Raw genomic sequence first — 72,089 nt, forward strand, 5'->3', positions numbered from 1 at the left:
ATATCTTGTACTATTGACGACCGTCCAACGAAAGGAGGACACGTGTCCACAAAGAAGATTCGACCGTTGGTGTACTGTAAGTATAAATATTTATCCAAGGACAACAGACGAACGACTGAATTACTTACACGCTCGATTACTTATGTACTAAATTACTGATCAACTAAAGTTACACCCGCTCTTGCTATTTAATCATCTAAACCTTTCTCACTCTATAGCTTAAGAGCAAAGTACTCACGTTGTGAACATTATGTAATTCATCTACTGCCATTTCTTTGTGAAATTTCAGTGTTGTAAGTTAAATAGAGATTGTTCTGTTCAACAGAGAGTTAACTAAAGTTCAGAAGCAGGCGATTGTTAAGTTTAGTGTTTTCTGACTGGGTTTGTGCAGTCGCTGTACTAAATTAAAGTCTTCTAGTGAATATCTTTCCTATTGAGGAAGAAGGGGTGATGTATGAGTTTTATCTTCGAACATCCATAAAACTTCATGTGTTCTTTACTTTCTACTACTCGCATTCATTTGTCTGACGCTTCAAATTCAACAAGTTATTCAGCACTTGAATCCGTTTAAGAGCTTGTGAAGATTTGCGAAGAATAAAAACAAATTTTAATTTTTAACAGAGTTAAAATCAAATTGAAAGTCATAAGTTGTTAACTATAGTCAAATCTCGTCTCTATTGTTCCTAACAATTATTTTATCTTTATCCCTTAAATCTATAATATTTAGGAAATTATATTGATGGCTTGTAATTATTTGAAAATTATTTTATAAATTAGGTGAATTAAATTTTAGTTTTGCAATCATATTAAATATAAAATTATTTTTTAAATAAATTTATATTATATATATATATATATATATATAATTATATAATTTTGATAAAAGATATAATCTAATTATTTGTTGCTAAATAAAAGGTTAATTATTGTCCGTTGATAAAAGACCAAATTTTCATTTTCAGCTTTTATTTCTTTCTCCTAATTTATCTAATAGAAAACTAACCAGCTCTTTTTTTTCTAATTTGTTGATTAGTAATGAAAGAAAGGAGGATGATTGATTTGTTTGTTTATATTTACTTCAATTTTAATTATTTCACATTTTTTTTCAAATTATGAAAACATTTTATTTATGAATCAAAATATTAAAATTTATTTATTTATTTTAATAAAATTTAAAAATAAAATAAAATTATAATAATTCGACAATTTAAAAATCTAAATAACATAGATTTTTTTTAACAAACAATATTTTTTTATATTGAAAATACATTAAAAAGTGTCCCTTAGTTAAATATGTAAAAATATAAATTTAGAGAAATGTTGACAAGAGCACCAATTTACACCGTCTAATTTGTTCTACTTCTAACACACTCTTCCACTTTTTCATATCTACATATGTTTTTTTTTTCTCTCAAAACTTTTCAAAATTAAATTCTCATTAATATTTCTTAAATAAACTAAATTTTGGTACAATCAATTCTCATTAATATTTTTTAAATAAAATAAAATTTATTAAATAATTCTACCGAACAAGGTCACTTAGAACCTTTAAACATGTGTTCTCAGTTCTCATATAAAAATGTCATTAAATATTGTACAACAAAAAATAAATAAAAAATAGTATTTTGGCCTCCTCTTAAATAATATCGGTCTATTGTAATCAATGGTAAAAAAGTAAATATTTATTTATAAAAATTAATTTAATTACATAAATATCAAACAAACTCTTCCACCCACATTGATGTTTGTATGCTTATGGTTATACATTGAAATCTGTATACTAATGTTTCAGGCGACTATTTTTGGATAAAAAACAATATATAAATCACATGCAAAAATAACCAAATTATTTTGGTATTCGGTCTGACCGAACGTTCATGTGGACCTGTATGATTCTAAAAAATGTACATAATAAATAAAAAATAAACTAGATAATAAATTCATGATAACTATATACATTAAATATGAATAATAAAATATAATAATTTTATACCATAATTTATTAACTCGAATATAATAACTAGATAAGTTGTTTTTTTAATGATATTTGATTTATGGTCAACACTTAATGTTCATATATATTAATTTAATTTAAAATGTTATATCTATGAAAAAAATAATAGGCATAATTATGGACTATTTTAAACATAACTATAGTTAAATGGATATTAAGTTTAAAAGTACTATGGTCCTACTATTTTTTTCAATAACACAAATTTGATAGCATAAAAAATATGACAACCAAATCCTTACCAACACTATTTTCAGGTTTTATGTAAATAATTTATAAAGTTAGGCAAACTAATTTATGTATATATAAAAGCTATAATTGAATTCTTACATGAAAATGGAAAAACAAACTTAATTTTTAAAATACAAGAAAACCCAATTATGATATGGTGGATCAAAGCAAGTCGATAAGACTAGGTAGAAAATGAAGTTTTATTCTGCTCACTCACTTCAATAGATGCAATTATTGTATGGGTTTTATTTGTTAGATTTGTTAGCTAAATTTAGCTAGCATTTATATTAGTATAATTTATCATAGCCAATCTTGATTCTAATTTTTTTTTATCTTATTTCTTATGTTTCTGTCGATTTGATATAAATTTACTAAATGATTCCGATTAATTACTTTGTTTGTGACACTTCGATTTATTATTTTATGTATTTATATTTTATTTTTCAATCTTATATAAATACAATTTTAATTTTTTTTTAAATAAATATATTTTGTTGAAAAAATTATTATAATAATATTTATATGATTTAATTAATTTTATAATATTAACTACTCAATGGACTAACACTGGCGAAAAAGATGTCAATAGCGACAGGAAATACTGTAACTATTGCTCACTTTACTGTCGCTAAAAGTCAACAGCCACAGTAAATGTACCTGTCGCCAACCGACGCTATTGCTATCGTAGCTAAAACATGGCTACGGGAATAAGTACTGTCACTAAAAAGTGTCTGTAAGAATAAAATACCGTCGCTAAAGGGACGACTACTGGAACAATTTACTGTCGCTAAAATTATAATTACAAAAATTTAAAACTATCCTCTACCACCATACATTTATTACTAACAAAAAAAAAGAAATAATAATTAAAATGATCTTGAAATACAATTTTCTAATACTAAAATTAAATATTTATATTACCCAAACAAACATAATATTTCTATAATACAAATTTTGTTTAAAATCTATATTTGAACTGTTGTAACATGTTACATTCAATCTGGTTCTCAACAATCTTCTTTTCTTATTGTAATCCATAGTCATCAAAGTAATCCTTGCTAAAAATCAATAAAATTAATACGATTATCATCCGATAAAAGTTAAGTTAATCTAAAATAATAAAGTCTTTTTAATCCAATAATCAAATAATTTAATTTGTCCCAATATACCTACTAAGAATTTAACATTCTCTTAGAATATATTTCTTAAAGAGTCTAAATTAAAGTATAATAATGCAATTAACAAAAGTAAGTTGATCTTAACAGACTTTGCAGAATCATGTAATTAAAGTATGATTTTAGATATAATCAAATAAAAAAGATATTTCACAAACATTCTGATCAATATTAGAAATATAGACCATTCACTTGATATTGTCTTCTCTTTATTTTATCAGATTTAATTACTGTTTAAGACAAAGAAAAATAGGATATATATTTTCAACAATTGAATAAAGAATGTAACTAAATTCACAAAGATTACCAAAGTAAATCCACAAACATTGTAAATGCAATTTCAATCAAAGAACAGTGTTCTTAAATCTATATACATTACATTTAGTTGATAACTATGAAAACAAATTCAATTAATAAGAAACAAACAAATAATTCGTACCTTACATTGGAGACAAACTTTTTTTATCTCTGCGCCTCTAGTATTTATATCAAAATCTAAAAACAGTGATACCATTTTCTTCTTCTTTGTTTGCTTGACTAGAGAATATGGATGAACTAAACCTAGTTCAGACCAATTAAGATCTTAGAACCTGTAAAAAGAAATAGTTTTCATTAAGGTTGAACACATATCTAAGATATACATGCATAAACTATGTCATAACTCATACCCTCCATTTAGTTCAAGATTGTCAGTTTCAAGCAAAGTATAAATTTTATTATATTGTATAGCAATGACAGTTTCACTTGGCTTCGATAACGTAAAAAAACTTTAAATTAGAAAGAGCATGTAAATAATGCCTAGATTCTCGTCATGATTAATACGATATTAAAATAAATTGTAGATTAATAAAAAAAAAAATACCCTTAAAAAATTACATTATCACACATAGTGAAATTTTTACCTATATTGACATCAGCTTGAGTTCAGAAATAAGGGCTATGCCCGTCTTCTTAATCCCTCATAAAATTTGAACATGATTATTGTCAGCAGCCGCAATACCCCAATCTGACATCATGGTAATAATTTTCTTTATAATTTAGATTGCAGCTTAAAGATAATTAAAATATTTGAGAATTTAATCAAATGAAAATGATTAGCATTCTTCTTCACATTCACACTTTGTCAAATTAGACATTTTACAAATATGACTAAAGTTGTAAAGCCATACCTGTAAGATCATTTTTCTTTGCTCCAACTAATCTCACTAACTTGATTTCAACATATTACACTAGATCTTCAAGCTCAATCTTATATTTTAAAACAAAAGATAAGATAATAATAAAAATTCAACTCATCTCTAAGTACTATTGCCACAATTAAAGAATAATTTAAGTTAGTTACAATGATTCTGTTAAGTCTTAATCATCAAATTCAACTAGTTTGCAGGTTTAGTTAGATTAGTAAGAAAAAATTATCAACATTGTTTCACTTAATACTCAAAACATCATGTTAGTTTCTCATACTCAAAATAACGTATAGATATTTTGGACATCCAATTATTTGTATGAAAGAACTAAACACGCATATATTTCACAATCTCATAATATATATATTATTTAGTGGCTTTTCTTTGAGGTATAAGGATGAATTTTGATCATTAAAAGTCAAATGCTACATCCAGTATACTCCTAGTTTTAAAAATATTCTAATTAGTAAGGATCGATTTATTGGTCTAATAAATATCCATACAATCTGTTACTGTTTTTTAGATTTACGGGATTCACAAAAATATATAAAAATAATCATCAATTAAGAGAGATTAGTTGAAATTAGAGTTTCCATCTTTCTCATAAAATGGGTCCACAAACAGAACAACATTGGCAAAGTAAGTTAATTCAAACTAGTCAGTTGAACATCAATTTTAATTGAACTTCATTAAATTTATACTTTTTCATGTCCATAAGATCTCATTAGGACAAGGTTAATTTAACTGCATAAGGTGGTAGCAAGGACATGCATGAATTCTAGTAAGATGGGTTCTTGATAGTTTTAATTTCTTTAGAAAAATAGATGAATGAAAGAAGGTTATATCTTATTTGCATAAATAATTAGGAGTTCAAGGTATGAAACTAGAGTAATATGAGATAAACACCTAGGACAAAATGAATATTTGTTTGTCTAGATAAACTTACATAATTTACACAAATGAAAGAGAATATAAAAAAAGAAAATGAACAAGTCAATAGAAAACTACTAAAACAGAGGTAATACTAAAAAGAAAAAAAAAATATAGAGAGTTGTAGAGATTCTCACAAAATTAAAAGTTGCATATCCATCTGAAGACAAAGATGTTTTTGTGAGCATTTCGTCGAACACCTTGTAGACTAACATTTGAAGAGGTGAATAATTATCAATAGAAACAAACAAAAATAAGATAAAGAATATGACCTCAACAAAATTAATATACAGAATCGGTCTTACTTCATTAAGAGAAACAAGAGCACCAAAATGCTTAGAGTTTTTCAGATTTTATACCTGGCTTATTTTAGTAACATCGATAAGAAAATTTGATTTATCATCCAGATTGAGAAGCTTTACGGATCTGATTCAGCGTCACTGAATCAAGTCAATAAGTTTCACAGTCTATAATTGAACCAAAAATAAAACCTCGAAAACTGATATTAACTCTCTACTTTTCTCACTATGAAATATTACTACTAGCTTCATATGAACAAGTAAATAGTACTTGGCCGAAGTAAATCTAATAATTTGACCTAATAGAGATGGATTTGAGAAAAAATTGAAATCAAATATATTATTTACCTTGGGCGAAGAAATGAATAGTGAGCGAGCTGAGACGATTGAGAATGGAATCGAAAGGACTGGAGAAGATCATCTTGAAGGAGAGAGATAAGCAGAAGAAATCGATATCAATGAGAACTGTGAAAAGCAAGTGAAATGGAAGATGGAGAGGTTAAGAGAGGATAACTACCTGATGAACTACTCTCTCTCTAGCTATCACATTTGTTAACTAGATAATGAATTTAAAAAACATTTTTTTTATTTAATTTAAATTTTAATATTTAAGATTTAGATAAAAAAAAAATATGGCAAAGGATGTAACGGCCTTGACTATTAATAAATATATGGTATTGTTCAATATTATATGATCAACAGCGACAGTAACAACATAACTGTCGTTAATTTCGTCGCTGTTGACAACTATTTTACTAGTGTAATTACATGACAAGTCTTATTAAAATAGATAAAAAAAAATATTTTTTACTACAAACGTCTTAACTTAAAATAAGAGAACAGGTTAGCTTTTTAAAAAAAAATAATTAACCTTTTTTTATTAATAACATTTATATATAGTTGATTACTATTATATATAATTTATTTTATTTGATAACTAAACCTATATTAATTGAGAATAATCAAATTGAATAAAAAATATTTAATTTAATATACACTTATTCTATAGAGGATTTGTTTTCATAGTTGTTCTAGTACTCATAAACAAAATGGGTTTGAATTCGTCATGCGACAAGTTCTGCATCTGATAAATGGTTAAGTGTGTTTGCGGGTTATATATACTTAATCTTTTGCTCATCTTTTTACACATTTTTATCATATTTTTATTTTTGATGGTAGTACAAGTGTGTTTAGGGACTATATACTTAATCTGTTGTTCAATTTTCTCCCCCTATTTTTACACCTTTTTAGCATATTTTTATTTTGGTGGTAGTGCAAAAGTGTTTGAGTTATTTTGATTTGTATTTTTTTTAATCAAAACTTAATTATTAATAATTAAATCAATTAAAATATTTTTAGTTTATTTTTATAAATTTTAAATACAAAATGATATTAATACAACACTTAAATACTAAATAACATATTTTAATATTTGATAAATTTTTTAATAAATCTTATTAAAAATCCACTAATAAACAATATCATACAAGCTCTCATAAATATGTGTTCAGGATTGAGTTTAAGTAGATAGTTAAAATCTATCCATATTTATATAAAAAATACCGTACTACATAATACTGAAAATATCAATTTATTGATATACCCAAAGTCGTTCTTTTAGGGTAAAGTCTAATTTGTTCTTTGGAAGAGAAAATACTCTATTTTTTTTATAATCCAACCATAAAAAAACCACTCTAAAACATCATAATAATGTTATGTTTTTATAAGATCCCCTCTATTTCTCAAAAATCCAACCATAATCAAACAAAAAAAAACTCTAAACCTTCATATATATATATATATATATATATTGGGTCATTAAGGTCTGGGCTTGCGTTAATCTTCTTAGCCCAAAAGGAGGTCAATTTGTCTAAGTAGGCCCAATGAATCTTCTAATTAAAGAAAAGATTAGAAGATATTTTAATTAAGGAAAGAATTAGAAGATATATTCTAATTCAGGAAGGGATTAGAAGATATATTCTAATTAAGGTAGAGATTACAAGAGATATTCTAAATTAGGTAGGGATATTTTTGTTATGGAAGGGATATCCTAAATTAGTATAATTAAATTGTAATTAGACTGCAATTCCTAATTTAATACGTGTAAACCCTATAAATACCCTGAAGGTATTCCATTGTAATCACCAAGTATTCGAGTAATATAATACTATTCTTTGTAAAAGTTACTCTCTCTCTAGAATTCTTATGTCAATTTTATTAAACGTCGAGTGTTGCGTCGAGTAAGGCTGACTAGTTACTCGTTCTTGCGAAAATCTTAACTAGTGTCACACAGATCGTCAGTGAAAAGACTGAGCCCGTGACACATAGGTAAAGGGAATTTATACTGACGCATATATGGTGACATATGAACCGTTTATGATTGATACCGCTTTCCTCATTTAGCGACGTTTTCTTTTTCATTTAAGCATTTGGATTATCACTGAGCGATGTTTACTTTTTTAAATATCATTTAGCGACGTTGTCTGTACTTTTTAGCGACCGTGTCTTTACCTTTTAGCGACATTTACTTAATTTAGCATTTGGATTGTCATTTTATCTATGACTAATTTTACAATTTAACGTACTTGTTTTTATTTAGCGACATATTACTTTTTAATGATTGGTATGTTTTAAAAATAGTATTCAATTAAATTTTATAAATATATAACACTGGTTTTTATTTTAATTTTTTTAAAATATCTATTTAATTAAAAAAATTGTTTAAGCACGACGACAAAAGCATAATATATAATATGAGAGTAAATATTAATTACATAGAAATAATTAATTGACTTGAAAGGTCTTCTAGCAGAGCAATAAGGTCTCCACACGAATCTGTAAGTTTTCGGATCTAATCTCCAACATCGTCATTATAATGACATTGTGAATAATCCTTAAAGACATGTTTTGATTGTTAAATATTCTTTGGTTTTTTCCAAACAGATAGTCCACCAAAAAATTATAGGGATAGAGGTCCATCTTCTAAGTCTCGCTTGTTTAGTCTCATCAATCCATGCCTCCCAATAGCCACTGGCGGTTTTCGGCATAACTCATTAGATTTTGGTATATTTCCACAAAAGACTTCATATATTTGCAACATCGTGACAATATAAAAGCAGATGAGAAGACGTCTCAACCTTCTTATAACACATACGATAAAGATTCACAATAATCATGCATTTTCGCATACATTTAATATTAATGAGAATTCTGTCGTGAATAACACTCCAACCAAAAAAAGAGATTTTGGTAGGCATATTAGACTCTCATAAACTTTCCAAACAAAAATCAATTGGGCTAACTTTATTGTAAAAAGTGTAACAATGTCCTACATGAAAGTTATTCAGATCACGTCACCGCATAATATCCAGAAAAGACGATTTTAACCCCTTATTTCTAAACATACACAAAAGTCTATCATTAGACATGCTTTCCTCTATGTTCAATATTCTTTTCTACCTGACACGGTTAGCAAAACTACTAGACTGAATGTCAAATATATCTTTAACCGATACATCTCTCTACACATAAAAGTATAAGCAAGTTCGGAAAAAATAATATTTGCCAAACATTTACCACCACACCAAGTGTCGTCCAAAAACTAATCGAACTTTCATCACCCACAATAAAAATTGAATGTTAACGATAATCCTTCCACATGGCATCAATACCACTTCAAATATTGTATCCCACAAGTTTATAAGATTTCTTGGTGAATCAACCCGAGTTTATACTAACCATAACACTGAATATTTTTACTATGATAAAAAATTTATATTGGCTAGTTAATCATCACTAGTAAAAAAAAGAGTCTATAGCTATTGGTCTCCCAATCGCCATAAGCCTTGAAACCAATCGCTTTAGACATAAAGCGATTGGTTATAACACAATCGCCATCAATCGGTAGAGGTTTCCTAGCCGTTGTTATAATTCGTAGCGGCGATTGGTATTATACCAATCGCTATAATCTAATGGCGATTGGATTTGAACCACTAGCAATTAAGTTATAGTCATTGGTGATTGGTATAAGACCAATTGCGACCTTTTTTTTTTACTAGTGCATGAAGTGTTAATTACATTTATTGAGTTTTAACTATAAATACATTTAATTCAATAAATTATTTTTGTTTTACTAAATTTAGATATTATATACAAAAGAACATTATTAATAATTTATTTAAAATAAAATATAAATAATTCAGTTTCTTTATCAATCATTTTTTTATCTTAAAAAACACAAGATCAAACCAGGTCTAGCTGATGTGATTCTGAAGCTAGACCATATATGATTATGGCACCAAGACAAGTCTTTGTAGTATTCTTTTAGAATTTTCTCATTTTGTAAATTATAATCCATGAGATAATATGGTAATTTTCAGGCGTATTTAAATGATACTTTTTAAAAAAGTTCCATAATAAAATTAATATTAGTTCCTTTTCCAATGTTAACTTATACAAACTTGAATTTTGCAATGGTAACTTATACCAACGTGACTTGTAAGCTCAAAAATCGCCATTGATCTTCAGAGACACACAAATGCATATATATGATTTCTGCAACGCCTAATTGGCTTTACTGTATTATTAAATTCATGGTTGGATCTCATTGTTATTTGGTAGAATATTTCGATGAAATGGTAAAGGAAAATAAGGAAAAGAAAATAAAAGCATGATTTAGAAATTAGAGTCATATCTTCACTATTTCGGCCTAGATTATAACGGTGCTCCAATTTCGTTCGTTGTAACATTGTGGACCTAATTGAATCTTTTGTAGCTTGAAAGACAAACATTAACTTGTTTCATTTCAATTTCTCTCTTCTTTTGGGTACACAAACCAAACTGAATATCCTTATGCATGCATGATGCTGCCTTTATTGTTTTAATACAATTGAAGCCATTGCATGATAGACCTATTCGGTCTTGTCTTTTTCCATCAATTAGCTATTGTTAACTAGGATGAAATAGTTTTATATGAATCAGAGATTGTGTGATAGTGAAATTTATGTCTAAATGACGACTAAATTCTATAAGATATTTTCTCAAGAACGTCACTACATACCAAAACAACTTATTTATCACATCTTCAAATACATAACCTTCAAATTACTATATAAAACACAACAATCTCCTTATTAAAGATATGGAGGCTGTTAAAGATAAGGATGCCTTTTTACATTTCAAGGAGACTAGAAAACATAAAGTCTCATTCATTCCCAAGAAACGTCAACACATACCAAGAGTCTGCCAATTAATAAATGATGTTGTTTCCCAATACATTGAATCTTGTATATAAATAGTGTTTCTGTAATATCAAAGAAATATATAGAAAATATAATTTTCCTTCTATCTCTCTCATTCACATATCTCTACTTATCATTTATTCTATATTATCTAACTTGGTATCAGAGCAATCAACAGGGAAACCCATCTTACATCGATCCCCTTCTCAAATGGCTCAAAATAATGCTTACTCTCTTCAACATACATCTATTATCAAACTCGACCAAAAGAACTTTGTTTTATGGCGTTCTCAAGTTGTACCTGCTCTCAAAGGATACGGATTCTTTGGATTTGTCAATGGAGATCTCCCAGCTCCTATTAAAACCGAAGAAGCATCGACTTCCACTGAGCTTCAGGCCTGGGAACAACAAGATCAACGTTTGTTAAGTTGGCTTCTCGGAACACTATCTGAATCAGTGTTTGCACAGGTCGCAGGTGAAAACTAAATTTCATCTCAATACCTCTGGGAAACACTTGAATGACGTTTCACTACTCAATCCAAAGCTAGACTAATGCAGCTCCGCCTTCAACTTCAAACTATCAAAAAAGGAGAATCATCCATGGAGTCTTATCTCCAAGCTATCAAGGTCATAACTAATAACCTTGCGGCTGCCGGGCAAAAAGTTGCAGACGAAGATCTTATTCTCTACGTTCTTGGTGGCCTTGGACCCGAGTATGAATCCCTTCTAGTCGCAGTTACTACACGTCCAGATTCTATTAATGTCGACGATCTTTCTGGATTACTTCTCACACATGAAATCAGACTTGAGTCTCTCTATGCCAACTCGCCAACTGCTAATGTTGTATATAGCCGTCGCGGAACTTCAACGACTACGAATCATACTAATAAAGGTGTATTTTCTCCCTCTTTTGGATCTGCTACTCGTCCATCGACACCAGGTGGCTCTTTTCACTCACAACAGAGTGCCTCTACTACATATTCTATTTTAGGCCAGCCATCAAATTTCTTTAATTCAAGGACTGGCCCATCTCGCCCTCATCGTCCCTATCGTGGTTCTCAAAATCAAAATCGGCCTAAATGTCAAACATGTGGTCGTTTTGGACATCTCTCTAATATGTGTCGTTCTGGTTTAATTTGTCAACTTTGTAATATTCCAGGACATTCTGTAGGAACTTGTCGACACAGATTCGACCAGAACTTTTGTTCATCTTCCTCATCGGCAGCTATGATGGCAACTCCATCTATTGTATCTGACTCAGCTTGGTACCCTAATTCTGGAGCAACTGATCATTTGACTGCTAACTTGGACAATCTCTCCATTCATTCTCCTTATAATGGTGAGCAACAAATTCTAGTTGGGAATGGAGATGGGCTAAATATTTCTAATATTGGACATTCGTCATTTACTAGTACGTACAGATCTATGCATCTTAAAAATATTTTGCATGTTCCCATGATTACGAAGAACTTGCTTAGTGTGGCTCGATTTACAGCCGATAATAATGTATTCTTTGAATTTTATCCAACCTTTTGTGTTGTGAAGGATCAGGTCACGAAGAAGGAAATTCTTTGAGGAACCTTGCATAATGGATTATATCGACTACTTAGTCCAAATAGTGCACCCAAACAAGCATTTATTAGTTCCCGATCAACTGCATCAGTTTGACACTCTCGATTGGGTCACCCGTCTCCTGCAACTTCTACTTATATTATGTCTCATTTTAAGTTACCTTCGTTGGGTAATATGCATACTGAATTTTGTGATGCTTGTCAATTTGGAAAAGCTCATAAACTTCCTTTTGTATCATCCAAAACGTGCTCTTCTGCACCTTTAGAGCTTATTCACTCAGATGTTTGGGGACCTGCTCCAATTTTTTCCTCTAATGGTTTTCGGTACTTTATTATTTTTATTGATGATTATAGTCGATTTACTTGGCTCTATCCGCTCAAACGCAAATCTGATGTGTTGACAGTATTTATTCAATTTAAAGCATTAGTTGAAAACCAATTTAGTAAAAATATAAAAACACTACAAACTGATGGGGGAGGCGAATATCGTACCTTTGGACATATTACCTCTCTTAATGGTATACATCATAGACTCACATGCCCTCATACAAGCGAGCAAAATGGGGTAGCTGAGCAGAAAATTCGTCATCTTACTGAAACATCTCTTACTCTACTTGCTCATGAATCTATGCCCCTATATTTTTGGGATGAAGCCTTCTCCACAGGTACCTATCTTATCAATCGATTACCTACTCCTGTCTTGGGTAATCGATCTCCCTATGAAGTATTGTTCAATCAAACTCCCAATTACAACTTTTTGCGCACTTTTGGATGTCATTGCTATCCTCTTATTCGAGCTTACAACAAGCACAAACTTGACTTTCGATCCCAAAAGTGCTTATTTTTGGGTTATAGTCCCTCACATAAAGGCTATCGATGTTTTCACATCCCCACGGGACGCATATTTATTTCACGCCATGTCATTTTTGATGAAACCACATTTCCCTACAACTCATCCTCTCCCCTACAAAACCCACAACCTATATATACATCACCAACAACAAATCCTCATTCTTTATTACCTATCACATCTACTTTCCCTAGTCCACCTGAACACACTAGTCCACCTGAAACTACATCACCCTCTTCATCACCTCTACCTTCACCTAACTCAAGCGGTTCACCCTCTTCATCACCTCCATCTTCACCTAACCCAAGCGGTTCACCCTTTTCATCACCTCAACCTTCACCTAACCCAAACAGTTCACCCTCTACTTCAAATGTTTCATCGCCCACTTCATATTCTTCACCACCTACTACCCCCTCACCCATCATCAATCAACGTCATACTCCAATCCTCAAAGCCCCTGCTTGCTCCAATCATCCTATGCGCACCCGTGCCAAGTCCCGTCTCCCTTTTTCTTCCGCCCTTTTCACAGCCATCACCCTTGAGCCGACATGCTTCTCCTCTGCCAATAAAGATCCCTCTTAGCGTTCAGCCATGACCTCAGAATATAATGCTCTTATTCAGAATCAGACATGGTCTCTAGTTCCTTCTAAATCTAGACAAAATATTGTGGGTTGCAAATGGGTTTACAAACTCAAACGAAAAGCGGATGGCTCAATTGAGCGTCATAAAGCTCGTCTTGTGGCGAAAGGCTTTCATCAACAACTTGGTGTTGACTATGTTGAGACTTTTAGTCCAGTTATTAAGCCAACAACAATAAGGACCATTCTTGCACTTGCTGTGTCCCGAAATTGGCCTATTCACCAACTTGATGTTAGCAACGCCTTTCTTCATAGAAAATTACACAACGAGGTATATATGACTCAACCTCCTGGTTTTGTTCATCCTGAATTCCCTAATCATGTGTGTCAGCTCCATAAAGCCCTATATGGTCTAAAACAAGCACCTCGTGAATGGTACTCTACGCTACGATCCTCACTCTTGTCGCTTGGATTCTTTGAAGCTAAGTCTGACTCCTCCTTATTCCTCTATCATACATCTACAATCACTGCATATATCCTTGTGTACGTAGATGACATTATCTTTACGGGAAACTCAGCCTCACATCTGTCTACAATCATTTCTCGCCTACAAGACAGCTTCCCACTTAAAGACCTTGGACAACTCCATTATTTTCTCGGTGTTGAAGCTTCTCGCTCATCTGATGGGCTCTTTCTAAGTCAGTCACAATATATTCAGGACCTTCTTATTAGGGCTGACATGCAATACTCCAAACCACTTAATTCTCCCGTCTCTACTAGTTCTTCACTTTCTAAATATGATGGTGATCCCCTTTCTGATCCCTTCTTATATAGAAGTATTGTGGGAGCTCTACAATATTTAACTCTCACTCGTCCTGAATTAGCATTTGCAGTCAATCGTGCTTGTCAATTCATGCACGCTCCAACATCCACCCATTGGGTTGCGGTCAAACGTATATTACGATATCTTCGTCATACTCCACACCATGGGCTTGTCTTTCATCCATCGGCATCCCTCTCCCTTGAGGCCAATTCTGATGCTGATTGGGCAGGTTGTCCTGATGATCGCCGATCCACTACAGGTTATTGTATCTTTTTTGGTAATAACCTCATCTCGTGGAACTCCAAAAAGCAGCATGTTGTTGCTCGATCAAGTACTGAATCTAATTTCGAGCCTTAGCTCATGCCACTGCTGAACTTTGTTGGCTTCAATCTCTTTTGAGTGAATTACGAATTTCATCAATCCATCCACCGACTTTGTGGTGTGATAATATCGGCGCAACATTTCTCTCTGCAAGTCCAGTGTTTCACGCTCGTACAAAACATATTGAGATTGATTTCCATTTTGTTAGGGAGAAAGTGGCTCAAAAATCTTTACTTATTCAGTATGTCCCGACTCATGATCAAATTGCTGACATATTTACAAAAGGATTGTCATCACCTCGGTTCATTTTTCTCTGTGACAAGCTCACGGTGTGTGCCTCCCCGTTTCGCTTGCAGGAGGGTATTAAAAATATGGAGGCTGTTAAAGATAAGGATGCCCTTTTACATTTCAAGGAGACTAGAAAACATAAAGTCTCATTTATTCCCAAGGAAACGTCAACACATACCAAGAATCTGCCAATTAATAAATGATGTTGTTTCCCAATACATTGAATCTTGTATATAAATAGTGTTTATGTAATATCAAAGAAATATATAGAAAATATAATTTTCCTTCTATCTCTCTCATTCACCTATCTCTACTTATCATTTATTCTATATTATCTAACTCTCCTAATATTTTCACGCCACAAACAAAACACAAAAGGAGGGATAACATTCAAGAACCTATATATATACCTTTTCCTCTCTTAAGTACATAGTTAATTAATATGGGTAGCTTGACTGGGCTTGTGTTACCAGGCCTTGGCTTCTTCCTAATTGGGTTATGGCAATTGGTAAACCACATCAAACTCCATGCCCGCAATCCCAAGTCATACACCTCTGTCCCATTCTTCCCAATTAAGAAGTCGAGGTACGGCGAACTCTATTTCATGATGATTGGCAGCACAATCTCCATTCTCATGGAGCTCTTTGTGGGTCCAGTGAAACACCATCCTTTCGACACTGATGGGACCATCCCAACCACCCACCTTCATAATTTCGAGCATGCATCCATTTCCTTGACCATTTTAACCTATCGCAGTTTTTGCCAAGATCTTGGACCGTTTTGGACGTCCCAATTCCAAGTATGGTATGACCTTGGCATTGGGAGTATTGGCGTTTTGGCAAGAGTATATTCTCTTCCACCTTCACTCGACTGACCATATGGGATTGGAGGGGCACTATCATTGGTTTCTTCAAATTCTCATCCTCGTATCACTCATTACCACTGTCCTCGGTATTCCATACCCAAAGAGCTTCATGATCAGCTTTGTTAGATCCTTTAGTATTGTTTTTCAGGGCGTGTGGTACAATGTGATGGGAATCATGCTATGGACAAAGGCTTTGATGCCCAAAGGCTGCTTCATGAACTTGGAGGAAGCCCACTATGTGGTGAGGTGCAATACACAAGAAGCTCTAGACAGGGCCAAAGCACTAACCACACTAGAATTCAGCTGGTACTTGGTTATTTGCATTGTCCTCACAATGTGTTTGTACTTGTATATGATCAAAGTCTACCCGGAGCAAGAAGGGTACAAGGCCTTGTCGACAAATATGGAATCATATAATGACCAAGAGGAGAAGGGACTCGTCGCCGCCGATGCTGAGGCTAGGAAGGAAAGCTGCAACGCCTATGGGCTCTTAAATGGTATCATTAATAAGATTTCCAAGGTATTCAAGGCATAATATATAAGATCCCATGGAAATGGGTTGAGTCTGCTTCTAATTTATGAATTTGTATTTGATGGCTTCTATCTAATTAAAGGGTTCTTATATCCTTTTATGCTTTATATGTAATGAATTATACTTTAGTTAATATATAAAATTGTTACTAATTAATTATGCTTCATTCATTGAGACAATAAATGAAACCCTAAAATGGATAAGATGTAATTAGTTATCATAAGAAATGAAGATAAAGTGTGGAAAGATTGGGTTGTAATTAAAAGTTCATCATATGGAAATGCTATTAGGGACACCCATGCCAGTAACACCAGGCTTTGAAAATGGCTTCAACAACTCATAAGGTACAACTCCAGCCCCACTTCTATGCTTGAGACTCAAATCAAGATTCCTAGCATCAATAATCCCTTCAATCTCCTTCACCCTTCTACTATACCGCTCAAAGGCTGCCTTAATAACCCCTTCCTCCTCCCACGAAGGCTCAATCTTCTCCCCAATATACTCCTCGTCTACAGAGTGGTTCGACAGAACGTCTAACACAGCCATAACCGTTGTGGCCTGTTGCTGCGACGGAAAGCACTGCAGAAGGGCTCCTATCGGGTTAGCAATGAAGTTTTTCCAATATTCGCTTTCTTGAATCTCCGATGGCATTTTTGTTCTTGCTATTGTTGGCCTGTTTGGGATGTAACCAGCATATGGGTATTGCCCAAAATTGACAGCAGCATGGTGCCCTGACGGAACCCATATTATCGTTGTTAGGATCCCAATTAGATCATCTTGGGTGTTAGGAATTTTGAAACGAATAATACTTTTATACTGTAATCTAGCGATGTGAGATGGGTAATGCATAAGTTATCCAAGTCTAAAACAGAAGATTAAGCACAGAACAAAACAACACCAGATTTACGTGGAAAACCCTCTCAACCTGGAGGGTAAAAAACTACGGGGCCAACCAGCAAATTTCATAATAAACAAGAAACAAATACAAATGTTATTCTCAACTTTAAACCTAACAGTTGAGGAATACAAACAGAGAAAACAAATTTCATTCAGACTCAAGCTAGTTTAGATATAAGACAACAAGAAATTGGAACCTGAAGGTGAAAATGTAAGAGATCTACTACCTCATTCTCTTCTTCTTCCTTTGTTTCTTCTCTTTATGCAAAATATATTCTCTCTCTAGAAGTGATAGAATGAACAACATTCTTAGGTTTTGCTTGTTTAATTGAATGCTTGATTGGGCTGGACTCAAAGGCCCAACAATACTGGCGCATATATGGCGACATATGAATCGCTTATGATTGATACTGCTTTCCTCATTTAGCGACGTTTTCTTTTCCATTTAAGCATTTGGTTTATCACTGAGCGATGTTTACTTTTTTAAATATCATTTAGTGACATTGTCTGTACTTTGTAGCGACGTTTTCTTTAACTTTTAGCGACATTTACTTAATTTAGCATTTGGATTGTCATTTTATCTATGACTAATTTTACAATTTAACGTACTTGTTTTTATTTAGCTACATATTAATTTTTAATGATTGGTATGTTTTAAAAATAGTATTCAATTAAATTTCATAAATAAATTAAAATTTATAAATATATAACACTGGTTTTTATTTATTTTTTATTTTTTTAAATGATCCATTTAATTAAAAAAATTGTTTAAGTACGACGATAAAAGCATAATATATAATATGAGTAAATATTAATTACATAGAAATAATTAATTGACTTGAAAGGTTTTCTAGCAGAGCAATAAGGTCTCCACACGAATCTGTAGGTTTTCGGATCTAATTTTTAACATCGTCATGATAATGACATTGTGAATAATCCTTAAAAACATGTTTTGATTGTTAAATATTCTTTGATTTTTCCAAACAGATAGTCCACCAAAAAAATATTGGGATAGAGGTCCATCTTCTAAGTCTCGCTTGTTTAGTCTCCTCAATCCATGCCTACCAATAGCCACTAACGGTCTCCAGCATAACTCATTAGATTCCGGTATAATTCCACAAAATACTTCATATATTTGCAACATCGTGACAATGTAAAAGCAGATGAGAAGACGTCTCAAACTTCTTATAGCACATACGACAAAAATTCACAATAATCATGCATTTTCGCTTACATCTAATATTAATGAGAATTCTGTTGTGAATAATACTCCAATCAAAAAAAGAGTTTTAGTAGGCATCTTAGACTCCCATAAATTTTCCTAAAAAAAATCAATCGGGCTAACTTTATTGAACAAAGTGTAACAATGTCCTACATGAAAGTTATTCAGATCACGTCACCGCATAGAATCCCGAAAAAAACGATTTTAACCCCTTATTTCTAAACATACACAAAAGTCTATCATTAGACATGATTTCCTCTATGTTCAATATTCTTTTCTACCTAACACAGTTAGCAAAACTACTAGACTGAATGTCAAATATATTTTTAACTGATGCATCTCTACACATAAAACTATAAGCAAGTTCGGGAAAAATATTCGCCAAACATTTACCACCATACCAAGTGTCGTTCCAAAAACTAATCGAACATTCATCACCCAGAATAAAAATTGAATGTTACCGATAATCCCTCCACATGGCACCAATACCACTTCAAATATTGCATCCCGCAAGTTTTTATAAGATTTCTTGGTGAATCAACCCGAGTTTTTTTTGGGGGGGGGGGGGGCGATTTAGCGTCATTTTATTAAAAATTCCCAACAATGGGAAAAAAATCACGAGTTTAAGAGATCATTCTAGACAGGCCTAGAATGATTTTGAAGTCGTAACATTCTGAATAAAAGCTAAAAACGTAAATGAATTATCTGATTACAATGTTTTCAATTCTAGTTAGTTCAAAAAACGGTAAATTTCAGTTCCTGCAGATATTCCAGTTCTGCTCCGTGCTTGGAATTATGCTTCGTGCTTGGAATTCTTCTCCACGTTCCCGCGAGGGAACTGCAATCCGATACAATATCTTTCCATAAATCTTCAACGCTCCTACGGGTTCTGCCATATACCCTTGCATTCCGTTCTTGTCAAATTTTATACACCACTATTCCAAAACCGAGTTTATCGTAACCCTAACACTGAATATTTTTACTATGATAAAAAAATTATATTGGCTAGTTGATCATGAAGTGCTAATTACATTTATTGAGTTCTAACCATAAATATATTTAATTCAATAAATTATTTTTGTTTTACTAAATTTAGATATTATATACAAAAGAACATTATTAATAATTTATTTAAAATAAAATATAAATAATTCAGTTTTTTTATCCATCATTTTTAATCTTAAAAAACACAAGATCAAACCAGGTCTAGCTGATGTGATTCTGAAGCTAGACCATATATGATTATGGCACCAAGACAAGTCTTTCTAGTATTCTTTTAGAATTTTCTCCTTTTGTAAATTATAATCCATGAGATAATATGGTAATTTTCAGGCGTATTTAAATGATACTTTTTAAAAAAGTTCCATAATAAAATTAATATTATTTCCTTTTTCCAATGGTAACTTATACCAACTTGAATTTTACAATGGTAACTTAAACCAACGTGACTTGTAAGCTAGAAAATCGTCATGGATCTTCAGAGACACACAAATGCATATATATGATTTCTGCAACGCCTAATTAATTGACTTTACTGTAATATTAAATTCATGGTTGGATCTCATTGTTATTTGGTAGAATATTTCGATGAAATGGAAAAAGAAAATAAGTAAAAGAAAATAAAAGCATGATTTAGAAATTAGAGTCATATCTTCGCTATTTCGGCCTAGATTATAACGCGGGCTCCAATTTCGTTCGTTGCAACATTGTGGACCTAATTGAATCTTTCTTAGCTTGAAAGACAAACATTAACTTGTTCCATTTCAATTTCTCTCTTCTTTTGGGTACACAAACCAAACTGATCCTTATGCATGCATGATGCTGCCTTTATTGTTTAATACAATTGAAGCCATTGCATGATAGACCTATTCGGTCTTGTCTTTTTCCATCAATTAGCTATTGTTAACTAGGATGAAATAGTTTTATATGAATCAGAGATTGTGTGATAGTGAAATTTATGTCTAAATGACGACTAAATTCTATAAGATATCTTCTCAAGAACGTCACTATATACCAACAACTTATTTATCACATCTTTCAAATACATAACCTTCAAACTCCTATATAAAACACAACAATCTCCTAATATTTTCACACCACAAACAAAACACAAAAGAAGGGATAACATTCAAGAACCTATATACCATTTCCTCTCTTAAGTACATAGTTAATTAATATGGGTAGCTTGATTGGGCATGTGTTGCCAGGCCTTGGCTTCTTCCTAATTGGGTTATGGCAATTGGTAAACCACATCAAACTCCATGCCCGCAATCCCAAGTCATACACCTCTGTCCCATTCTTCCCAATTAAGAAGTCGAGGTACGGCGAACTCTATTTCATGATGATTGGCAGCACAATCTCCATTCTCATGGAGCTCTTTGTGGGTCCAGTGAAACACCATCCTTTCGACACTGATGGGACCATCCCAACCACCCACCTTCATAATTTCGAGCATGCATCCATTTCCTTGACCATTTTAACCTACGCGGTTTTCGCCAAGATCTTGGACCGTTTTGGACGTCCCAATTCCAAGTATGGTATGACCTTGGCATTGGGAGTATTGGCATTTTGGCAAGAGTATATTCTCTTCCACCTTCACTCGACTGACCATATGGGATTGGAGGGGCACTATCATTGGTTTCTTCAAATTCTCATCCTCGTATCACTCATTACCACTGTCCTCGGTATTCCATACCCAAAGAGCTTCATGATCAGCTTTGTTAGATCCTTTAGTATTGTTTTCCAGGGCGTGTGGTACAATGTGATGGGAATCATGCTATGGACAAAGGCTTTAATGCCCAAAGGCTGCTTCATGAACTTGGAGGAAGCCCACTATGTGGTGAGGTGCAATACACAAGAAGCTCTAGACAAGGCCAAAGCACTAACCACACTAGAATTCAGCTGGTACTTGGTTATATGCATTGTCCTCACAATGTGTTTGTACTTGTATATGATCAAAGTCTACCCGGAGCAAGAAGGGTACAAGGCCTTGTCGACAAATATGGAATCATATAATGACCAAGAGGAGAAGGGACTCGTCGCCGCCGATGCTGAGGCTAGGAAGGAAAGCTGCAACGCCTATGGGCTCTTAAATGGTATCATTAATAAGATTTCCAAGGTATTCAAGGCATAATATATAAGATCCCATGGAAATGGGTTGAGTCTGCTTTTAATTTATGAATTTGTATTTGATGGCTTCTATCTAATTAAAGGGTTGTTATATCCTTTTATGCTTTATATGTAATGAATTATACTTAATTTAGTTAATATATAAAATTGTTACTAATTAATTATGCTTCATTCATTGAGACAATAAATGAAACCCTAAAATGGATAAGATGTAATTAATTATCATAAGAAATGAAGATAAAGTGTGGAAAGATTGGGTTGTAATTAAAAGTTCATCATATGGAAATGCTATTAGGGACACCCATGCCAGTAACACCAGGCTTTGAAAATGGCTTCAACAACTCATAAGGTACAACTCCAGCCCCACTTCTATGCTTGAGACTCAAATCAAGATTCCTAGCATCAATAATCCCTTCAATCTCCTTCACCCTTCTACTATACCGCTCAAAGGCTGCCTTTATAACCCCTTCCTCCTCCCACGAAGGCTCAATCTTCCCCCCAATATACTCCTCGTCTACAGAGTGGTTCGACAGAACGTCTAACACAGCCATAACCGTTGTGGCCTGTTGCTGCGACGGAAAGCACTGCAGAAGGGCTCCTATCGGGTTAGCAATGAAGTTTTTCCAATATTCGCTTTCTTGAATCTCCGATGGCATTTTTGTTCTTGCTATTGTTGGCCTGTTTGGGAAGTAACCAGCATATGGGTATTGCCCAAAATTGACAGCAGCATGGTGCCCTGACGGAACCCATATTATCGTTGTTAGGATCCCAATTAGATCATCTTGGGTGTTAAGCTCTGGCCACCACGTCTCACCACTCTTATCTCCATGGCCGACAGTTTTTATCTCCTCCCACCATGACTGTAGCTCTGTATCATCTTGCACTAGTTTGGATTCAGGGTAGTAGAAGTTTACATAGTCTGTAACCCATTGCTTAATCGCATCCCAAATGAGAAGTCCATCGTTCGCAAACGGGTAATCTTCTATCGCCAATTTGAGTCCGTGTGGAGCGCTCGGGTCCTCCACCGCCAATCCCCTGACAGAAAATTTAGTCAGAATATAAATATTCAATATGGAAACGTTTAAGTAATATAATGATGGAACCTATTGATCAAGTTTGCAGGCAGAGCTTCATGGTCGAAACGCCATAGCTTATCATAAGCAACAGAACTGATCTCGATCGAATACTTTCGTGGGGAGAAGGAGTCTTCAACGATCCCTTCGGAATTGATGAGGGCTTGTCGAGCCAGAGCGTTGATGGCCATGGTGTAACGGAAATGAGGATGCAACAGCTTGTAGATGGGATGGGCAGTGCTTAGTTGTCTATGAGTGGCGATTATATAAGGCTCCACGCAACAATGAGTCCTCAACCTGTAATTAGTTAATAATTAACCATTCTTTCAAATGTGGCTCACTCAATTCTAATAAATAGTACCAGTGGCTGACTAGCTGGTGAACGCCGCTGTCATGGGCGAGGACGTGAGCTTTGGCAAGGCGCCAAAGCCAACATGCGGTTGAGTCGCCTGAAAGGGGTATGAAGACTTCCTTCCACTGTGGTGTTTCCCCGTCGTCCGAAGGAGGGACGACCAGCTCGATTGCTAAGGGCCTGAGGACACCTTCTGGCGTGAGGAAGAAGAGAGCCCTTGAGCCGTAGAGCGTAGTATCATCTATCTCTCTTACCTTTTTAACGTATGGCATTAACAGGTCATGATAGTCTAACACGAACAGTTTCTTCTTCTCTACTGCCTATAAAAACAACCATATTTGTAAATTATACAATGTTTCAAACCTTTAAAAGTTGCAAATTGCATATATTTGGTTTAGAAACTTATTTTTCTAAATATTTGTGTATCTAATTAAATCACATCATTCTTGTTTTGTAACTTTATTAATTTTACTGGAGTTTTGCAACATATTTTTGTTTTATCTAAATATGCAAGTATTATTGTCACTTTATATATGATGTAATTTAGTTGCAAATTTTATAGGAATGAATTAGTATTAATTAGTTTAGTTGATGAAATGAATGGTGTAGTTATTAGTTTGATAATAAATATGCCATAAAATTCAAAATTATTAACTAAAAAGCCGAGATAAGTGAATCTCTCCAACTAATTAATTTAGTTTTGCACTGACCTCTTCGACAGTAATGATGCCTCCAATCTCTTTTTGGACGATTTCTGTGGTGATGGCGGATTCAGCCGGACCATAGAGCTTGGGGTCAAGTTTACTCTTCAATGGCCATTCCTAAATACCTCATGCATGCATGGTTTAGTTCACATAAACTTGTTGAATTGCGTACATTAAATAATCCATGAAATGATCCGTCATATACCTTGACCAACTCTATGGACATTGGGTTGATTCCTGCAAGTGTCTGTCGAGAGAATTCCTCGTCTCTAAACCATGCAAATCTATCTCCTGCATGCATGCATCCACAATTCATCGTATATAACAATAATAATAATATATTATGGATAGGAGATCTCGTTACCCTTTTGAAAGATCTCTGCACATTAATTTTTAATATATTTGATTTATTTTTCCTATACAAGTTTTATGTTTCCATTGTTGTGCTTGAATGACTATATATTAATTTTATAATATTATTGCGTGGATCATTTTTAAAAAAAAATATTGAATCGGGGTTATACATACTGTCGTATATTTCAGGGGTATCAAACAGGAGAATATTGTCTCCTAGGGTCGAGATGAACTTGAGTAGAGTCAGAATGGCGTCTTTGAACCAATTGTCGCTGCTCTTGAGTTTCTGAACGGTGGCTTCATCATCGTAGAGGGTATCAATAGCCGTGAAGTAGGGGAACCCTAGTTTGCTGTTTACAACAAGTGTCTCTAAGGTTGGAAATACAGCGGGCAACACCGAACTTACTGTCTTTAATGTGAATGTCGCATTCTTAAAATCCGAAAACGCCTCGTCTCTTGGCACGTACATTGAGCCATTCCTCGACTCAGATTTAGGGTCTGCATCCAAAACCATCATACCCATGAACCATTAATTAAAAAAATAGTACTATCATCATTGATTATCCATGTCATGATATATGTTCACTGTTTTTTCTTAACAAAAAAAATGATGTGAAAACGTAAAGTAGTACTTAATTAGTTATACCGGTTTTGCTTCGGCCACGGCCAGTGCGACAACGCCTAGGGTAAGGGTTAACCTTCCCTCCAAGGACCGGCCTTATCTGGTTGGGATCAGAGTCGGGGTTTCCAAGATCATTATAAACGTCGTAATCGTAGATTCTATCGTAGAATTTGCGCTCGCCTGCGCCGTCTCCCCTGACTTTCTCAAGCTCCTCTTCTCTACACCTTCTAAGCCCTTCGGGCATCTTGGATGGCAAGTATGCCTGTGATTATATCCCACAAATTAAATTTAGGTATGTCACATTAATTAATTAAAATAGATTTCTATAATAACGGACCTTGTTGGTGAAGAAGATCCTCTTCTCCTCCGGTTTATCGAACTTGGATGCTACAAACGAGTCGCAAGAGAGGTTTATGGAGCTCATGTTGAGTGGTTCAATAACAATGTTCGTGATGAACATCTCGGTTCGGCGCAAGTTCTCAACCCAAATTGCGCCGATCTCCCCAAAGTTCATAGGGATATTAAATTCCCATTCATAAATCACCATATTGTCCTTCCTCTCCTTCTTGCGTGCATAACCCTTTATTGTCTCCTTCTCCAATCCAGTCTCTTCAATCATAAACAAATTAATCAATTATTATCATTCTAGTTTAATTTGTTGTTGAAATTAACTTAATTATTTTAATTTTTTACAAAAAGTTGTACACCATTAAGACTCGTAGTTCGTGGAGTCTGGTAGAACATGAGAACTCATTCTGTTAATTGTTTTTTAGTTAAGCAAAATATTTGTCATTCAAATCCATAATATTTGTCTTAGCAAAATGTCAACAATTTATTTTAGCATGATCTACAATAATTTTAAGATTTATTTTTTTACTTTGAATTTTCATCATTCTAAATGAGATAAAGGGGGGCGTTGTACTGTACTCAGGGGCGGAGCCAAGTACAAGCCGGTCCGGGCGGTAGCCCGGGTAGCCTTAAACAGTCTGTATGTATTTTATCAATAACGACGGTAAATTACCGTCGTTATTGGTTATTTTCCGTCGCTAAAAGGCATTGATGATATCAAACTATAAAACTAGCCCGGATATATTTTTTTAATAAAAAAATTAGCCCGAATAGGTTTCAAATCTTGGCTCCGCCCCTGACTATACTAGATATGAATGTGCTTGACATGTCTTTTTAAAGGTCGTTTAATAAATGGTTTGGAATGTGTTGTTCTGTTTTGTTTTGGTCGGGATTGTTTGTTTGATGTGTTTTGTTTTTACATCTTTGATTTTGGATTCTAAGACTAGTTTTTGGGTTAGATTAATGGATGTTTTGTGTTTGATACTTTGATTGAGTTTTTGTAAATATTTTGTTACCATTGTGTTTAAAATTTAAAATTTGGTTTTCACACATAAGACAACTAATTATATTTTAAAAAAAAATAAAAAATTAATCTTCCAGCATTTTGTCTAAATACAAGGATGTTTATATGAAATTAGGAATTATATAAGGTGTCCATAAATTAGTCCAAAATATCTTGCTCAGAAAAAAAACAGCCCCTAATGTTTAAGTTTGAACACAAAGACAAGGACCATTAATAGCAACCCTTCATTAATGGTGATAAGGTGATAAGGACCCTCAAAGCAATAATATACATAAGATGAGAAAAACAAAAATGTACTCTTCGTCGTTATTTCCTTTCTATCCTTAAACATTTTCCAAAATTGAGGATATAAGAAAACAATATAGTAAAAATCTCATTTTATACAATTAGCTATAAAAATATAATTTTAATGTATCCTCACCTATTTATGGAAATTTTAAATTAAGTCTCCAGTCAATCTTTGTAAATGGTGTAATTGGTATTTTTTTTCTTGAACTTTCTCAATTATCATATTATTTTGTACATAGCTAGTTTCTATTTTTGTTTACTGAAATACTTTATTCACTAATTTTTTAATTTAAATTTTGTTTTCAGTTTTTAATTCTTTTTAATATATTTTCAATAAACTTTTTTATTTCAGTTTCTTATATTAATATTAGTCTAATAATATATATAAACTTTATTTTGTTATATAACCGTATATAAATTAAAATAATAAATATTTATGAACTATGTAAAATATATTAAAATATAGTGCTAAATAAATTAATCATTTTTATTTTGATGTTTGAATATATATTATATTATATTATATTATATAAAAATAATTAATAGTTTTAAAATATAAAAATCAAACAAAATAGCGTGTTAAATATATTAGTATTTTATTTTAATATTATTTGTTAAATAATTTATTTAATATAATATTTTAATATGTTAAAAATAGTTCATAAATATTTATATCCTTATAAATATTTATTATTTTTATTTATAATATTATTTTATAACAAAAAACGTTTATAATTTTAAAAAAATATATTATTAAATAAAAAAATAGTTAAAATAAATTAATGAAAACAAAATATTTAAATTAAAAAAATATATTTAACAGCATATAATTTATAACAAACCTTGTTGTTATCTTTAGGCTAAATATTTGAAGGATGCATCCTCCATATGAGAAAATATAATTAAATTGTAAACCAAAATTTTCCAATAAATTAGCCATGGGAGAGGAAGACTTTTATATTTTCAAACCCATCAAAAAATGCTTAATTAATCGTGAAGAAAATAAAGGCAGATAATAGAAGTAAATTAATAAGAGTTTTGGATAATTTTTTAAAAAAATTCCATTATTATACAAACCAGTTGGTGAAGGTAAAGAGTTAAAAATATGGAAGGTTCAACAGGATTGTGGAGATTAATTATGTTATCTTTTTAAATTGAATAACATTAATAAAAAAAATCTGTGTTTTTAGGTATAGTAGTAACTTATTATGGATTGTTAGGTGTTATCACGTAGAAATTAATAGCACTAGTACTTATGATTTTAGAAGGTTAATTTATATTTAATTTATGTTTTAATGCTGGTTGGAGATGCACAGTTATGATTAGAAGTTTGGTAGGTTATATATTATTTGTTATTATATCGAATATGATATTTGTATATCTCTAAACTTTCAAATTTATTTATGCACTAAAAATATTTTTATTTTAGCTTAAAAACTTAACAAAATTATCAAATTTACTTGGTTAAGAAAAAAAATACAAAATTAATGTTTACAAGTTGATAATATTATTTATTTATAATTCAATGTTTTGAGCATCAATCTTAATTTATTTTTAATATAGGAATATTTTCACTTAATAATTTTATTTTAAAATAATATGTAATAAAATATTATAAAATTTTAATTTCAATTTGAATATTTTAATAAGATAATTTCATTTATAATTATTAAAATTAATAATGATTAAAATAAAATATTTCTAAATAATAATTTTATTTTAAAATATTTAATAAAATTATAAATTCAAATATAATTATAAAATATTTAATTCTAAATTATTATTATTTATGTAATGGATATTTATATAATAAATATTTAAATAGTTATTATAAATAAAATGTATAATAAATAGATTTATAAATAAATTAGAACTTTAAATTTTATTGAAAATACAAACTATAATTTCAAATGTATTATTGTTTTTATTTTATAATAAAATAATTATGTTAAAATGTTAAATATATATTATAAAAAAAGATTTTATTTAACAAAGTTTTAGTTGACTTCAAATAAATCAAATATTCCAATATTTATGTCTAAATAATATTTTATTTAAATAATAATTTTAGTTTTAAAATTTTAATAAGATTAAGCATTCTTATTTATATAAAAATATATTTATAATAATTTTTTATTAAATAAACACTTAATTAAATAATAATAATCTAAAATTATTATTATTTTTTAAAATTTTATTATAACTTTTAAAATAAAGTTATTACTTACATATATTTTATTTTAAATTATTATTAATTTTAATTATTATAATGGTTAATCTTATTAAAATATTTAATAAAATTATTATTTTATTATATATTATTTTTTTAAAATCATTAAGTTAAGATATGATGTATATAAAAACAAATTAAAATAATTTCATATAATATGTATTTTTCCTATTTAGGATGCTTATGTGGCAAAAATTAAATAATTATAATAATAATAATGTTGTGTAGTTCAAATAGTTATATTATCCATGTTTTTAGTTAAAACTTAATAATTTAAAGAATAATGATATTTTATTTTTTTTGTGATTTAGGAAATTTAGACAAATGAAAATATAATAAAATAGATAATTTCAAATTTACATTCACCCCTAAAATGATTCATTTTCTACAAAAATTTCCAATAATTATATCTATTTAAAACTTTTCAACATCTATCATTATCATTATTGTACTTAAAACTTTTCAATATCTATCTTTACTCATAATTAATTTTCAAATAAATCAAATTTGTCTTGTTACGTCAAGTACGTAGTTAATTAGGGCTTTTAATTTAACCATTAAAAAAAAATTATTATTATTAATTGTTATCTTACCGGTGTCCAACTCCGAGCTGACAACCTCCACGAGAATAGGTTTCCCGAGCAAATCGATGACGACGTTTTGTAAGTTTTCTGAAAGGATAGAACCATTGATGACGTCAGCGAACTTAAAACTCGACAGGATCCCTTCAGTTAATCGCACATAGATGGTACCCTTCGCAATCTCTACGTCGGCAGTAGTATTAGCGGTGCCGGCCACCTTCTTCAAAGTGGTGGTGCCGGCCACCGCCTTCACGGTGGTGGTGGTGGTAGAGCCACCTCGGAGGCAGGTATCGTTGTGCAACTTTCTCCCTTTTGGCATCAGCGGAAAAGTCCGGCCAGCCGGCAAGGCTATCCCGCTGCTGCTGCCGGAGAGGAAAGTGGTCCAATTATGACATTGTACTAAGGTTTGGCATGTGCTAGAGCGAGATAGTTGAGGTTTTAACATTCTGTATGTATGTTAATTAATCTGGTGGTTCAGACCTTATTGTTATTATCTCAATATTGAGTTGGGCATTTATATATAAAGGCATGCATAGTCAGAAAAAAAAAAAAACCACGTTAAATCCATGGATATAAACATGTTAACATAAAAAAAATGTAGAAAGACCCAAAAGATATTTATTGAGGAATCTTTTTTTATGTAAGTTTAATTGTTAAGTAGGTAGCAATGGGAAAACGATTTTCTTTGCACTAGTATAAAAGAAATTAATAGCAAAATTAACAATGCTGGTATTATATATCAGAATAAAATTTGGTTAAATTTCTATCAGAAAAAAAAATATCTTAGTAAGGAGAACAGAATAGAAAATATTACATCAAGACATATTAGAGTTATATATATAACACTCGATCCCTCAAAACCCTAATAGATACAAAACTGAGATTGAAAACGATACTCTTAAGAAAAAAATTTCAGTTTTCTAAAGCGTTCATCTACACTTTTAAATAAGTTTCAACTAGATCAATATTAATATCTTGATAAAAAAATCTCTAAAATATTGTCACAATATTTTTCTAATTACATTAGCATAACAAAATATTACATTTTCCTTTTGTGTTAATTTTATTTCTTTAAAATAAAATTATACAACAAAAAAATATAGTTTATTTTTATTTAATATTAGACATCTCAATAAAACATTAGTTATTGGTCAGTTTAAAAACGCTAAACATAGATCTAATGTTTTTAGGGTACTCAACTGCTAAGGTCTTGCGCTTGTCTCATGTGCTAAGTAATGCGGTTTAACAATTAAGGTACTCTATAAACAAATTTAAATATAAAAATTGAAATATTATAGCACTAAATATTAAAGAAAAAACATTAATTAGGAGAATATAGTTGCTCTAATTGACTTCTTAAATAATTTTATACCTTAAATTCAAACATTGTAATATATATATATATTCTTTTAAATTCTGGAAATTGGATTTTTCTAAATTCACATTAAGTTTTGTTCCATTTACACTAACTTAGACTTTTCAAGTTTAGTTTTTCAAATGATTTTATTCTGATATGATGATGTTTGATTTTTATTTTAAACTTATTTATGACTATTAAAATATTATTGTCGTAAGTCGTTTTATTTGAGTCTGGTTTATCTCTGAGTGATAACTTGTGTTTTATATGAAACCTAAATTAATGAAAAATCATCTTTTTTTTAAAAAAAAAAATTAAAAGTTACAAGCTAAGCAAAAAAACTCAAAATAAGATAAACGAATTGAGAAGTCAACAAATAAAACCCTTGGTGCCTATGACCTCCGGCCACATCGGAACAATAGACCACGATGTCTCTTCACTCGCTATTAAAGGGTTGAGGATGACAATTGCTACTCAAACAAAAACATCTTGCATGTTATGGGCTCCGAAGGTTAGGCTCCGAATAACCTACCAATCCTCCAATGTCGCATTTTGGTCAAGGCTCAGACAAGAGTTGTTAGGATTTGAATTCTCAAATCCGTCCGGCTTTAAACAATCTGTAAATACACAAAAAAAAAAAAACACAAAAAGACATAAATTTATAGTGGTTCACTCAAATTAGGTACGTCTACTTCAGCTGCCACCATATTTCACTATGAATAAAAAGAAGGAATACAAAATTTTTGCCTAACACTTTATCTCTCTATAATTATGTCTTATCAATGTAAACCCTTAATAATAACATATTTATAGGGTAAATATTCAAGTAATAAAACTTAAATAAATCTTGGTCATGCCCAAGACCAAACCAAATATAAACCCAATAAACTATAATTAACTATTGGAGACTAACTTCATCATTTCTCGATTAGTAGCGGCTTCCATTCGGTGTCTTAACGAAGAAGATCAACTGAAGTTGCACACACTTTCAGTTTCTCGTTTGTCACAGCTTTTGTCAGTATATCAGCTGGATTCTCACTCCCAAGAATTTTCTCCTAAGCTAACACTTCATCTTCTAAAGTTGATCGGATGAAATGATAACGAACATGTATATGCTTCATCCTTCCATGATAAACTGAATACTTTGCCAAATGATTGACACTTTGACTGTCGCATCGCAACACACTTTTCTCATAGTCTTGACCCAATTCTCGCAAAAAGGGTTGCAACCACATCATTTCCTTAGAAGCCTATGTCACAGCAATATACTCTGCCTCACAACTAGAAAGAGCGACAATCTTTTACAATTTTGAAACTCAATTGATTGCAGTATCTCCTAGAGTATAAATGTACCATGTTGTACTTTTTCTACTATCAACATCACTATAAATGTCAACATCAACATATCCTTCCAAACCCATATTAGACTTTCGAAGACATAAAACGAGACCCATACTTCTTCTTAAGTATCATAGTATCCACTTTACTACTTTATAATGTTATCAACCCGGGTTGCTCATGAATCTGTTAACAACTCCCACTACTTGTGCTATGTCTGGTCTTATACAAACTATCGCATACATAATACAACCAATGGCAGAAACATACAAAACGGTGGCCACGTAATTTTTCTCATCCTCTATTGAAGGCGATTGATCTATAAATAGTTTGAAATGATTAGCTATGGGGGTAGTAAATGGTTTTGCATCGTACAAGTTGAATCTACTAAAAACTTTCTTGACATATTCTTCTTATAAAAGCTTAAGAACTTTTTATCCCTAAAAATCTCATCCCAATGATTTATTTTGCAGCACTCAAATCCTTCATTGCAAACTTTTCAGGCAACTCTTTCTTTAGCTTGTTAATCTCATATAAGTTTGCTTCAGCAATCAATATGTCATCAACGTAGAGGAGTATAATAATGTACGATTTATCAAACCTCTTTATATAGCAGCAATAATCAGCTTCACAGCTCAAAAAAATTGTTACTTTTCATGAAGCAGTCGAATTTCTTGTAACACTGTCTTGGAGCTTGTTTCAAACCATATAGACTCTTCTTAAGCTTACACACAAACTCATCTTTTCCTTTGATTTTAAAGCCTTGTGTCTGTCGCATGTAAATCTCTTCATCCAAATCACCATGAAGAAAAATAGTTTTGACATCCATTTATTGAAGATGAAGGTCTTCTTTCACAACCAAACTCAAAATAGTTCTAATTGTCATCAATTTGACCATTAGAGAGAAGATATCATTGTAGTTAATACATTCCTTCGGTTGAAATCCTTTCACAACCAACCTTGTATTGTACCTTATGGTTTTGTCATGTTCTTCTTTAATCATGGAGATCCATTTGTTGTGAAGTGTTTTTTTCCCTTTGGTAGCTTAGTGAGCTCCCAAGTCTGATTCGACATCAAAGAGTCCATCTCATCTTTCATCGCAGACTCTCATTTAATTGATTCATCAGATTGTATTGCTTCCTTGTAGCATTCAGGTTCGTCTCTATCTTTCAACAAGATATAGTTTAGAGATGGGGACCACCTCTCGACTGGTTTTTGATTTCTTGACGATATTCTTAATTGTATAACCAGTGTTTACTGATTTTCCTCTAGGGCCATGTTCTCAACAATTTCATCTTCAACAACACATTGGTCTTCTTCGACAATTGGTATATATTCAGCTGAAAAATCTTTCAAATCGATTGTAAGTCTCTTTCAGTTTGGAATCACCATCTGATGTCTTCCCAACACAATCTTTGTAGAGAACTTGTTCAATGAAGATAACATTCCTATTACGAATGATCTTCCGATTTTGATTATCCAAAAACGATAATTAAACTCGGTATCACCATAACCAATAAAAAATAGACTTTGGATCAAGCTTTTTCCTATCATATTCATTAATATGAACATATGATAAATAACTATGCACTTTCAAATAAGAAAGGTTTACCTTTTTATTGGTCTAGGCTTCTTCGGGAATTCTGAATTCAAGAGAAATAAAGGGTCATTTGTTTATCAAGTAGGCAATAGTGTTGATAGCTTCTGTCCAGAAGGTTTTAGGCATCCCTGCATGTAATCTCATGCTTCTAGCAAGCTTGTTCAATGTTCGATTCATCTGTTCAACTACTCCATTCTCTTGAGTCGTTCGAGAAATAGTCTTCACCATACTAATCCCATTTACAACACAATATTCTCTAAAATTTGAACTGATGTACTCGCCTCTGTTGTCGAATTTCAAGCATTTAACATTTTATTTGTTTCATTTTCAACCAAAGCCTTCCACTTTTTTAAAACCACAAATACATCAGATTTGTTCTTCATAAAATATACCTATACATTTCTCGTCGAATCATCTATAAACGTAATGTAGTAGTATGATCCACCAATCAAAAAAACAGATGTAGGTCCCCACACATCAATGTGTACCAACTCTAGTATTTCTTTCTTTAGCTCCTTCCCAATCTTTAAGAAGCTCACCCGTTTCTATTTTCCGAGAATGCAGTTTCCGCATAACTAATGTTCACATACTCCAGTTCTGGAATTTGACCATTCTTCAAAAGAATTACATCCTTTTTCGCTCATATGGCCCAACCTACAATGTCATAGCTCAATATTCTTTGAGTCATCAACTACAACAACAACTATTTCTCTACATGTTGAAATCGTGTATAATGTTCCAGTTTTATGACCTTGAGCAATAACTATCACTCCTTTAGTCACATTTCACGCACTATTTCCACAACTAAAATCGTTACCTTCTTCATCAAGTTGTGTAACAGGAATCAAATTGCGCATTAAACCTAAAATGTGTCTCACCTTATTAATCTTCCAAACATAACCATTTTCCATCTTCAATTTGATGTTCACTCCCCCATTCCAACAATATCTAGTGTCTCACCATTTGCGAGATAAAATTTCAGTTTTCTACCACATAATTCTCCATTAATTCTTTGTGGGCAGTGGTGTGGAAAGACGCATATGAATCCAAAACCCATAAATCTATCGGGATATCAACATATAGAAGCAATGCATTAGTGATAGTTTCTGTAACTGCGTTGGCTACATCATTTTTCTTATCATCGTTTCTCTTAGATGATTTACAATTCATTTTCAAGTGACCCTACTTAAAACAATTCCAGCAATCAAATATTTGTCCAGACTTGGACTAACTCCTCCTATTCCAGCAATCAAATGTCTTCTCTTACCTTAGTTGAAATTTCTATCATTACCTTTTTAGAGCAGAACCTTTGAATGTTTCACCAGAATCAATTTTACGAACCTCTTTAACAAGAATATGATCTCTAACTTCAATAAATTTCAGTTTAGAATTTCCAATAGGGTTGTTAATTGATGCCCTCTTATGTTATCAACTATTTGGTAGAGATGTTAAAAAAACCGAGACATTAACTTCGTCCCCAAAATCAATCTCAACCGATAGTAGTTGATTTACAATTGTATTAAATTCGTTCAGACCCATGATATACAGTTGATATACAATTGTATATTTTATGAGTAGTAACAAAAGTATCATCAACCATTTTTAAATTGAAGAGCTTTTTCATTAAATGAACCTTGTTGTTAGTAGATGGTTTCTCATACATATCAGAAAGAGATTTCATCAGACCCATGGTGGTCTTCTCCTTTGTTACATTGTGAACAATCGTCTTGGCTAACGTTAATCGGACAACTCCCAAAACCTATTTATCAGGGAGTTTCCATTCAGCTTCATCCATCTTATCTAGTTTCTCACTCAAAGTAACATTAAACTTTTTTCCATAGAGATAATCATCAATCTTCATCCTCTAGATGTCATAATATGTTCTATCAAATCTTCCAATCTAGCCTAGCAACTCTTATACCAGTTGTTAGGATTTGAATCCCTAAATCTGACATACTTAAAACGATCTGTAAAAACGCAAAAAGAAGAACACAAGAAGACACAAATTTATAGTGGTTCACTCAAATGAGCTACGTCTACTTCAGCTGCCACCATATTTTACTATGAAGAAAAAGAAGGAATACATAGAACATTTGTCTCACACTTTATCTCTAGAATTATGTCTTATTAATGTAAACTTTTAATAATAACATATTTATAGGATAAATATTCAGGTAATAAAATCTTGGTCAGACCAAAGTCAAACCAAATACAAACACAATAAAATTTAATTAACTATTATATAGTTTATTATAAGTGTAGACTTCATAACTTAACCAGAGTCTCAATAATGAAGAACCTTTCTTGGATTGGAGACGGAAGAAGGGCAAGTTAATGCTACAGGATTGTCATGCATATCTCTCCAATATTGGCCTACAACAAAATTATTCAAAATGATTTGTCCTTGATATTGACTTTTCATAAGATGTGGTCCTTAATGGTTAAATTATTATTATTTTATTTTATTGCTAAACTATGTTGAAATTAATCAATGTTTCTCAGGACCACTTTAGCTGGTAGATGGACCTAGTCTTGGACTAGGTATGAATATGTATGAACCGTATTGTTTATATTTTTGAAAAGAAGACTTTTCATTAGTCCACTAATTTGTAAAGTTTGCTACTTAATAGAAAAGTCATACAGGATTATATATAGCATACTCTCTTATGTATTTTAATCATTTTAAATTTTATTTTTGAATAACTTTTTTTTTTTAAGTTTGGGGAAGACTCTACCCATAACCATAAGGACATGATTTCACGTGATATATCACTATTATATGTTTGTTGTTTTATTCTTTATTTATTTTCTTTTTTCTGACCAAATTTTATTCTTAAAATTATTAACGACGGTAAAACTGTTGAGGAATAATAACAACATTTTTACCATGGTAACAATGATTATTTCGTCGTTAATAATTTATCGATGGGATTTATCAAGGGACGCCTAACCATAAATGATCATTAAGGTGGGTTTTCACGTGGTTAAATTAAGCTACAAATTGAAATTTCCATATATGTATCATTATATATATATATATATATATATATATATATATATATATATATATATATATATTATTTTTATTATCTTTTTTAGCACTTAAGCGTATTTTAGTCTATTAGCACTTAAGGATATTTCAGTCTATTGTAATCACCAATTATATAAACTCTTTCATTGCATTCATTTTATTTATGATTGCTAATAAGAAATCATAGATTCTCTCTTTATCTTATCATGGTATCAGAGCCTCCATTTATAAATTCTCTTTATTACAACCTAAAACTTCCAATCTACAACCTCTGATTTGAATTTAGTGTTGGAGTCTGTAATCATCAATGGTATTTTTTGCTTTCGCTTCCTTTTGATTAGTTGTTGCTCTAGCTGATTTTGTTTGGAGATTTGTATTCGAGTTGTTGTATTTTGTGTTTTCGTTGTTATATTTTGGGATTCATATTTGTTGCTACTATTTTTACCATGTCTAGTCGTAAAGATGATTCGCTTCAGTTCATTAGTGTTCATTTAGACGGCAAAAATTATACATATTGGAGTTACGTTATGACGAATTTGTTGTGCGGAAAATCTTTGTGGAATTATGTAATAGGGATGCATATCAAACCTACAAATGATAATTTGAGTGATTATGAGGCTTTAGTTTATACTTGGGAGATAAATAACTCGAAAATCATTACGTTGATTAACAATTTTATTATCCACTCCATTGGCATTTAGTTGGACATATATGATACAGCTAAGAAAGTTTAAGATCATCTAGCCAGACTATATACACAATTGAATTTTACAAAGTAGTATCAACTAGAGACGGACATTCGCTTACTTTAGTGGAATGATAAGAGTATACAAGAATTTTATTCTGTCATGTCTGATCTCTAGGATCAATTGGCTCTCACTAAGTATGCAAAATTAAGAAAATTTGAACCCTAAATAACTCGTCGAGAAGAGCAGTATTTAGTGCAGTTCTTAATGGTCATTCGAAATGACTTTGAGGCACTACGTGGAACAATTCTACATCGCTCCTCTCTTCCTGCTATTGACTATGTTGTCAATAAATTGTTAGCGAAAAAAATTCAACTTAGGTCTAAAACAGACAAGGAATTTGTTACGCCTACACATCCATCTATTTTTGTTGCTAGCAATCAAAATCGACCTAATTTTAAGGCCTCTCTAGATGAATGTGCATTCTGCAAGCAAAATGATCATTGTAATTCTCAATGTTCAAAATCGGTGAATAAGAATAAACGCCAACTACGACCACTTCCACAACAATGTTCATCACCAATTGCACAATGGGCTATCGCCCACTACATATCAGTAATATAATTGTTGCTCCGACCTTGGATCCATATATGTTTGAGCAGTTTTAAGAGTTCCTTACCTTACACCCTCACGCCATGTCCGCCTCCTCTCATAAAAGTTTGTCATCGTCTGATAACTTAGGTACATCATCTCCATTATGGATATTATATTTAAGCACATTACATCATATATCTCATAATATTAACTCATTTGTGTTAGTTAATTCGGTTCCATTATTTTCCATTATAACTTCCGATGTTACTCCAATGTCATTGACATGAATTAATTATATACATATATCTTGTTTATCTCTCTCACATGTCTACTATATTCCTAGTCTTTTTTAAACCTTGTATATGTTAGTCAATTATGTGATTATGGTCTCACAATTTTGTTTACTTCTTTCAATTGTTGTGTTAAGGTTCTGCGGTCACAGAAGGTGATTAGGACAAGCCGTAGGAATAGAGGACTTTATATTTTTGATGAACTCAAAGTATCAGATGTTGCTACCTTTAGCATTGTCTTGGCATCATTTCTTTTCAATCGCTTTTCTTCGAAATTTTTCCGTTGGCATTCCCATTTGGGTCATGTTTCTGGATCTTGTTTAAAAAATTTAGTGTGTATTAGAGTTTTGGGTTGTTTAGAAAGTCGTGATATTTCTGATTGTAGTGGTTGAAAATTGGCTAAATTTCCAGCATTGCCTTTTTATAAAAGTATTTCTCTTTCCACTACTCAATTTGATCTCGTGCATTTTGATGTGTGGGAACCTTCTTCTGTTTCCTCTAAAAGAGGTTCTCGATATTATATTTTTTATTGATGAATTCACTCGTTATACTTGGGTTTATCTTATGAAACGCAAATCTGAATTTCTTACTATGGTCACCAATTTTCGAGTTCTAGTGAGAACCAAATATTCTTTAGTGATTAAATATTTTGGGTGTGATTTGGGGGGATGAATACACTTTTAATGATTTCTCTTAGTTATTTGCCTATGATGGTACCATTCACCAAACCTCATTACCAACATTCCTCAACAAAATAGTGTGGCTGAAAGAAAACATCGTCAACTTGTTGGAATGGCTCGTTCTTTCATGCTATCAGTTGAAGTTCCTAGTGTGTTTGGGGGAATCAATTATTACCACTGCTCATGTGATCAATAGAATCTCAATATCACATAATTTAGGTTTGTTCCCTTTTAAAAAATTATATGGTCATTCACCTGATTATTTCTCGTTGCGTGTTTTCGGTTGGATTCGTTTTGTCCTTTGACCACATATTGAGCATAATAAGTTCTCCCCCGGTCTGCCTTATGTGTTTTATGGGTTATGATCTTGGTCAAAAAGGATATTGTTGTTTTGATCCAGTTAATCAAAAATTGTATGTCTCTCGTCATGTTATATTTTTATAGCACATTTTATTCTTCTATGTTCCTACTAGTTCATATCATATGACCTAAACAGATCTAGTTCGTATTGATTACTTTGACATTGATCCCGATGAAAATCTATCTGATACTTTGGTTCATGGTACATCCACCTCACATGTCCGCTTTTATGACCACCCAATTACCGAATGATATTGCGAATCCTCCTTTTCATCACTCCACTCGCATTTGTAAGTCTATTAAACTTCTCAATTTTGAGTACTCCTCTTATTCTACTTTATTTTCTTCCTTTTTCACTTATTTTCATCATTTTTCTAAGCCTTCATCCTATAGAGAGGCAGTTCGTGATCCCTTTTGGCAAGTTTCCATGGTTTAGGAATTTACTACTTTACATCATACTCATACATGGGATACGGTTTCAATACTGTCTGGAAAACATGTCATTGGCTCTCGTTGGGTCTACAAGATTAAAAAAAATCATATAGTTCCATAGAGCGATACAAGGCTCGACTTGTTTCTAAAGTCTATTCTCAAGAGTATGGCATGGATTATGATGAAACATTTGTTGTTGTTAAGAAAATGACAATTGTTCGCACTTTGATTGATGTTTCTTTGGTTTGTCAATGGAAAATCTCTCAAATTAATGTGAAGAATACGTTCTTGAATGGTGACCTTCATTACGAGGTTTATATGATGCATCCCCGGGTGTTCCTCGTTAGTTTGGTGAAGTTTTCAAAGCTTTGCAAAGCTCTTTATGGTCTCAAACAAGTACCATGTGCATGGTTTGAAAAATTGTTTATGGTGATCACTTCGCTTGGATTTCTTCCTAGTCACCATGATTTGGCTTTATTTGTCAAGCGTACAATGGAAGAACGTATTCTTATATCATTGTATATTAATGATATGATTATTACACGTGATGATCATGATGGTACTGAATCATTGAAATCTGAGTTGGCACATTCCTTTGCTATGAAAGATTTAGGCATGTTACGTTATTTTTTAAGAATCGAGATAGCCTATTCTCCAAAAGTTTATCTTTTATCTCAATCAAAGTACATTGCTGATTTGTTTGAGCGTGCTCAACTAACCGACAATCGAATTATTGATACACCCCCTTGAGATCAATGTTAGATACTCTACGTCTGATGGCACTCCTTTGGAGGATTTTGGTATTTATCGTACCACTATTGGCAATTTAGTTTATCTTACTATAACTCGCCTAGACATTACGCATTCAGTTCATGTGGTCAGTTAGTTTGTCATTTCCCCTAGTATAGTTCATTGGGCTATTGTTCTTCATCTTCATAAGTATTTTGGGGTACTCTATTTCATAGTCTCGTGTTTCTTTCAACGTCTTCATTAGAGTTGCGCGTCACTCTTATGCAGATTGGGGTGGTAATCCTACAAACCACAAATTGACCAATAGATATTGTATTTTCTTCGATGATTCGCTTATTTTGTAGAAGAGCGAGAAATAAGATGTCATATCTCGGTCTTCTATAGAAGCTGAGTATCGTGTCATTGCCTTGACTACTTGTGAAATTATTTGGTTACATCGATTACTTACTGATATGGGTATTTCTCGTTCTCATTCTACTCTGCTACATTGTGATAATCAAAGTGTTATTCAGATTGCACAGAATTTCGTCTTTAATGAGTGAACTAAACATATCAATATTTATTGTTATGTCACTCGTCATCATCTACATACTCACACCATCACTTTGTCATTCGTTCCTTTCTCCTTGCAGATTGCTAATATATTTACAAAAGTGCATTCTCTTTGCTGACAAACTTTCAATGTTTATTATTGTTACATCGTGAGTTTGAGAGAAGATGTTAGATATATTATCTTTATTAGCACTTAAAGTTATTTTATCACTAACAGTATAAAACTCTTGCATTGCATCCATTTTATTTATGTTAAGAAACTCTAACTTCTCTATTTATCTTATAATATATATGATCAAAGATTTTGACTTGACATTTGCAAATGATGAGAGAGAATGTGAATAGTCTAGCCTTGATTTTGATTACAAACTTTAATAGTTTAACCTTTTTAACCTAGGTATTATGAGCTTAATTTGTCATTAACTCTAGGTATGAACAACATGGATGATCATGAGGGTCAAGATCGATGGCAAAATATAATTATCCCTTCGTCATGTTTCAAAAGCAATGTTCTTGTTATTGTAATTGTAGCATACTAATTTGTATCTCAAGTCCTATTCGTGCTAAAATTAAGAATAAAATCGAAGATAAGATATGAAAACTTTTGAACACCAAATTAATTAGGTCCATTCAATATTCAATGAGCAGATATGACATATTATCACAACAAAATTATTTGTCATTTTGGAGTGGTAATACTGAAATCACATGTTACTTAGGACCACAAATAAGTGGTCACATGTGTGCTAAAATAAGTTCCCAAAGAACAGGAAGAAAATTTTGTCCGGAGTAAAATTTGGATTGTTTAGTAGAAGAAAAGATAGTATTAAATATTATATATATATATATATATATATATATATATATATATATAATGAAATAAAATTAACACACAAGTAAATTAGATTTTTTTGGTAGGGTAATATAATTAGAAAAATATGGTGACAATATTTTGGAGGTTCTTGAAGAGTTTTAGACAATATATTAGTGAGTTTGAGGCTTATTTAAAAGTACAATGGTCATCAGGTACTTTAGAAAGTTGAAGTCGAGAATGGGGCTATGTCAAGAATGGAGAATCCCCTATAAAGAAGTCACTAGTTTCGAAAAAGTCAAAGTGAGATAAAAAAAAATCAAGTGTTTGATTGTTTGTAAATCATTCGACTTGTTTCTTTGATTTTCCGAAGATTTGATTATTCTAGGTTGTTAGAATAAAGCAAAGGAACTATGTCCGTTTTTTCTTCCATGGGATTTTTAATGAAATGACAAATAAGTCGTTTTCTCAAAAAATTATTGAAGTCTTTATTTTGAGAACATTGTTTCTGGTCTAATTATGTATATGTTATATAAACTCGTGTCAAAATCATAAACTATGACGATGTAATATTTGTTCTGATCATTTTAATAATAATCTCATTGAGTGTGGACGTAACCTTATTTCTTCATGATACAATAAATCTGTGTTTTTCTTTATTGTTTTTAGTCATCTTTAATAATCCATTCTAATATTTGTATTTATGCATGTTATTATTGAATTACTTGTATTTCACAATATATACAAACTAAGTTGCTTTCCATAATATGGCTAAACAAATACAACAACTAAACGAATAAAAAAACTAGTAGTTGTTAATTGTGTCCTATATTCTACTTCAATGTCCCTTTAATTGTTCATAATATCTAGAAGCTCATGTGGAAATCGGTTGGGATGAATTGGGTCATGTCTGGTTTCATCAAGTATTGTTGGTTTCATCAAGTATTGTTGGGTGGTGTGGATCGACCTTTGCAATGCCTTGAGGCTCAATCCAGATTAAATGGATTTTCATTTTGTTGGTGTTCTCGGGGAACATTTGTTTAGACCGAAACATGAGAACTTTCGAGACTAAGGCCCTCCTGGCTCGTATGGTCCTCAACTCTTTTTCATAGCTATTGTGAAACTCCATACCTGTCTGGGCGGGTTAAGTTTTGGACCTGATGGAGAAATTTAATGACACATTTGAGTTTTTTTTTCACTTCTTGGTAGTGGAGGTTGTTTGTTGAGTAGATATATCTAGGAATGGATTCAAAAATTCGAGCTGAGGTGGACTTAAAAAAATAACAGAAAAGTATGGATAAAATGAGTGAATAAACATATTTTTTGTCCAACTTTTATGAATTAGATAAACAAATATTAAATTAAATTAAAAAAAGGAAGAAATTAGAGAATAATGTCATATTCCTACTATAAAAATAAAATAAAATATTCGGAATTATAATATATATATCACTGGTGCAGGCCGCGAGAGTGGTACCAAATCGAGACAAACTCTATCATATTTTTCACATAAATATTGGTAATAATATTTTTACCATTTGTTCTCTTCTATCTAGAACACTGGACATTTTAAGCTGAAAAATAATGTGTGTAGAATGAATTTTGTTGCTATGTATATAGTTTATTCATTCATGTTTCTTTATTATATATTATTTTTGGAAAGGGTAGAACTCTTTTATTAATGTAATGAAAATTATTTTATTCTTTCAAAAAATAACTATCATAGTAGAAAAGTTGTATGATTATGGTGAAACAAAAATGATAATAAAAGTTATACACTAGTATAAAAATGAGTAATAGCGACTAATTTAGCCACTATTTACCATTACTGTCGCGATTGATCAAGACAATTAAAAAAAAAGTGGAATATATATCTAAATTGCCACTAATTTTTTATACGGTGGCCAATCCATGTTTTCAATTTTTATTTTTATTTTTATTTTGTGTTAAATACCAAGTATTATTTATTTATATTTTACTTTAAAATTTAACATTAAACCCTAACTGCAGAGCGTTCACCTATATGTGAGTTCTAATTAACTCCAAAACCAGCACCTACAGTAAGAACTCACCGCCCATGGTTGCGATTTTTATCCTTGAAATCGTCGTCGAGCTTAACTGAATATGGCGGAGGATAGAAGCCTTGTGGAGTATCGCTCGCTCGCTCGTCCAACCTCAAGTCCTCGTCTCGATCGCTTGATCACTCATCCTTACCTCACAAGCACTACAACCTCGCTCAGATCTAAAATCAATCCATAAGTATCGAGATGTTTATTCCTTCACATCTCTCTAGTAAATTTAGAGACAGTTATGTAAGGTTTCTACCGCTTTCAACTTTCCTTCTTCTGCTCAACCTTTGTCCGTAGATGGAATTCCTTATCACAAATCATACTTCAAGTGTAGTCATTGTAAGAACACTCTTGCGGTACTTGAATCTTGAATTTTTGATAATATTTTTGTTTATAATTTGCATACAATTAAGTTTTTGTTTATCATTTCAGTTTATTTATCTACACGGTATAAGTCTCTGCAACCAAGCAATTACTCTTCAATGGAAAGTGTTTTATACTATAAACCTCAGTTTGAGCAACTCTTGAAGGAGACTAGTAACTTCAACCAAACATTTCAGTCATGTATGTATTTAGTTTAGCTGAATTGGTTGATTAATTTCATTTATTCCCTCTTAACACACAATCTGTTATGTTTTTTCTATAGCTGGGAAATCAGTTGAGAAGTTAATTTCATTTCAGGTAAACTTTATCTTCATTGTATATCCAACTCAGACAACATTCTCTTGATTCATTTTATTATATGTCCTTACAGAAGAAGTCTCCTAGCAAAACAAAAGATAAGTTTTTTGGTACACAAGATAAATGTGCATGTAGCAAGACAACTTATCCATAGGAGAAGGTATAAACCATATCCTATTTAGGCCTTATTTCACTATTGTAATACTAAAATTAATCTGTATTTTCATCATTTCTATAAATAAATGCTAAATGTATTCAGGTTCAATACAATTGCTAATTATGTATTGGTTGAGTACTAAAATTTATTTTTGTTTTAAATGTATAAGTACTCTCTTTTATTTGATTTGGGCATTATTTGGATAAAACTGTGGACATTTTAGGTGCAAACTTGGATAGAATAATCAACATTTGGGTTATAGTTGTGGATTGAACTGTATTTTTTATAGATTTTATAGCTTGTGAGCTTTACTAAATTTAATTAGCCAAACCCAATGTTAATAACCTAATTAATCATCAAAGGTTTTATATTTTTGTTTTATTTAAATAGCCAAGTGAATTTCATATTCTTTATGTTATTAGATTGATTAAGTTTTCAGGCCCGATTTTGAACGTGACAACAAACTGAAATGTAGTTATTATGATTTGAAATGATCTTGATGTGTCATTGCTTCTAACATGGTATCATTATAACAAACAATTCTAGAACTAAACAAACTTTAATTGCAGGAATGAGATACAACAAAGGAAGAACTCATGGAAGGATGGAGTATTAGGAACAAATTGTTCTATACCGTCTAGTTAAAATTGAACTCATCAGTTCCAGGTTAATTCTTTAGTACAAGTCACTAAGCCAGTCTTATATATTTGAAACTATAATAGCTTAGGAAGTATATTGACAATGTTAGCAATCTTGGACCTCTCGATGACATTTTTTTTAACGAATTAGATCCTTATCGCTATGATCAATCACGGTTCCTGAAGGTAATGTTTACGAGAGAATATTTTTTGAACCAGGATAGAACTACCGTTTCATAGATCATAAGCATCTCCACTAGCTTGAATTTCAGAATCTAAAATCATAACTTGTTACTTGTGGAAACAAAAGGTTCATACACAGTTCAACACCATACGAGACTTATGTTTTATGGTTTTTTTCTAGCTAGATGGGATATTTCAGCTGGTGCGTTGTCCGTCCAAATCCACATGATCCTTCAAACATGGTGATATTACAGTGACGATTTTTTATGTCATTGTTAATAAACTAGAAGAAATTATAGATGGAAAATGGCACACAACTCATATTTCTTATTTAGCACCTTTAATACCGATGAGACTAGCTCTGCAATTCGCTGTTTTTGGAGTATACAATCTCGATTTCCCAAATAGATTCATGGGAGAACTCCGAATGTTGATACATCTATCATAAATGGAATTTACAAGGCTTTCATGGAAATTATATTTTAGAATAATGATACAAAAAATGTTGAGTCCTATCACATGGATGGTTATGCATTCTTTGTTGTAATTGGGTGAGTATTTTTTAAGCTTGAATGTTGAACAATTTTTAAAGATCTGATGTGTTTGAACTCTGTTGCACATAATAGATTATGGGGTATGGACGGAGAACAGTAGAAGAACTTGCAATAAATGGGATGTAGTTGCTCGTTGCACGACCCAGGTAAAACTCCATTTTAGTCAGATTTGGAAACTAAGTTACAGTTTGGAAATTTTTAATTTATATAAAATGATAGGTGTACCTAGGAGCTTGGACAACCATTTTAGTTTATCTTAATAACTCTAAAATGTGGAATATTCGTTCGGAGAGACTAGATCTGTGGTATTTGTAGGCAAGAAGCTTATGTAGGCATTTTTAACCCTAAGAAAGATTAGAGCGATGTTTCATTGGTTTTACTGAAATCAAAATAATTATTTATTTTCCGTTGTTCATGTCGAGACTCGAGATAGATGTGTCCTGACATGATTCTTTTGAATATTTCATTTTGTTGTTGGCTTGTAGAATTTGAGAAACTGAATTATCTTTGTGTTGTACCAGTACTAATTGACAGAGACATTGTTGTGGCTGACTCTCTTACGATTCTTCTGGTTCGTAATTAAAAAAATTATAGTTCATTATTTTTTATAGAGATCCTTTAATTGAACTGAATTTTTATCTCAGAATAATTTTGGCAATATTTGGAAGAGAAGTATCCTCAGATTCTACTATTCCTAACTGATCTCAAATGGAGGACTCTTAGTCTTCAGGTTTGATCTCTTTATCTTTGATTATTCACATAAAAAATTTGTATTGGGACCTGATTATATCTTCAGAAAAAGGAAACAAACATGATAAAACCCTTAATGGATCTATAATCATCTTGATAATAGTTTTCTATTGGACTATAAGAAGTTTGTTATTAGTGATTACCTTTTTTGTTATTTGGTCTCACAGATACCTAATATTGTTACATCTAACATACAATCCATTCATATGTAGTCAGTGTTGGTATGACCAAATACATATTACAATATTTGTTGTGAGTTATTGATGTTTGAGAGAAAAACTAATTGTATATTCTTTTGTTATTCAGACGTATATAACAGATTTGAGTGTAAAGACTTGTTAATGACATTTGGAGCAGCATGACCATGTTAATATTCGAGAACTTTTTGAGACACTATTCTTGCCCATATTAAATGGAAGAAAAGACATTTATGGTATATGATAACTCTGTCTCTACCTAAATTAGCTTAGTAGACTACTGATTTATATTGGTTCTGATTTTTATTATATTGATTAATAGTGTCAAAATTTAGAAGAGTTTTGTACAACTATGTTATACTTTTATTGTTTAATGAACCAGGCCCTATTATTTATTTACTAACACTCTTGAGATTTTTTTATTTTTATCAAATTTCAGGACGGACTTCACTTCTTATTGCTCATTTTAGGAACATGATCTTATTTTCTTGCTGATGACCAAACACGTTCGAGGTTATACACTTTCATATATGCATTTTCATGTCATCATTTCAGAATTGATATTCTTAAAAAAAAATATTTTTATTATTTTGCAGGAGATAAAACTAGTTAGTGGTAATTCAACAAATTAGTTTACTAGTAACAACCTTGATAACAACAATACAAGAAAATATCATTATATGGTAAGTTTACTTCAAATAGCTAATTCATTGATGTTTTCATTATTATTATTTATTTCAAATAGTGATTTCTTGAAAAGATAGTTATTAAGTTGATGTGCTTTTTTTATTGTTTTGTTGGAGACAAGATTCATCCATTATTCTCACATAAACTTTTAGGCCTTATTTCTCGCTTTGAAATATTTCCTTCTACAATTATTATTATGAAGAAAGGTTACCATAAAAAATGGAATAATTTTAGTTTTTTACCTAATATATAAGAAATACTTGATTGATTGACATGTTTGTGGATCATCATGATGATTATAATGTTAAATTCTTAATGGGTATATTAGGACAAATTAAACTATTTGATCATTGGATTAAAGACTTATTATTTTAGATTGACTTAATTTTTTATCAAGTGATGATCTTATTAATTTTTTGATTTTTGGCAGGAATTACTTTGATGATTATGGATTACAATAGTAAACGATGATTGTTGAGAAAAATATTGGAACATGTTAGAGTTCAAATTTAGATTTGATGTATTTTTTATTCACTTAATAGAGTAATATAAATATTTAATTTTAGTATTAAAAAATTGTATTTTAAAATGGTTTTAATATTCTTTTTAGTTAATAATAGATATAGTAGACATTGAATGACTGTTTTAAATTTATGTATTCAATCTTTTAGCAACAGTAATTTATTCCTGTAGCCATTCTTTTAGCGACAGTACTTATTCCTGTAGCCACATTTTAGCTACAGAACCAATAGCGTCAGTTGGCGACAGGTCTATCTACTGTGGCTGTTGACCTTTAGCGACAGGAAAGTACACAATAGCGACAGTGTTTACTGTCGCAATTGAACACATTTACACTAGTGATATATGACATGAATTTTTATAAAGTTTTCTATTAGATATGCAAATGAATATGTTACTTTTATTAATTTCTCATGTTTCATATGATTTATCAAGTGAGATTTGTTGATAATTGCAATATATATATTTTTATCTTAATTATAAATTTTAGTTCTTATGTATAAAAGATATTAAAAATCGAAATATAATTAAATTCTAAATATATAAACCCAAAACGTCGCCAATTTGTGGCACAACGCTAATCATTTTTACTGACCACACCTTAAACGACGCTTTATGATTACCGGCGCATTTATGCGCCCGGGTTTTGCGCCAGTAGAAGTAAGTTTTGTTTTCTACAGAAACTATAAATATTTAACTACTTTTTTAAAAGTGCAGCTATAATTTATAGCTATCGTATCAATAACATCATTTTTTTGTTGAAAATTTGGTTATATAATCAAATATTGTATATTTCTAAGTGATAACTTGTATGTATATTCATACTATATATTAAATAAATATTTGAAGAAGATTGATTAAGATCACTTTAATCTATTGAAAATTAATTTGTCACATTCCAACATTAATAGGATACATCAAACGCAAATCAATTGAAGCAAACATAAACCATTACACTGGATCTGATCACACGTACACTAACATAAATGTATATCATTGTGTCTTCATTAATCTCTTTCAATTCTTACCTCTCATGATTATGCTTTGGATCCCTTGTAAATCTTACTAATGAAAACATCTAAGAGCCCAAAGTTGCGGCTTTTCTTTTGAGCCTCAGCATCAACGAGTTCCTTCTCTTCTTGATGATCATCTGATAAAAATTTTGCCGAAGCCTCATGCTCATCTTGCTCGGGGTAGACTTTGATCATGTACAAGTATAAACACATGGTGAGGACAATGCATATAACCAAGTACCAGCTGAATTCGAGTGTGGTTAGTGCTTTGGCCCTGTCTAGAGCTTCTTGTGTATTGCACCTCACCACATAGTGGGCTTCCTCCAAGTGCATGAAACAACCTTTGGGCATCAAAGCCTTTGTCCAAAGCATGATTCCCATCACATTGTACCACACACCCTGAAAAACAATACTAAAGGATCTAACAAAGCTGACCATGAAGCTCTTTGGGTATGGAATACCGAGGACAGTGGTAATGAGCGATACGAGGATAAGAATCTGAAGAAACCAATGATAGTGCCCCTCCAATCCCATATGGTCAGTTGAGTGGAGGTGGAAGAGGATGTACTCTTGCCAAAATGCCAATACTCCCAATGCCAAGGTCATACCATACTTGGAATTGGGACGTCCAAAACGGTCCAAGATCTTAGCAAAAACAGCGTAGGTTAAAATGGTCAAGGAAATGGAAGCATGCTCAAAATTGTGAAGGTGGGTGGTTGGGATGGTCCCATCGGTGTCGAAAGGATGGTGTTTCACAGGACCCACAAAGAGCTCCATGAGAATGGAGATTGTGCTGCCTATCATCATGAAATAGAGTTCGCCATACCTCGACTTCTTAATTGGGAAGAATGGGACAGAGGTGTATGACTTGGGATGGCGAGCATGGAGTTTGATGTGGTTTACCAATTGCCATAACCCAATTAGGAAGAAGCCAATGCCTGGTAGCACATGCCCAATCAAGCTACCCATATTAATTATGTACTTCAGAGAGAAAAGATAGGTTTAATTAGTTTATTGGTGTTTTGTTTTGTGGTGTGGTGTGGTGTGAAAATAGTAGGAGAATGCTATCTATATATATGTATATGATTTTGAAAATGTGACATATAAGTAGCTAGTAGCTAGGTTTCTTAAAAATTAAGATACCTTGAAGAGTTAAAGTCTTGAATATTTACATAAATTTCACTATCTATTTTAGTATCAACCTACGACTTAATTAAGCCTATTTGTCCAAATCCTTGGACAGAAAACTCCATTGTGGTCTGTTCCATAAATAATAATTCAATTGTATCTGACAAGAAAACTAGGCTGCATGCACATCAATCCAAAGGATCACTTTAATTAGTCTATATGAAAACAATAAATTATGTAATGAAACATCAATTAAGAAATGAACCAAATGTTTCACCATGAAGTCACAAATAACAACTTAATATATACATGACTTAACATACACTTCTCGCAAACAAGATCGATATTGTCTTAAAATACACTCCTCACAAACAATTAATTGATTAGGTCTTATAAGCATAAATGGCTCTTGTAATTTAATTATTTGTTTTATAAAACAATTCATATGAGCTTATAAGTACAGTACTAGCTATTAAATGGTTTAAAAAGTTATCATAGAAAAAATCACTTATAGTTTCTTAACAACAAATTATTAGATTCAATTTGGTTGTCTTAATTAATGTTTAATTTTGTAAATGACTTATGCAAATTAAATAAAATCTTTTAAGCACAACAATAAAAGTAATAATAATAAAATTAAGTGGAGACTTATCTCTAGCTTAGTGGTAGTTTCTCATATTCGGACCATTTATAAAATAATAATAAACAAAATTAAGAAAAACAAGTATTTGTCTTGAAAATTAAGAGCAATGAGTTTTAAATGTTCTCCATTTTCTAGAAATTTGCCACAGTATAACAATCTAAAAAACTATGCTCTTCTGCCATATATATATCACCAGATAAAATGACACTCCATTTACAAGAATAGATCATGGTAGACCCTCGCAATATTTCTTAACAAAACTTAACCGATCTTATTGAACAAAATGTAAGAATTGTCAACTGGTCTTTCTTGATTATCGCAGTTTAGTGAAAACATTTCATTAAAGTTATGTGGCGGTTTAAACTTTTGCCGATGCGTCGCAAAAACCTAATTATGTTCAAGTAATAGTTATTTTTTGTTGCGGTAGGATATGTAACTTGAATTTATTAAAGGTAAAAAAACAATTTCACTTCTCAATATTGAGAACGTAGTATTAATTTGTATTTCCTTTCTTGGACTGTAGCTGTACTGTTATATAAATTTTGAATAGAACTTTGTTTTTATTATTTCATTTTCCAACTTATTTCTTATTTTTCAATAATTTTGTTCTTAGTTTTAATCTGGTGTGTCTTACCTTATATAATTAGAGATACAGGGCAACAAGGACGTATTCAGGATTTGATGTTAGGGTGGGCTCCAAATGTTTTTGGAAAATTTTTAAATGAAATTTGTAGATTAACGTAGATGTTACCTATTTTTAAGAATTATAAAATAAATAGTGAATTAAATTAGAAATATTTAGAAAATTAAGGATTATTTCACATTTTTAGAGTAAAAAAATCAATATTTATGTATAGATAAGATTAGTACTTTCTTTTTATCCAAATAATGCAGTTTTGTTAATTTGGCCAATTTTATTTAAAATAATAGTAATTACATGAAGAATGAAATTGAGATGAAAAACTTGGTAAATGTGAATTCATTCCAATTTTAATTTCAACAAATAAATTCTAGGTACATTCCATTCTTACTAAGATAATATATATATATATATATATATATATATATATATATATATATATATCCTATGATATGAAGGTTTCTTTAGTATAATTAAGATTTTTATTCAATAACAAAATAGTATAAATAAGGAAAGACAAATCAAATAATGAAAAGTTCAAGAAAAGATATCTGAATAAGTAGTTAAAGACTTTGGATTCGATCATGTATAATTGATATCTTTTCTTTCAATTTTCATTATTTTTCAGTTGAGTTAATTTGTATCTTAATTAACAACTTCTTTGTAAAGTTACTGATCATACATTTATATAATATAAGTTAGTTCCAAATAAAATAAATATAACAAATTATATATAGGTGTGAAAACTCAAAATTATGATATATATGAAACCGAGTTCTTACGCCTTTATCAATTATTTATATTTATATTTTTTATTGAGGAAAGTTATATATATATAGAAGATGTATCTTCTCTATTTCTAATTTAAACATATATGTAGGAACTGGAATTTACCGTTTTTTAAACTCACTAAAATTGAAAGCATTGTAAACAGATAATTCATTTACGTTTTTAGCATTTATTTAGAATGTTACGACTTCAAAATCATTCTAGGTCTGTCTAGAATGATCTCTTAAACTCGTGGTTTTTTTTCCCGTTTTTCGGATTTTTTAATGAAATAACGCTAAGTCGTTTTTCCCAAAAAAATAGAGCCTAAAATGTTGAACCTGTTTGAAACTGCTCTTTTATAAATAAAAATCATATAATTAGAATTTTAATGAAAAATGATTAAATTTGGAATTAAAAGTAGTTTTTTTTCTTTGATCTAATAAGTACCTATAAAGTACATTGAATGGAATTATACTTCCCGGTTGGATTGAGATCTATGTCAAATTTGAAAATTTGTAGTTTTTTCTTTCATCTCTATATATAGTTTTATTTTGTATTTTAAGTTAAAAAATAGCATTTTATTTGGTTTAAAGTATTGAAATATATTTTAACTATGGATATAATTAAATATAAGTTTGTATCATTAAACTTTAATATGTATATATATAATTAATAGATATCAATTTCTTAGCATTATATAAAAGGCAAAACATATTATATATTGTGCCTCACAACTTAGATGCAAAAACATTAAAATCTATAAAGAGGATATTTCATTTGTCCATTATATCAACTCAAGTGTGGTTGGATGGCTTGGATTATGTTTAGGTTAAATGGGAATTGTTGGGAGATTTTTTTTATATTGTCAATTCAAATTATTATTTCTTAATTAAGATAATAATAATAATAATATAGATATTATTATAATATTATTAAGAATATTAAATATTTTGATTAATATTATTTTTAGATTATTATTATATTAATTTCCTTATAAACATAACTTAATGCATATAAATTAAATATAAAATCAATAATTTAATATAAATTCATTACAATATTATTCTTTTTCTCTATAAATATTGTTTCAATTTTAAATTTTTGTACACATTTTAGTTAAAAAGGAAAATTATTAAAATATAATTAAATTTATAAAATTAATCATAATTTGTGACAAGACTGTTTTATTTGACTCACTAAGAAAAAATATATACATTTAGATGGAGGAAAGAAATGTATAAAAAGTTGAGTATTTTAGAAGTTACACCAAGAAAATGTATGTACTTAGATAAAAAAAATTAAAATAAAATTAAAAAAAACAATCGATAAACATGAGTAGAATATAACATGAATGAATTCTATAAATGGGAGAGAGAATTAAAAAAAATTGAGTGTTTTAAAAATAATAAAAAAGTATATGAAAAAACAAGCTTAAGGTTAATGAAAAATGTCAAAAAAAATTCACATATATATATATATATATATATATATATATATAATAATAATAAAAAGAATTTACAATAAAACAAAAATATAATTATAAAATACAAAATATTATCCATAATATGAAAATAAAATAAAAAATTATTTTTTATGTAATGAAACTTAAAAATTAAAATATGAATAGTTTATTAAATAAGAACAATAATATATATATTCTCTTTTAAAAACTCTTTAAATATATATATATATATATATATATATAATATTTGTGTTCAAATTATGAGTATTTAAACTAATAATTGTAGTTAATTTTATTTATAATTATGTGTATAGATATATTAATAAATATGTATATTTATGATTTTGTTAAAAGTATATAATTATAATAATTATATAAATAAAATATAAAATTTTGAAAATAAATTGAGATATAATATATATAGATATTAATTTATTTTATATATATATATATATTTATATATATATATATATATATAAATAAAATAAATTTTAAATTTAATTAAAATATTTATTAAATAATATATATTATAGATGCCCTCTCTAATGTTTTTCCTGTTTAAGTCATATTAATTAGAGTTGTGATCTTAATTTTATTTTTTATTAATATCGAAGAATATTATAATATAAGGCTTATTAAGTTTGAATTATTTAAATAAATTAAATTGATAAAATATTATTTCACTCTAATTTTACATCACTCAATTAAATATTAAAATAATTTATATTTTAAATTATTATTTTTTAATAAATAATTCCAACCTTCACACAATAATCACAAATTATTATCATTTTCCTCTCTTCAAATTAAAAAAAATATAATAATATTTAAACAAATCAATTTAGATTTCTTAAAGCCCGGTGTTCAATTGATTTATACTTTCACATGTAGAGAGTCTTCTTAAACACCTATTATTCTTAATTAATTCTAATTAATAATTTCTCAATCAATAACATAATTAAGAATTGAGTTATAAGTAATTCAACTACAATTCTACACGTACCAAACATAAAAATATCAGTATATATATCTACATTAAAAACCAATCAGTTTGCATGCCCTAACTCATCCAACTTTCTCTCTCTAACTAGACGGCGCCCGAAAAGCAAGTGGCAATTAATTAATGATGTCTCCTGTAATTCAGCTGCTCCTACTGACATGCTTAGTAATCTCCGGCGCCGGCGCCGGCGAGGAGGAGATACAGGTGATGAGTATCCACGAAGTCCTCCCACAGTTTGGGCTTCCGAGTGGGTTGTTTCCAAATTCCGTAAAGTCTTTCTCTATGGATAAAGACAACAACTTCGAGCTCAAGCTAAGAAGTTCATGCACAGTCGACTTTGATTATCCGTTGTTGTACGACAGCAGCATTAAAGGGACGTTCCGTTATGGGTCAATTATAGAACTCGAGGGAATTCAACTTGAGAGATTTCGTATGTCGTTTGAAATTACCCAAATCAGAGTTGATTTGCCGCCTACTAAAAATATCTACTTCCATATTATGTTTATGTTGTTTGAGAACAGTCTTGATATTGATCAGTTCATGACTGTCCGTTCTTGCTCCAGATATGTTTCTGGTCGTCTTTCTCAAAAACAGGTTCAGGAGGTAACTTCTCGGGTCGCTAATGAATCGTACGAGGATGCGCCGGAAAAACCTGCAGGGTGGGAAGTGTCGGCGAACGCCGACGCCGATGCTAGCTAACGTTTGTTTGTTTGGTGCGGCATTGTTTGATAACGCTAATTCCTCGCGATATTATAGAGAGAATAAACGTGAGATTATATATTTTTTATTTTATGCTGATAAATAAATCTTTATATGAGAAATAAGTGTAATTAATCTTGAATATTTATATGATAATTTCTTGAATCAACTGGCCTGAACTTTATTGAGATTATTTTTGGTTGGAAATTGAAAAGTCTTAGTCAGATTAATTTGCATTTTAGATTTATTTATTTATTTATTGTTATTGTTATATAAAACTAGATTTTTAAATGTAGTTAACTTATTATATATAAGAATATTTATAAATAAATAAAAAAATTGATATCATTATTTTAACTATTAAATATATTCAAATTAATAGTTAAAACTCTCAATATTTCGGGAATAAAAAACTATTAATTTTTTAAAATTCAATAATTAAATTAGTGACATTAATAATAAATAATAATAATATAAAAATAAATAATTATATTTATAAAATTAATAACATTAAAATAATTTTTTCTTAATTTATAAATATAAATTCTTTTTTTCTGTAAAATCATATAATATTAAAATTATTTATAAACTTGTAAAAATTTTACTATCTTAATCATTTGAATAGTTTAAAAGTACATCTAATCGTAAAATCATATCAAATATTCTACCATGTTTATTTGGTTAAATATTAATTAATAGAGCTCTATGTCACGGCTCATAAGTGTCACGACCCGATCTAGGGGATATCAAGGCTCATTAAAGTCTTGGCCTCATAGTACGCTAATGTTCTTAGCCCAAGGGGAAACTCAATCGCTAAGAAGACCCAATGAATTTTCTAATTAAGGAAGATATTAGAAGATATTCTAAATAAGGAAGAGATTACATGATATATTCTAATTAAGGAAGAGATATTCTAAATTAGTGTAATTAAATTATAATTGATAGACAATTCCTAATTTAATACGTTATAAGTACTATAAATACCTTAGAGGTATTACAATGTAATTACCAAGTAATCATTTTAATACAACCTTATTTTCAAGTTTTGTTTATCTCTCTAAGACTCTAAGTATTCTTGCGTTTGAGTTCTTCTTGTATTTTGAAAAAATGCTTACTAGCTAGAATCTGAGTCGATCTAGCCTAGTGCCACACGAATCTAATTTTAGCCCGTGACAAGTAGTATCAGAGCAAGGTTGTGCTTCCGCACTCAAGTTGCAAGAGATGGATTCAAGTGTCAACGTCACGAAGGTTTCGATCGTTGAACAAGTGGACAAAGTGCCTAGGAGGGGCAAGTCCGTCGAGAGAAGTGCTGCCATGGAAGCTCGGGTGACCCGGCTTGAGGAAGGCATGAGCGAGCACCAAGAAGCTCTCGAGGTGTTTATCATAGTGGCCGATAGGGTGAAGGCGCTTGATGAGGAAGGGGAAAAGCTGGAGAATGAAATCATGGGAATCCTCAACAACTCGAAACATAGCATTCATGACGAAGTGCTTGAGATGGTTCAAGTAAATATTAATGATATCCGGAATGAGGTACTTGGAGTAGTCCGTGGAGAAGTCCAAGACACGATCAATGCCTTCCGAAGGGAAATGATGGGAAGGATTGAAGACGTGGAGGGGCGGATTGGGTGGAATGGAGGAGGAGAACTTCGAGGTGCGTCACCTCATCGAATTGATGTTCCCAAACCAACTTCATTCAAAGGCTTAAGGAGCGCAAGGGAAGTGGATGACTTCCTATGGAACATGGAGAGGTACTTTAAGGCATCCAACATACTTGAGGATCACATCAAGTTGCAAACGGCGCCATTTTTCTTGGTAGATATGGCATTATTGTGGTGGAGGAGGCGTGAAGCCGACATTGAACGAGGTACGTTATGAATGGAAACATGGGTGGATTTTAAGACCGAATTCAAACGTCAGTTCTTACCCGAAAACGCTGATTTCGAAGCTCGAAAGCGTTTAAGCCAACTTACACACTCACAATCCATAAAGGAGTATGTTAGAGAGTCCAAGAGTTGATGCTAGAGTTACCTGGTCTCACCGAACAGGAGGCCATGTTCATATTTGTTAACGGCTTAAAGACGTGGGCGTAGTTAGAACTACAAAGGGCAAAAGTGCAGAACGTCTCGGAGGCATTTACGATTGCAGAAAGACTGATTGAGATTAAAGCGTCTGTTGATAGACAAAAGTTCAATAAGGATAACAAAGAGAGAGGTGGGGGAGACCGCCCACCTAAGAAGGGGCAACCAAACAACAATCCCGGAAGGCAAGCCAACGAAACGGGTAAGCCTAAAACTTGTCATATTTGTGGTGCCACCAACCACATCAAGTTCATGTGTCCTTTCAAAGGGAAGAATGTGGCGGCAGTCCAAGGAGTTGAATCTTCCGATGATGAAGGAGCTCAACTGGGATCTTTGAAGTTGTTCAATGCTGTTAAGGCTAGCGTTGTTGAGCCACTCAAAGGAACGAAGAGGGGTTTAATGTTTGTGGAGGCCGTGATCGAGGGAAAGCGCGTGAAAGCCCTTGTCGATACTGGTGCAACCCACAACTTCATGCGTGAAGGAGTGGCTAAGGCGCTTGGTCTCCACATCAATCAATCAAGGGGGACCATCAAGTCCGTGAACTCGAAAGCCAAGCTGGTGGTCGGTGAAGCTAAGGACGTGAAAATCCAAATCGGAGACTGGAACGGAAAGGTTTCATTCTTAGTAATCCCCATTGACGATTACGACGTAGTACTAGGACTACGATGGTTCGATCAGGTACGTGCATGCATAATTCCTTACTCTAATTCGTTGGTCATCTTGGATCACGAAAGGACGAGTGCAATAACGGTGAAAAGAGAACTAAACGGAATGGGAATGTTATCGGCCATACAATTCAGCCGAGGCCTCTAGCGAGGTGAAGAGGCATTTGTCGCTTTCGCTGTAATGGAAGATGAGGACGATTCCAAGGTGGAAGTAGAAGTTCCCAAAGAAGTCCAAGAACTGTTTGAGGAGTTTAAAGACACGATGCCCAACGAACTCCCAAGGAAATTGCCGCCAAAACGGGATGTGGACCACAAAATCGAGTTGGTGACGGATGCTTTACCACCCTCTCGCACGCCCTATAGAATGGCACTTCCCGAGTTAAAGGAGTTGCAGAAGCAATTGAAAGGGTTGCTCGATGCGGGAATCATCCAGCCATCTAAATCGCCCTACGGTGCCCCGGTGCTTTTCCAAAAGAAGCATGATGGGTCATTAAGGATGTGTGTGGACTATCGTGCGCTGAACAAGCTGACAGTCCGGAATAAATACCCAATCCCGATCGTTGGTGAGCTATTCGATCAACTTGGAGGAGCCAAGTGGTTCTCGAAGATAGACTTGCGATCCGGATATTGGCAAGTGAGGATTGCAAAAGGGGATGCGACGAAGACCACTATGGTTACGAGGTATGGGTCTTATGAATTCCTTGTCATGCCTTTTGGCCTTACGAATGCACCAGCCACATTTTGCACACTTATGAACAAGGTTTTCCACCCTTACTTGGATAAGTTTGTGGTAGTTACATTGACGATATTGTCGTATACTCGTCCACGTTGCATGAGCATGTGGAACATTTGTGATTGGTTCTCCAAGCCTTGCGAGAGAATGAGTTATACGCCAAATGGGAGAAGTGCTCGTTTGCCCAAGATCAAGTGATGTTTCTAGGCCATCGAGTGAAGTCAGGGTGCATTATGATGGATGAGGTCAAGTTCAAAGCCATTCGAGAATGGGAAGCGCCTAAAACTGTGCCTCAACTTCGTTCATTCCTTGGTTTGGTGAATTACTACCGCAAGTTCATCACAGGGTACTCAAAATAGTTGCTCCCTTGACCGACCTCTTGAAGAAAGATCGATCATGGAGGTGGGATGAAAAGTGTGTAGAAGCCTTCGAGGGACTCAAGGCCAAAGTCACCAAACAACCGGTGTTAGCACTGTCGGACCATACCAAGGAGTACGAGGTGTAGACCGATGCATCTGACTTTTCCATCGGAGGTGTGTTGATTCAAGATGGACACCCTATTGCATACGAAAGCTGGAAGTTAAACGACACAGAACGGCGATACATCGTCCATGAAAAAGAGATGACGACGGTCGTGCATTGCCTACGTACATGGAGGCACTACTTGTTGGGGAGCAGGTTCATGGTCCGGACTGACAACGTAACCACTAGCTACTTCCAAACACAGAAGAAGCTAACTCCTAAGAAGGCTAGGTGGCAAGAATTCCTAGCTGAGTACGACTACACATTGGAATACAAGCCGGGAGTTACCAATCGTGTAGCCGACGCATTAAGCCGCAAGGCAGAGCTGGTCGCCATTAGTCAACCGGAGACCGACCTAAGGGAACGCATTCGGGAGGGCCTAGAGAAGGATCCTAATGCACTAAGCCTAATGGAGTTTGCTAAAAATGGCAAGACTCGAAGGTTTTGGGTCGACGGCGGGTTACTCATGACAAAAAGAAATCGAGTGTTCATACCCAAGTGGGGAAGTTTACGACGAGATGTCTTGAAGGAAATTCATGATTCAAAATGGGCAGGCCACCCAGGAATACATCGCACCATGGCGCTGATGGAGGATTCGTATTATTGTCCCAGGATGCGTGAGGATGTGGAAGCTTATGTGCGGACATGTCTTGTTTGCCAACAAGACAAGATCGAGCAACAACAACCAGGCGGTTTGCTCCAACCATTACCCGTGCCGGAATATCCATTCGAAAGCATATCAATGGATTACATCACAACCCTACCAAAGTCTGAGGGGCACGGGTCGATCATAGTAGTGGTTGATCGTTTCTCAAAGTATAGCACTTTTATAGCGGCACCATCTGACGTTACGGCTATCGATACAGCCAAGTTGTTTTTAAAGAATATCGTGAAGCATTGGGGATTCCCAAAGACGATTGTGAGCGATAGGGATCCTCGCTTCACCAGGAAGTTTTGGTCTGAATTGTTCAAATTGATGGGGACCAATTTAGCATTCTCAACCAGCTTCCATCCACAAACTGATGGGCAAACAAAAAGGGTCAACGCATTGCTAGAGTTATATCTGAGACACTATGTGAGTGCCAACCAAAGAGACTGGAGTAGACTTTTGGGCACGACGTAGTTCTCATATAACTTACAAAAGAGCGAATCGACTGGACGGAGTCCGTTCGAACTAGCAACAGGAGGCAATCGGCGACTCCACAAAGTTTGGCTACCGGTTACGCTGGACAAAGTCCGTCCGCTTACACTTTCGCCAAATCTTTAAAAGAGGAGGCAGATCTTGCTCGAGCTTCCTTAGACAAAGCCACCAAGAAGATGAAGAAATTGGCAGATCTAAAGAGGCGTGCAATCGAGTTCAAGGAAGGAGATAGAGTATTGGTGAAATTACTCCCACAACAATTTAAATCTCTACGATCTGTGCACAAGGGGCTTGTACGTAGATACGAGGGACCGTTTAAAATTGAGCGGCGTGTGGGGAAGGTCGCATATCAGTTGGAGTTGCCACCCAAACTAAAGATTCATCCAGTATTCCACGTAAGTAAACTTAAATAGTTTAACGAGGATGTGGAGGATGTTGAAAGGGGACAATCTAGTCGGGCAACAACCGCCGTCACGACCTCCTTCGACAAAGGCATAAATGAAATTATATCTCATAGGGAGATTAGAAGAAGAGGCATTTCTCCTTTTACCGAGTACTTCGTACGATGGGAAGGTTTACCCGATGCCGAGAATAGCTGGGAAAGCAAGGATCACTTGTGGCAATTCAGGCAAAAGATTGAAGAGTACCGATCCAAGGTCGAGCCGAGGTCGGACGCGACTTAGGTGGGGAAGTATGTCACGGCCCAATAGTGTCACGACCCGATCAAAGGGATATCGAGGCTCATTAAAGTCTTGGCCTCATAGTGCGCTAATGTTCTTAACCCAATGGGAATCCCAATCGCTAAGAAGGCCCAATGAATCTTCTAATTAAGGAAGGGATTAGAAGATATATATTCTAAATAAGGAAGAGATTACATGATATATTCTAATTGAGGAAGAGATATCCTAAATTAGTGTAATTAAATTATAATTGGTAGACAATTCCTAATTTAATATGTTGTAAGTACTATAAATACTTTAGAGGTATTACACTGTAATTACCAAGTAATCATTTTAATACAATCTTATTCTCAAGCTTTGTTTCTCTCTCTAAGTATTTTTGCGTTTAAGTTCTTCTTGCATTGTGAAAAAGGGCTTACTAGCTAGAATCTGAGTCGATCTAGCCTAGTGCCACATGGATCTAATTTTAGCCCGTGACATCTAGCCTAATATAACCGTTTATATTATATCAAACATGTAAAGAAAAAGATCTAGGGAGATAGCTTTTACGCGAATATTTTCAAATGTTTTTGTTTGTAGGACTGCAAATGAGTCAAGCCGCTCGTGAACTACTCGCGAGACGTTCGGTTAAAGCTCGACTTGAGCTTGACTTTGATCGAGTTTGAACCGAGCTTGAGCCAGCTCGTTTAATATTCGAGCCGAACTCGAGCTCATAAAATGCTTGATCGATGACTTGTCGAGCTTTTTGGAGCCTGATAATATAATATATTTTATTTATTTATTTAATATTAAAATTTAAAATAATATTTTTTTTAATTTTCTCCTCTCTTTTCAAAGCCATCTAATAGGCCCAATGTATTATTATATTATATTATCTAAAGCAAAACCCTAATTTCTAGTGTATACATGACTCTTCGTCTCTTTTCTTCTTCCTCTTCAAAATTTCTTCTTCTCGATCGCCATTTCTTCTTCTTCTTCACCATTTCATCTTCTTATTCTTCTTCACCATTTCATCTTTTTCTTCTTTTTCCGTCTTCACTATTTCGTCTTCATTATTTTTTCTTCTTCATCGTCATTTCATCTTCTTCTTCACCATTTCACTTTCTTAATATTCTTATTCTTCTTCACTATTACATCTTTTTTTTGTCTTTATTATTTCTTTCACTTATTGATAATATGTTGATTCAATTTTTCATATTATCTTTCATTTACAATATTTCTCTCATTTATTCACAAGGTGTACAGGTAAATTAAAATCTATCTATTTTCATTTCTACTATAGATAACTTTGATTTCCTTTTGTATGATGAGAAACCGCTTATAGGATAAATATAGAAAAACACTATTATATATATATTATATATATATATATAAACGTAAGATTATATTAGAGGTTGGATAAATATAGAAACATTATTATATATAATGATTTTTAATTTATATTAGGGTTGATATATAATGATTTTTAATTTATATTAGGGTTGGATTAATGATAGAAAAAATGCGTAGATAAGGATATAATAATTAGTATATTATGTATAATACTTTTTTGGGAAAATATATTATGTATAATATTATTTTGGTGTGGGGGGGAAATATATTACGTATAATATTTTATAATATTGATGGAGATAAAAAAAAAGTTTAATATATTATATATAATAAAAAATAAAAAAAATATATATATATATAATATGTTGAGGGGAAAATGAATAGATGTGTGTTATGTTTGAATAACATACTTAAAAAATATTAATATATTGAATGTTCAAACAATTTATATTATTTTGTACTTTAATTTAGAAATTTTATGTTTTAAAATTTTGATTATTAATGGTAGTTTGATGTTTTAGTTTGGGATTTGGACTATCATTTTGAAATTTTAAATATTTATGATTGTTTCATATTTTTATTTTGAAATATTATGTTTTAAATGTTGAAAATTTTATATTTTTATTTTTATCCTTGAAATCGTCGTCGAGCTTAACTGAATATGGCGGAGGATAGAAGCCTTGTGGAGTATCGCTCGCTCGCTCGTCCAACCTCAAGTCCTCGTCTCGATCGCTTGATCACTCATCCTTACCTCACAAGCACTACAACCTCGCTCAGATCTAAAATCAATCCATAAGTATCGAGATGTTTATTCCTTCACATCTCTCTAGTAAATTTAGAGACAGTTATGTAAGGTTTCTACCGCTTTCAACTTTCCTTCTTCTGCTCAACCTTTGTCCGTAGATGGAATTCCTTATCACAAATCATACTTCAAGTGTAGTCATTGTAAGAACACTCTTGCGGTACTTGAATCTTGAATTTTTGATAATATTTTTGTTTATAATTTGCATACAATTAAGTTTTTGTTTATCATTTCAGTTTATTTATCTACACGGTATAAGTCTCTGCAACCAAGCAATTACTCTTCAATGGAAAGTGTTTTATACTATAAACCTCAGTTTGAGCAACTCTTGAAGGAGACTAGTAACTTCAACCAAACATTTCAGTCATGTATGTATTTAGTTTAGCTGAATTGGTTGATTAATTTCATTTATTCCCTCTTAACACACAATCTGTTATGTTTTTTCTATAGCTGGGAAATCAGTTGAGAAGTTAATTTCATTTCAGGTAAACTTTATCTTCATTGTATATCCAACTCAGACAACATTCTCTTGATTCATTTTATTATATGTCCTTACAGAAGAAGTCTCCTAGCAAAACAAAAGATAAGTTTTTTGGTACACAAGATAAATGTGCATGTAGCAAGACAACTTATCCATAGGAGAAGGTATAAACCATATCCTATTTAGGCCTTATTTCACTATTGTAATACTAAAATTAATCTGTATTTTCATCATTTCTATAAATAAATGCTAAATGTATTCAGGTTCAATACAATTGCTAATTATGTATTGGTTGAGTACTAAAATTTATTTTTGTTTTAAATGTATAAGTACTCTCTTTTATTTGATTTGGGCATTATTTGGATAAAACTGTGGACATTTTAGGTGCAAACTTGGATAGAATAATCAACATTTGGGTTATAGTTGTGGATTGAACTGTATTTTTTATAGATTTTATAGCTTGTGAGCTTTACTAAATTTAATTAGCCAAACCCAATGTTAATAACCTAATTAATCATCAAAGGTTTTATATTTTTGTTTTATTTAAATAGCCAAGTGAATTTCATATTCTTTATGTTATTAGATTGATTAAGTTTTCAGGCCCGATTTTGAACGTGACAACAAACTGAAATGTAGTTATTATGATTTGAAATGATCTTGATGTGTCATTGCTTCTAACATGGTATCATTATAACAAACAATTCTAGAACTAAACAAACTTTAATTGCAGGAATGAGATACAACAAAGGAAGAACTCATGGAAGGATGGAGTATTAGGAACAAATTGTTCTATACCGTCTAGTTAAAATTGAACTCATCAGTTCCAGGTTAATTCTTTAGTACAAGTCACTAAGCCAGTCTTATATATTTGAAACTATAATAGCTTAGGAAGTATATTGACAATGTTAGCAATCTTGGACCTCTCGATGACATTTTTTTTAACGAATTAGATCCTTATCGCTATGATCAATCACGGTTCCTGAAGGTAATGTTTACGAGAGAATATTTTTTGAACCAGGATAGAACTACCGTTTCATAGATCATAAGCATCTCCACTAGCTTGAATTTCAGAATCTAAAATCATAACTTGTTACTTGTGGAAACAAAAGGTTCATACACAGTTCAACACCATACGAGACTTATGTTTTATGGTTTTTTTCTAGCTAGATGGGATATTTCAGCTGGTGCGTTGTCCGTCCAAATCCACATGATCCTTCAAACATGGTGATATTACAGTGACGATTTTTTATGTCATTGTTAATAAACTAGAAGAAATTATAGATGGAAAATGGCACACAACTCATATTTCTTATTTAGCACCTTTAATACCGATGAGACTAGCTCTGCAATTCGCTGTTTTTGGAGTATACAATCTCGATTTCCCAAATAGATTCATGGGAGAACTCCGAATGTTGATACATCTATCATAAATGGAATTTACAAGGCTTTCATGGAAATTATATTTTAGAATAATGATACAAAAAATGTTGAGTCCTATCACATGGATGGTTATGCATTCTTTGTTGTAATTGGGTGAGTATTTTTTAAGCTTGAATGTTGAACAATTTTTAAAGATCTGATGTGTTTGAACTCTGTTGCACATAATAGATTATGGGGTATGGACGGAGAACAGTAGAAGAACTTGCAATAAATGGGATGTAGTTGCTCGTTGCACGACCCAGGTAAAACTCCATTTTAGTCAGATTTGGAAACTAAGTTACAGTTTGGAAATTTTTAATTTATATAAAATGATAGGTGTACCTAGGAGCTTGGACAACCATTTTAGTTTATCTTAATAACTCTAAAATGTGGAATATTCGTTCGGAGAGACTAGATCTGTGGTATTTGTAGGCAAGAAGCTTATGTAAGCATTTTTAACCCTAAGAAAGATTAGAGCGATGTTTCATTGGTTTTACTGAAATCAAAATAATTATTTATTTTCCGTTGTTCATGTCGAGACTCGAGATAGATGTGTCCTGACATGATTCTTTTGAATATTTCATTTTGTTGTTGGCTTGTAGAATTTGAGAAACTGAATTATCTTTGTGTTGTACCAGTACTAATTGACAGAGACATTGTTGTGGCTGACTCTCTTACGATTCTTCTGGTTCGTAATTAAAAAAATTATAGTTCATTATTTTTTATAGAGATCCTTTAATTGAACTGAATTTTTATCTCAGAATAATTTTGGCAATATTTGGAAGAGAAGTATCCTCAGATTCTACTATTCCTAACTGATCTCAAATGGAGGACTCTTAGTCTTCAGGTTTGATCTCTTTATCTTTGATTATTCACATAAAAAATTTGTATTGGGACCTGATTATATCTTCAGAAAAAGGAAACAAACATGATAAAACCCTTAATGGATCTATAATCATCTTGATAATAGTTTTCTATTGGACTATAAGAAGTTTGTTATTAGTGATTACCTTTTTTGTTATTTGGTCTCACAGATACCTAATATTGTTACATCTAACATACAATCCATTCATATGTAGTCAGTGTTGGTATGACCAAATACATATTACAATATTTGTTGTGAGTTATTGATGTTTGAGAGAAAAACTAATTGTATATTCTTTTGTTATTCAGACGTATATAACAGATTTGAGTGTAAAGACTTGTTAATGACATTTGGAGCAGCATGACCATGTTAATATTCGAGAACTTTTTGAGACACTATTCTTGCCCATATTAAATGGAAGAAAAGACATTTATGGTATATGATAACTCTGTCTCTACCTAAATTAGCTTAGTAGACTACTGATTTATATTGGTTCTGATTTTTATTATATTGATTAATAGTGTCAAAATTTAGAAGAGTTTTGTACAACTATGTTATACTTTTATTGTTTAATGAACCAGGCCCTATTATTTATTTACTAACACTCTTGAGATTTTTTTATTTTTATCAAATTTCAGGACGGACTTCACTTCTTATTGCTCATTTTAGGAACATGATCTTATTTTCTTGCTGATGACCAAACACGTTCGAGGTTATACACTTTCATATATGCATTTTCATGTCATCATTTCAGAATTGATATTCTTAAAAAAAAATATTTTTATTATTTTGCAGGAGATAAAACTAGTTAGTGGTAATTCAACAAATTAGTTTACTAGTAACAACCTTGATAACAACAATACAAGAAAATATCATTATATGGTAAGTTTACTTCAAATAGCTAATTCATTGATGTTTTCATTATTATTATTTATTTCAAATAGTGATTTCTTGAAAAGATAGTTATTAAGTTGATGTGCTTTTTTTATTGTTTTGTTGGAGACAAGATTCATCCATTATTCTCACATAAACTTTTAGGCCTTATTTCTCGCTTTGAAATATTTCCTTCTACAATTATTATTATGAAGAAAGGTTACCATAAAAAATGAAATAATTTTAGTTTTTTACCTAATATATAAGAAATACTTGATTGATTGACATGTTTGTGGATCATCATGATGATTATAATGTTAAATTCTTAATGGGTATATTAGGACAAATTAAACTATTTGATCATTGGATTAAAGACTTATTATTTTAGATTGACTTAATTTTTTATCAAGTGATGATCTTATTAATTTTTTGATTTTTGGCAGGAATTACTTTGATGATTATGGATTACAATAGTAAACGATGATTGTTGAGAAAAATATTGGAACATGTTAGAGTTCAAATTTAGATTTGATGTATTTTTTATTCACTTAATAGAGTAATATAAATATTTAATTTTAGTATTAAAAAATTGTATTTTAAAATGGTTTTAATATTCTTTTTTAGTTAATAATAGATATAGTAGACATTGAATGACTGTTTTAAATTTATGTATTCAATCTTTTAGCAACAGTAATTTATTCCTGTAGCCATTCTTTTAGCGACAGTACTTATTCCTGTAGCCACATTTTAGCTACAGAACCAATAGCGTCAGTTGGCGACAGGTCTATCTACTGTGGCTGTTGACCTTTAGCGACAGGAAATTACACAATAGCGACAGTGTTTACTGTCGCAATTGAACACATTTACACTAGTGATATATGACATGAATTTTTATAAAGTTTTCTATTAGATATGCAAATGAATATGTTACTTTTATTAATTTCTCATGTTTCATATGATTTATCAAGTGAGATTTGTTGATAATTGCAATATATATATATTTTTATCTTAATTATAAATTTTAGTTCTTATGTATAAAAGATATTAAAAATCGAAATATAATTAAATTCTAAATATATAAACCCAAAACGTCGCCAATTTGTGGCACAACGCTAATCATTTTTACTGACCACACCTTAAACGACGCTTTATGATTACCGGCGTATTTATGCGCCCAGGTTTTGCGCCAGTAGAAGTAAGTTTTGTTTTCTACAGAAACTATAAATATTTAACTACTTTTTTTAAAGTGCAGCTATAATTTATAGCTATCGTATCAATAACATCATTTTTTTTTGTTGAAAATTTGGTTATATAATCAAATATTATATATTTCTAAGTGATAACTTGTATGTATATTCATACTATATATTAAATAAATATTTGAAGAAGATTGATTAAGATCACTTTAATCTATTGAAAATTAATTTGTCACATTCCAACATAAATAGGATACATCAAACGCAAATCAATTGAAGCAAACATAAACCATTACACTGGATCTGATCACACGTACACTAACATAAATGTATATCATTGTGTCTTCATTAATCTCTTTCAATTCTTACCTCTCATGATTATGCTTTGGATCCCTTGTAAATCTTACTAATGAAAACATCTAAGAGCCCAAAGTTGCGGCTTTTCTTTTGAGCCTCGGAATCAACGAGTTCCTTCTCTTCTTGATGATCATCTGATAAAAAATTTGCCGAAGCCTCATGCTCATCTTGCTCGGGGTAGACTTTGATCATGTACAAGTATAAACACATGGTGAGGACAATGCATATAACCAAGTACCAGCTGAATTCGAGTGTGGTTAGTGCTTTGGCCCTGTCTAGAGCTTCTTGTGTATTGCACCACACCACATAGTGGGCTTCCTCCAAGTGCATGAAACAGCCTTTGGGCATCAAAGCCTTTGTCCAAAGCATGATTCCCATCACATTGTACCACACACCCTGAAAAACAATACTAAAGGATCTAACAAAGCTGACCATGAAGCTCTTTGGGTAGGGAATACCGAGGACAGTGGTAATGAGCGATACGAGGATAAGAATCTGAAGAAACCAATGATAGTGCCCCTCCAATCCCATATGGTCAGTTGAGTGGAGGTGGAAGAGGATGTACTCTTGCCAAAATGCCAATACTCCCAATGCCAAGGTCATACCATACTTGGAATTGGGACGTCCAAAACGGTCCAAGATCTTAGCAAAAACAGCGTAGGTTAAAATGGTCAAGGAAATGGAAGCATGCTCAAAATTGTGAAGATGGGTGGTTGGGATGGTCCCATCGGTGTCGAAAGGATGGTGTTTCACAGGACCCACAAAGAGCTCCATGAGAATGGAGATTGTGCTGCCTATCATCATGAAATAGAGTTCTCCATACCTCGACTTCTTAATTGGGAAGAATGGGACAGAGGTGTATGACTTGGGATGGCGAGCATGGAGTTTGATGTGGTTTACCAATTGCCATAACCCAATTAGGAAGAAGCCAAGGCCTGGCAACACATGCCCAATCAAGCTACCCATATTAATTATGTACTTCAGAGAGAAAAGATAGGTTTAATTAGTTTATTGGTATTTTGTTTTGTGGTGTGGTGTGAAAATAGTAGGAGAATGCTATCTATATATATGTATATGATTTTGAAAATGTGACATATAAGTAGCTAGTAGCTAGGTTTCTTAAAAATTAAGATATCTTGAAGAGTTAAAGTCTTGAATATTTACATAAATTTCACTATCTTTTTTAATATCAAACTACGACTTAATTAAGCCTATTTGTCCAAATCCTTGGACACAAAAAAACTCTAACGTGGTCTGTTCCATTAATAATAATTCAATTGTATCTGGCAAGAGATCTAGGCTGCATGCACATCAATCCAAAGGATCACTTTAATTAGTCTATATGAAAACAATAAATTATGTAATGAAACATCAATTAAGAAATGAACCAAATGTTTCACCATGAAGTCACAAATAAAAACTTAATTTATACATGACTTAACATACACTTCTCGCAAACAAGATCCATGTTACACTTCTCACAAACAATTAATTGATTAGGTCTTATAAGCATAAAAGGCTCTTGTAATTTAATTATTTGTTTTATAAAACAATTCATATGAGCTTATAAGTACAGTACTAGCTATTAAATGGTTTAAAAAATTATCATAAAAAAATCACTTATAGTTTCTTAACAACTTAGATTCAATTTGGTTGTCTTCATTAATGTTTATTTTGTAAATGACTTATGCAAATTAAATAAAATCTTTTAAGCACAACAGTAAAAGTAATAATAATAAAATTAAGTGGAGACTCATCTATAGTTTAGTGGTAGTCTCTCATATTGGGACCATTTATAAAATAATAATAAACAAAATTAAGAAAAACAAGTATTTGTCTTGAAAATGAAGAGCAGTGAGTTTTAAATGTTCTCCAGTTTCTGGAAATTTGCCACAGTATAACAATCTAAAAAACTATGCTCTTCTGCCATATATATATCACCAGATAAAATGACACTCCATTTACAAGAATAGATCATGGTAGACCCTCACAATATTTCTTAACAAAACTTAACCGGTCTTATTGAACAAAATGTAAGAATTGTCAACTGGTCTTTCTTGATTATCGCAGTTTAGTGAAAACATTTCATTAAAGTTACGTGGCGGTTTAAACTTTTGCCGATGCGTCGCAAAAACCTAATTATGTTCAAGTAATAGTTTTTTTTTTCGGTGGAATATGTATCTTGATTTTATTAAAAGTAACAAAACAATTTCACTTCTCTATATTCATTGAGAACGTAGTATTTGTATTTCTTTTGTTGGACTGTAGCTGTACTGTTATATAAATTTTGAATAGAACTTTGTTTTTATTATTTCATTTTCCAACTTATTTCTCATTTTTCAATTATTTTGTTCTTAGTTTTAATCTGGTGTGTCTTACGTTATATAATTAGAGATATAGGGCAACAAGGAAGGATTCAGGATTTGAGGTTAGGGCTGGCTTGAAATATTTTTGGAAAATTTTTAAATGAAATTTGTAGATTAATTTAGATGTTACCTATTTTTAAGAATTATAAAATAAATAGTAAATTAAATTAAAAATATTTAGAAAATTAAAAATTATTTCACATTTTTAGAGTAAAAAAATCCGAAATGGGTTTGAACTCACATCAACCATACACTATTTCTGTATATATAAGATTAGTACTTTCTTTTTATCCAAATAATGCAGTTTTGTTAATTTGGCCAATTTTATATAAAATAATAGTAATTACATGAAGAATGAAATTGGGATGAAAAACTTGCTAAATGTGAATTCATTCCAATTTTAATTTCAACAAATAAATTCTAGGTACATTCCATTCTTAATATATATATATATATATATAACTTGGTAAATGTGAATTCATTCCAATTTTAATTTCAACAAATAAATTCTAGGTACATTCCATTCTTACTAAGATGAATATATATATATATATAGCCTATGATATGAAGGTTTCTTTAGTATAA

General features: G+C 31.7%; 6 protein-coding genes, 1 long non-coding RNA gene and 3 pseudogenes across 7 annotated transcripts; 5 read left to right on the forward strand and 5 right to left on the reverse strand.

The window, feature by feature from the left end:
• Positions 1 to 3,858: 3,858 nt before the first annotated feature.
• Positions 3,859 to 4,679, reverse strand: LOC124913749. The gene is made up of 3 exons (XR_007096773.1): positions 4,587 to 4,679; positions 4,320 to 4,423; positions 3,859 to 4,007 (listed from the first exon to the last, which is right to left on the reverse strand). It is a non-coding gene; the product is annotated as an uncharacterized LOC124913749 (long non-coding RNA).
• An 11,267-nt stretch (positions 4,680 to 15,946) lies between these two features.
• On the forward strand, positions 15,947 to 17,069 carry LOC124922269 (annotated as a pseudogene).
• Positions 17,046 to 17,750, reverse strand: LOC124922716 (linoleate 13S-lipoxygenase 2-1, chloroplastic-like). The gene has a single exon (XM_047463435.1). The coding sequence runs from the start codon at positions 17,748 to 17,750 to the stop codon at positions 17,172 to 17,174; it is 579 nt and encodes a 192-aa protein (XP_047319391.1). The 3' UTR covers positions 17,046 to 17,171.
• Positions 17,751 to 21,119: 3,369 nt separating this feature from the next.
• Positions 21,120 to 22,314, forward strand: LOC124921374 (transmembrane protein 45B-like). Its single transcript, XM_047462025.1, has one exon. The coding sequence runs from the start codon at positions 21,197 to 21,199 to the stop codon at positions 22,151 to 22,153; it is 957 nt and encodes a 318-aa protein (XP_047317981.1). The 5' UTR covers positions 21,120 to 21,196; the 3' UTR covers positions 22,154 to 22,314.
• Positions 22,315 to 22,337: 23 nt separating this feature from the next.
• LOC124921372 (linoleate 13S-lipoxygenase 2-1, chloroplastic-like) lies at positions 22,338 to 30,215 on the reverse strand. The gene is made up of 9 exons (XM_047462024.1): positions 29,738 to 30,215; positions 25,592 to 25,863; positions 25,279 to 25,516; positions 24,807 to 25,130; positions 24,484 to 24,569; positions 24,285 to 24,395; positions 23,584 to 23,894; positions 23,253 to 23,519; positions 22,338 to 23,184 (listed from the first exon to the last, which is right to left on the reverse strand). Exons 1-9 carry the CDS (start codon positions 30,168 to 30,170, stop codon positions 22,425 to 22,427), a joined length of 2,802 nt encoding a protein of 933 aa, XP_047317980.1. The 5' UTR covers positions 30,171 to 30,215; the 3' UTR covers positions 22,338 to 22,424.
• A 15,878-nt stretch (positions 30,216 to 46,093) lies between these two features.
• On the forward strand, positions 46,094 to 46,988 carry LOC124922725 (annotated as a pseudogene).
• A 2,506-nt stretch (positions 46,989 to 49,494) lies between these two features.
• LOC124921888 (transmembrane protein 45B-like) lies at positions 49,495 to 50,638 on the reverse strand. Its single transcript, XM_047462588.1, has one exon. The coding sequence runs from the start codon at positions 50,621 to 50,623 to the stop codon at positions 49,679 to 49,681; it is 945 nt and encodes a 314-aa protein (XP_047318544.1). The 5' UTR covers positions 50,624 to 50,638; the 3' UTR covers positions 49,495 to 49,678.
• Positions 50,639 to 55,421: 4,783 nt separating this feature from the next.
• LOC124922737 lies at positions 55,422 to 55,994 on the forward strand. Its single transcript, XM_047463450.1, has one exon. It carries the CDS (start codon positions 55,422 to 55,424, stop codon positions 55,992 to 55,994), a length of 573 nt encoding a protein of 190 aa, XP_047319406.1.
• Positions 55,995 to 61,309: 5,315 nt separating this feature from the next.
• On the forward strand, positions 61,310 to 66,926 carry LOC124922759 (annotated as a pseudogene).
• A 2,070-nt stretch (positions 66,927 to 68,996) lies between these two features.
• Positions 68,997 to 70,168, reverse strand: LOC124921081 (transmembrane protein 45B-like). Its single transcript, XM_047461689.1, has one exon. The coding sequence runs from the start codon at positions 70,102 to 70,104 to the stop codon at positions 69,160 to 69,162; it is 945 nt and encodes a 314-aa protein (XP_047317645.1). The 5' UTR covers positions 70,105 to 70,168; the 3' UTR covers positions 68,997 to 69,159.
• Between the last annotated feature and the right edge of the window lie 1,921 nt (positions 70,169 to 72,089).

Source organism: Impatiens glandulifera, chromosome 1, assembly GCF_907164915.1.
Source record: "Impatiens glandulifera chromosome 1, dImpGla2.1, whole genome shotgun sequence".
Classification (NCBI taxonomy): Eukaryota; Viridiplantae; Streptophyta; class Magnoliopsida; order Ericales; family Balsaminaceae; genus Impatiens; species Impatiens glandulifera.

Bases quoted from the DNA above. Each gene is read 5' to 3' on its own strand.
- LOC124922716 (XM_047463435.1), bottom strand. From the start codon at position 17,750: ATGCATTACCCATCTCACATCGCTAGATTACAGTATAAAAGTATTATT.
- LOC124921888 (XM_047462588.1), bottom strand. From the start codon at position 50,623: ATGGGTAGCTTGATTGGGCATGTGCTACCAGGCATTGGCTTCTTCCTA.
- LOC124921374 (XM_047462025.1), top strand. From the start codon at position 21,197: ATGGGTAGCTTGATTGGGCATGTGTTGCCAGGCCTTGGCTTCTTCCTA.
- LOC124922737 (XM_047463450.1), top strand. From the start codon at position 55,422: ATGTCTCCTGTAATTCAGCTGCTCCTACTGACATGCTTAGTAATCTCC.
- LOC124921081 (XM_047461689.1), bottom strand. From the start codon at position 70,104: ATGGGTAGCTTGATTGGGCATGTGTTGCCAGGCCTTGGCTTCTTCCTA.
- LOC124921372 (XM_047462024.1), bottom strand. From the start codon at position 30,170: ATGTTAAAACCTCAACTATCTCGCTCTAGCACATGCCAAACCTTAGTA. The intron at 24,396-24,483 runs GTATATGACGGA...TGAGGTATTTAG, and splicing joins TGTCCATAGAGTTGGTCAAG to GAATGGCCATTGAAGAGTAA. The intron at 23,895-24,284 runs GTCAGTGCAAAA...TTGTTTTTATAG, and splicing joins GCATCATTACTGTCGAAGAG to GCAGTAGAGAAGAAGAAACT.